The sequence below is a fragment of the Onychomys torridus genome, chromosome 4 (assembly GCF_903995425.1).
Source record: "Onychomys torridus chromosome 4, mOncTor1.1, whole genome shotgun sequence".
NCBI classification, from domain to species: Eukaryota; Metazoa; Chordata; class Mammalia; order Rodentia; family Cricetidae; genus Onychomys; species Onychomys torridus.
In genome coordinates, this window is record NC_050446.1 from 143,104,708 (window position 1) to 143,175,757 (window position 71,050).

At 46.2% G+C, this 71,050-nt stretch overlaps 2 protein-coding genes across 7 annotated transcripts; one reads left to right on the top strand and one right to left on the bottom strand.

The window, feature by feature from the left end:
• The first annotated feature begins 9,890 nt into the window (after positions 1–9,890).
• Positions 9,891–39,469, top strand: Psmf1 (proteasome inhibitor subunit 1). 2 transcript variants are annotated; one of them, XM_036183471.1, is made up of 7 exons: positions 9,891–10,184; positions 16,492–16,644; positions 17,947–18,029; positions 23,500–23,685; positions 36,994–37,047; positions 38,104–38,262; positions 39,043–39,469. In XM_036183471.1, the coding sequence occupies exons 1-7, from the start codon at positions 10,056–10,058 to the stop codon at positions 39,092–39,094; spliced, it is 816 nt and encodes a 271-aa protein (XP_036039364.1). In that variant the 5' UTR covers positions 9,891–10,055; the 3' UTR covers positions 39,095–39,469. The 2 variants fall into 2 exon arrangements, with proteins under 2 accessions (XP_036039364.1, XP_036039365.1); XM_036183472.1 differs by lacking the exons at positions 16,492–16,644; positions 17,947–18,029 and having other exon boundaries at positions 10,096–10,184.
• A 4,354-nt stretch (positions 39,470–43,823) lies between these two features.
• On the bottom strand, positions 43,824–55,714 carry Tmem74b (transmembrane protein 74B). Of its 5 annotated transcripts, none has more exons than XM_036183473.1 (3): positions 55,500–55,563; positions 53,619–53,679; positions 43,824–51,675 (listed from the first exon to the last, which is right to left on the bottom strand). In XM_036183473.1, exon 3 carries the CDS (start codon positions 51,632–51,634, stop codon positions 50,936–50,938), a length of 699 nt encoding a protein of 232 aa, XP_036039366.1. In that variant the 5' UTR covers positions 51,635–51,675; positions 53,619–53,679; positions 55,500–55,563; the 3' UTR covers positions 43,824–50,935. The 5 variants fall into 5 exon arrangements, with proteins under 5 accessions (XP_036039366.1, XP_036039369.1, XP_036039367.1 ...); XM_036183476.1 differs by lacking the exon at positions 55,500–55,563 and adding an exon at positions 54,922–55,463; XM_036183474.1 differs by lacking the exon at positions 55,500–55,563 and adding an exon at positions 54,837–55,463.
• Between the last annotated feature and the right edge of the window lie 15,336 nt (positions 55,715–71,050).

Genomic DNA, 71,050 nt, shown 5'->3' on the forward strand with positions numbered 1-71,050 from the left:
CACAGCCTCCTAGGGTCTTTGGCCAAGGGTTCTGTGGAAACCCCCGAAAGAAGGAAGTCATATATAATGATGTGTGCCCCGCCCGCTTCCTGGACATTTGGATGGATACGGGTGCCCTCTAGTGGCTACCCTCACCTCTGCATGGGCCTTTCAAAATCCCTGCAGTTGGAGGGGCTTTTCGGGCATTTACTATTTATTTCTCTGTCCCTGACTTGGACTCTTTCCTATTCCTAGCCCTTCCTGCCCCCAACTGACACCTTAAAAATAGCACCCAGCTATGGCTCTGTCTCTTTTTCCTGCGTTGACCTCAGAATTCAGGAATGGGTTCCTGCAGGACAGGAGTAACACTGTTAGAGAGATGGCCTTGTAGTGTGTATTAGTTATTAATGCTATTCTTTTTGCCATGAGATATTAACTCAACAGGGAAGCCACTTGAGGGAGGGAGTGTTTATTTGGTCTGGCTGTTTCCTTGGGAAGGCATGGTGGTGGGGCTGACTTCTGTCTCTGGCCACAGGAGCTCATAGCACAACCAGCTCACAACTCGGTGGATAAGGAGGCAGAGAAACTGGGCTAGCATGGGATGGTCCTCCCAGAAACCTCTCCTCCCCAAAGTTCCACAGGTTCTCCCATAAAGCACCATCAGCTGGGGACCAATTTGAACAGATGAGCCTTGGGGTGAGGTGGGAGAGGGGGGAATTTTCTACCTAAACCATAATAGCCTCCTTTCTAAAAAAAATCTATTATTTTTAATATATATAAATTATGTGTGTGTAGGTGCTGAAGACCAGAGTGTAGATACCCCTGGAACTGGAGTTACAGGTGGTTGTGAGCCACCTGATGTGGGTGAGGGGAATTGAACTCAGGACTTCTGGAAGAGCAGTTTGTTCTCTTAACCACTGAGCCATCTCTCCAGCCTAATAATAGCATTCTTTAATTGTTTCTATTCTCTTAAGTAAGCTAAGATATTGGAGGCCAGGTTAATTTGAGTCCCTAGTTGATAGCTGTTTGTGCTGTGGTTTTAACTGTCAACTTCACAGTCTAGAATCACCTGGAAGAGTTTTTATGGGGAATTAACTAGGTGAGTTAGCCTGTGGGTGTAACCATGGGGATTTGTCTTGGTTGCTAATTGACATAGGAAGACCCAGACCACACTCACTGGCACCATCCTCTGGTTTTGGACTCTGGGCTATTTAAGAATGGAAAAGTGCCAGGTGGTGGTGGTGCACACCTTTAATCCCAGCACTTGGGAGGCAGAGCCAGGAGGATCTCTGTGAGTTCAAGGCCATCCTGGTCTACAGAGCCTGATTCAGGACAGGCACCAAAGCTACACAGAGAAACCCTGTCAAAAAAAAAAAAAAAAAAAAAAAAAAGCTAGCTGAGTACTAAGCAAGCAAGAGTCCCCATATTTATTCTCTCTCTGCTCTTAGCTGTGGATGAGATGCTTTAGGTATCCACCTGGACTTCCCCACAATAATGGACTGTAACCTGAAATTGTAAGCCAAATAAATCCTTTCTTCCCTAAATTGCTTTTTGTCAGGATATTTTTATCAGAGCAGGGAAAATGAGATTGGGACATTGTTAAGTTCCTTCCTGGTAGCTAGCTGTCTTAAGTCCTCAAAAGGGGCGGGGGAGGCAAGCAGCCCCTCTTTAGCAACCAGCTGCTTTGAACCTTCTTTGGACACCTTGAGGAAGCTACCCAACAACCGCAGCTGCTTGTTCAGAAGCATTACTGCAGCCGGAGAAGTCACTCCAGTCAGAACGTTCCAGCTTGTCCAGAGGCCTGGCCAATCACAAGCCTTGGTAATCCCGGCAGCCATTGCTATCCAGGGGTGGGGTACTTTCCCCGGTGGCCTAGCAGAAGGCCTTTGCTTGACACAAACACAGTCCTCCATCTGCATTAAAGACTATGACATGATTGGTGCAAGTATCTTTGCTTTCCCACCCTCCTGGTTTCGGCTACATAAGCAAGCATTTGGTTCACTTTTCCTGCCAGCTGCCAGACACCTCTGTGTTGCAACATTAGGCCCATTTAAAGAATCCTCTTGAATACTTTGTTGTTTTTTAAAGACAGGGTAGTTACTTTTCTACTGCTGTGAAGAAAGGCAGGCAACTTAATGACCAGAACAACTTTAAAAAGAAAGCTTCTAATTGAAGACTTGCTTACAGTTTCAGAGGGTGAGTTCATGACCATCACAGTGGGGCCCATGACAGCAGGCAGGCAGGCAGGCAGGCAGGCAGGCACTGGAGCAGTAGCTAAGAGTTAACATGTTGAGACAACAACCATAAGTCAGAGAGAAAGAGGAAAAAAAAATGGCTTGGAATTTTGAAACTTCCAAGCCTGTCCGTCCTCCAATGACACACCTCCTCCTCCAAGGCCACGCCTCCTAATCCTTCCCAAATGATCCCATCAACTGTGGACCAAGCATGCAAATATATGAGCCTATGTAGGCCATTTTCATTCAATCCACCACACAGGGTCTCAGTGTGTAGACCAGGCCAGACTCAAAGTCATAGAGATCCCCCTGCCTCTGCTTCTTCCTGTGTGCGGGGATTGAAGCTGTGCCACCAAACTCCTGCTTACTTTTAATCTTTAGCATTAATAGAGCAGGTGGAACTGATAACATGAAAGGGAGGATGCAGATGCAGTGATGGCAAAGAGGTGTGCCGGAGAGCTTCAGAGAGTGGCCAGGGGTCAGGAACAGAGGGACATGATGAAGGCCATGAAACACTACTGAGGAATTCTGCCCTCAGTGCCATGGCCATCACATCTCAAAATCAGAGGAGCTCTGAGTACCCAGATGACTCTCACTGGGGCAGGATAGCACCATGGGAACTATGGGAACAGAGGAAGGGACCTGAGCCCTCATGCCGGAGTCTGATGAAAGCCTCTCACCAGCTGGGAAGCCAGAACTCCAGCACAATGAACCCTTATTATAAAGGCTGCCACAGGGAAATCACATTCCTTTCAAATGTCGATTAAAGTGACAATGAACCAGGCTTAAAGCCAGAATGCATATGGCCTAGCTGGGACGAATTCCTTTTCCCAGACTGCTAACTTAGTTTACAATAAAGGTATCCTGTCTTCCTGCATCCTGGAAATCTTACCAAGGGTAATCCTGTCAGGTGTTCCTCAGGAACCACCCTTTAAAGATAGTGTCTTATTTAGAGTTTCTATTACTGTGAGGAAACACCATAGTTCAAAGTAGCTTGTTAGGGAAAGGGTTTATTTCCATTATACTTCCACATCACAGTTCATCATGAAAGGAAGTCAGGGCAGAAACCTGGAGGCAAGAGCTTATGCAGAGGCCATGAAGCGGTGCTGATTACTGGCTTTCTGCTCATGGCTTGCTCAGCCTGCTTCTTTATAACACCCAGGACCACCTGCCCAGGAGCAGCCCTGCCCACAGTGAGCTGGGCCTGCCCACATCAATCATTAATTGAAACTGCACTGCAGTCTTTTCATTGGCCAATCTGATGGGAACATTTTCTCAATTGGCATTTCCTCTTCTCAAATGACTCCACTAGAATCCAGTATATGACTTTTGTAAACAGAGAGAGAGAGAGAGAGAGAGAGAGAGAGAGAGAGAGAGAGAGAGCTTCAACTCATCCTAGAGAAGCCTACATCCATGCTCTTGGGTGTGCTTTACTTTCTTCTGAGAATCATTCTTAACTTTCAGGCTTAAGCTTATGTTAAAATATCTTTATTAAACCCTAACCCTGGTTTGTAAACTGTCTAGTCCTGAAATTCTTTTCTGTTTGGGTCCATGACGAGATCCTTAAAGGTCTAGAGGACCTGCTCAGGCTGCTGAGGGCGAGAGTGGGAAGTTATGCTCCTATGACCATACCCCACACCTCTGACGTCTCAAGATAGGGCCCACTGGCATTCTGAACTGGAAGAGGGTTATCAATCACTCGAGATTCTAGCACTCCCCTCCCCCCTCTTCCTCTGCGTTCACACACCCTACCCCGACCCATGCACACTTAGTCCTACTCCAGCCGGGCATGGTCTCAGAAGCTGTTACAGTCTGCAGGAGGAGGAAGGCTAACTGAAGAGAGCCTCCATCTAGGCAGCGTTTGGGAAGTCCTCACCCATGCTGGGATCTTTCAGTAAAACAGCTGATTTTGCTCCTGTAAGTAACCTCAATCAACTCACTGATTCCCCCAACATGGTCTTGGGTGGATTCATGTCTCTGGTATGTTGTTGGTACTCTACCAGGGATGAATAGAGATTCCTCAGGAAGTGTCACACTATCCAGCTGTTTTGTAAGCACATTCCACATTAAATCCCTTCCTGCTGGATGTGGAGCAACTAGGACTCTTATTCAATTCTGGGGGTGGGGTGGGGGTGGCATAACAATTCCATAAATCCATTTGCCAGTGTCTGATAAACTCAGGCCAGTATGACACCAAGCAATCCCACTCCAAGGAATTTATTCAAGACTAATGGAAGCACACATCCACACCAAGACTGGTACATGAATGTTCACAGCAGCATGGTCCATTTGGCCCATGAAACAGCCCAGTAAGGAAATGGATATATTGGGCTACAATCATACAACAATGTTATTAATCAGAAATAAAAACAGAGATGAGATTAACACCTCCATCGCATGGGCAAATCTCAGACATGCTGATGAAGACAGACACAAAGGAATTATGTATTTCATGTCAGCCATAGAATGGGGACTTCAAGCAAGACATTGTCAAGCAGCAATAAGTATAGTCTGCTAACAGCCTCCAGCTGTGGCTCCCCTGGGCTCACAGTGCAGCCCCTCTATTCGGAAGCAGCATGCGAGCATGAACATCATGAAAACTTAAAAATATTTGTAAAAAAGATGCTATCAACAGGTGCTAGGGAGATAGCTAGGTTGATAAAGTGCCTGCTGCACAAATGTGGGGACCCAGGTTTGGTCCTCAGCATCTGCATAAAACATCTGGCATGGTGGTGTATAGTTATAATCACAACATGAGGAAGACAGAGACAGGCAGATGTCTGGGAGTCACAGCCTACTGAGTTAGCAAGCCCCAGCTCCCACTCAAAAGGCCCTGTCTCAAAAAACAAGGTGGACAGCTCTTAAGGAATAACAGTAGAAACTATCTTCTGGCCTCCAGCACACACAGGGGAGAGAGAGGAGAGGGAGGAGAGGGGGGGAGAAAGGGAGGGGGAGGGGGAAGAGGAGGGGAAGGAGGAGGAGGAGGAGGAGGAGGAAGAGGAGGAGGAAGAAAAGGAGGAGAAGAAGGAGGAGGAGGAGGAGGAAGAGGAGGAGGAAGAAAAGGAGAAGGAGAAGAAGGAGGAGAGAGAGAGAGAGAGAGAGAGAGAGAGAGAGAAGAGGTACAAGATACTATCAGAATAAAAAAGCAACCTACAGAAGGGGAGGGAATATTTGTAAATCACACAGTTGATAAGAAAATAACTCTCAAAACATATGGGGAAAAATCCTGAAAAACAATCTGAAAACAAGCCAGGGCATTTCTCCAAATAAGAGCTACACCAGAGGATGTTCAGCATCACAAAGTATGAGGGAAATGCAAATCAAAACTACAGCGAATGCCATAATGAAACCTAACACTGTATATGTGGTGGTAGATCGTGTACCCTAATAAAATTTGCCTGAAGATCAGAGACTAGAACAAGCCACTAGATTAAACATAGATGCCAGGCAGTGGTGGCACACACCTTTAGTCCTAGCACTCAGGAGGCAGAGATCCATCTGGATCTCTGTGAGTTCAAAGCCACCCTGGACTACATGAGATTGACTCAGTCTAGGAGAGAAACAGAGCCAGGCAGTGGTGGCACACACCATTAATCCCAGTACTTGAGAGTCTCAGGCCTTTAATCCCAGCACTTGAGATTTCATGCCTTTGCTTCAAAAGCACTCATGCCTTTAATCCCAGCACTAAGAAGGAAGTGATATGGTGGGTGGAGAAAGGTATATATGGCATGAGGAGACAGGAACTAAAATCTTCTGGTTAGAGGCTTTTCAGGCTGAGGAGTCCTAGAGGTAAGATGGGCAGTGGCTTCTTCCTTTGTCTCTCTGATCTTTCAGCACTTAACCCAATATCAGGCTCTGGGTTTTTTATTAAAAGACCAAATTACATTTCGTGTTACATGTATATCTTAGGAAAAGAATCATTCCCATTAGGGTGGCTCCTGTCAAAACATGTTGACCAGATGTGGTCAGAATGAATCCTTGATGTTCCACATATGGGAAATAAAAAATAGTACAGATCCTTGGTAAACAGTATGTGGGGATCCTTAAAAATAGGGCACAGGGATTTAGCTAACTTGATAGAATGCTTGTCTAGCATGCAGCAAGCCCTGAACTCCAGCACCATATAAACTGGGTGTGGTGACACACACCTGTAATTCCAGCACTCAGGAGGTGAAGGCAGGGGGATCAGAAGTTCAAGGTCATCTATAACGAGCTTAAGGCCAACCTCAAAGTAATTAAAAATGGGAATGTTATATGATTAAGCAATTTCATTTCTAGGTTAAAGCCCCTAAAGGATTGAAAGCAGAGTTTTGAAGTCATATGTGTACACTAATGTCAGAGCTGTGTTGTCCACAGAGTCATATTCATAGAGATAGGAAGTAGAACAGTGGCTGCCACCCACTGAAGGAAGGGGATGTGGAAAATGACTGTTTAATGAGCACAGGGTTTCAGCCTGGCAAAATGAAATGCCTGGAGCTGAAGGGTGGTGATGCTTACACAATAGGAATGTCTTTAGTGTCACTAAATTGTGTGATTACAAATTATTAAGATGGCAAATAAACTCTGTTCTGTGTGTTTGGCCACAATAAAAATCTTTGAAAGACTAATAGTATTATATTAAAATTATATTTCAAAAAAAAAGTTGTCTGCTTTTAGTGTCAATTCTGTTGTATCCCCAGTGCAAGGGGGATGGGAAGTCTTAGCTTCTACTCAGCCACTTGGTGGATGTAAAAGACAACATCTATTACATAGATCCCTCTGGAGAAGGAGAGTGGCTGAGCTGAAGCAGAAGCTGGAGGATGCTGGTTAGACTCGTTATTACTCCCATCGTCTGCCCTGTATTGCATCTTTTAACGGTTTCCAAGGGAGCACAGAGCTTGGAATGTGCACATTGCTATCACTTGGCAACCAGGAACTGGTGGCTACAGCCACCAACCAGTCCTTCCTGTCATCCTGTGCCCTTATCTGGCATGGGCCCTTTTCCACCCAGATAGACAGGGCCTACCCGGTGGGCAGGCGTCTCTACCTGCTCCCTGTCTCAGCTTCTCCTGGGTCTCAGACTGGGAACCTTGATGATGTAGGTATGTCCACAGAAAGCTCTGGATGGACCAGGGAGGTATAGAGAACTTCTGGTACAGAGAATCTTCTCACTTGTTCCCATGGGTGGAAGAAGTTGGGGACAGGGTGAGTAGAACACAGCCATGCCCTTACAGGCTGGTTCCGGGGAAACAGCTTAGCTCCATTCTTTCAATATGCTAATGCCTTATCCAAATTGACTGTTGAGACACACAGACTTTCTAAGGGATAGATCACCATTAGCGGAGGATAGGAGTATAACAGCAGATGCCATGCCCTGATCATCTCAGCAGTCCCCTGTAAGCACCAAAACCACTTCCTCTGAATTCTGTAACTCTGAGGGTTTTTCATAATTCTAGAAGTAGCTCTTATCTGAGTGAAACACTCATAGTTCCCCAGTCTTGAGATGGGACATCATCTCTGAGATCATTCATACCTTTCCCTCACTGTTCCCCAGCAAGTGTGAGCCCCAGCTGCCCACAGAGCCTTGCTCAAGCACCTCTTTTAGCCCACCCCTTCTGCTAGGTACTAGATTCAGCTCCCAAATGAGCCACTCAGAACTTCTTCCCAACAGGATCTCCTGTGTAGCACAGGATGGCCTTGAACCTACCACGTATCTGAGATTTGCCTTGGGCTCTTTATACTCTGCCTTTCTCCCAAGTACAGATTACAGACACGTGCCACCATACCTTCAGCATTGGCTTTGGGAGTTGCCACGCTAAGATAGCCAGTGGTGTATAAAAGAAAAGGGAGGTGTGTGTGCTGCAAGCCACAATAATAAATGCAAAGCGGTGTGGAACGAAAAGGTAGGCGTGAGAGAGCTGACTGCTCATGAAGTAAGAGGCTGCACTGCAAAAGAAACAAACAAACCAAAACAATAATAGGGAAAAAACACTTAAAAGCATTAATAAAGTTGACCAAAAGTCTAGCCTGCCTTTTATCATTATCATGAACCAGAAATTCTAACCTATTCCAGTGATAAAATTCTCCTCCCTACTGTACTGGTATTGATAGCTTTCTCTGCTGCATGCCTGTCCCCTTGGCATGCCGCCGACTCCTAGTGCACAGTGTAGAGAGTAGAGATAAGCAAGGGACAGTGTTAATTCTCCAGTCACACAGGAATAGCTGCATTTCACACGTATGTGCCTTTGCACATCCTGTTCCCTTTCAAAGAAACACTTTTTCCTTTTTTTTTTTTTTTTAGCTGAGGATTGAACCCAGGGCCTTGTGCTTGCTAGGCAAGCGTTCTACCACTGAGCTAAATCCCCAACCCCTTTTTCTTATTCTTTCATGAGAGTTCTGTGCAGTTGGCCATCTCCTTCTCCAAGAAACCCTTCTAGACCCTCCCTTGAATCACATGATTCCTGTGGGCTTGTGCAGACCCCACAGGAATCTGTGTGGCAGATTTCACACTCGATTGATTTTGTCTGTTTTTGTTTTGTTTTGTTTTGTTTTTGTTTTTGTTTTTAATAAAAAAAAAAAACAACTAGACAGCTCCATCAGGACAAGACCTATGGGCTTGTTCACCTAGACATGAAGCTGAGGGAAGTCCAGGCTGTTATAGTCAGGAGAACAGGGGAATGAAAAGACACTTGGAAGTGACATTAGAAAGGTGTAGGGCCTGTGGAGTAAGAGGGTGGAAAACCTAGAGAGGACTTATCTTCTCCTTTGTGGTGGGAGCTCTAGGTGGTTTGGACCTAGAGAACATGGTCTTGCTTGTGTTTTAACAGAATCTCTCTGGTTGCAGGGTAAAAACAGTGTAGCAGAAAAGGCTGATGCCAGGCACCCAAGTGAAAAATGACAATGGCTTGGGTCATGGTACCAGAATGGGAAAAGTGAATTTATTTGACTACAAAGAAGTTCTGGACTTCAAGAAACTTGGAGAAATAATAGGTGGTAACATCTTGATGGAGATAGGCAAACAAGTGACTGACATTTGGCCATTCACTCACGGGCTCCAACAACTCTGATCTGCTCTGTCACTTGCAAAGTGAGGATGGGTAATAGAATAGCCCCCATGAATTTGTTGTGAGGGTGTAAAGGTTTTGGTATAGGAATCAGCATGCAATCTACATGGACAAATGCTATCCTATAAGCCAAGTTACCAGCTCTCTGGGGCATCTCTACCACTTACTGGCTGACTGTGCCACAGTTTCCAAATCTAGAAAGTGGTATATATATATAGTACTGTCATTAATACCAACTAGAGGAGATATAATCTAGATGTATGAAAAATTTTTAAAAAGACATAATTTAGAGAGTTCAATAAATGCATCCACAATTAGCATGCAGAAAAAGGTGCTACCGGGCAAGCACGAAAGGCATGCTAATAAATTACTATGAAAACATCTAAGCCAGGCTGCCTAAGTTCTTCCCCAGCCTAGTACAAACTTCACTTTGCAGATGAGAAGTCTATTGTAGTCGGCAGCGAGGTGGCCTCTTCCCAGGGATGAACTGCCTGACGTTCAGCGGTTGGTCTGCTGTAGGCGGAAGTAGAATCTGGCTTTGAGAAGCTGCGTCCTCGCCTAAGTGCTCCCTAGCGGAACCTTCCAACACCGTGCGTGCAGTTCCAGCCCGGAGCGCCTACAAAGCTAGGAGCTATTTCCGGCACAGGTTTCTGTGTTTCTGCGCAGGTGCGGACGGAGCTAAAAGCGAAAGGAGCACTCTAGGTGTCGCCGCTGCTCGCAGTCCCGCGCCTCCCAGGCGGAGCGGCTTGCTGCACTGCCAGCTCTTTTTCTTCCTTCCCCACAGAAGACGCGAGCGTCCATGGCGGGCTTGGAGGTTCTCTTCGCGTCGGCCGCGCCGGCCATCAGCTGCCCACAGGACGCGCTCATCTGCTTCCTGCACTGGGAAGTGGTGACAAACGGCTACTATGGCTTGGGCACCGGCGACCAGGTATGCTGCGGAGCCGGCCTGGGTGGAGGGGAGTCCGAAACCAGAGGCCCAGAGTCCCCGCCTGACTCTGCCAAGCTAGGGCCGGAGGCTTCTGACGCCGCACTATTGCGCGCCTGGCGCTGGTGTCAACAGCTGGCACAGTGTAAACCCGAGAACGGAAAGGCGTCCCAGCACAGCCCAGCGCTCAGGCTGTGTTGTGTGGATCTGACACTGAGACAGACTAACTATTAGCTTCCTCAGAGTCCTCATCCACCCGATTTCCCTAAAGTATCTTTATCACGCAGTCGTGGCGTGGAATACTCAATGCTACACATCCAACTCAAGTCACCACCACCACACCAACCCAACCCCCTCCACCCCCCGTCTGGTCCCAAGCACTGGTGTGGCGGTGAACTTTGACCTACTCAGCCATATTGCAGGACCCCTTCTTCACCATTCAGCATGATGGACCAGCCTCAGCCCACTCACTACTCATCTATAGCCCAGGCTTGTAGACACAGCACCTAGGTTCTGCACCTACCCAGTACCTGCATACATACACCTTGGTTGTGAGCGTTCTTCCCTTAGAATTCCCATCTACTCTCCCATCTCCAGGTTCTGCCTCTTTAACTGATGAGGCCTTGGTGACATCCCCATAGAGGCCCGATATGGGACCAGTATACATCACTGATTCTCTGTCCTAGCCTCCTTTTCTCTGCCCCTTCCTCATGACCCCTCACATCGACCTGTATGGCAGGTTTTTGGGTAAACTAGCCCTGGTCCCCTTAGTGCCCCTTCATTCCTCACGTGCTCAGAGGAAGTATTCTCACAGCCACAATCCCACATATACATTCTTGGGGATTAAGGGACTCCAGACTTGGCCCTCTATGTTACTGTCTTGGCACTCAAAATTCAGACCAGTTTTAGAAAGACAGTCCCCTCACCGCCCTGGATCTTACAGAGAGATTTTAATCTTCCTCTCATCTCATCAGTTCCCAAACCCCTACATATCTTCAGCTTCTTAGATAAACTTTAGAGACTCTGAATTTTCTCTCCAACACAGCTTTAAGGTCTCCTCCTTCAACACACTTTGAACAGCCTGAGCTCTTGAGTAAGCATGGCCCTGCTGGTGTTCTATCCCTGTCTGTCCTATAAAAGTAAGAACTCAGACTACGCTACCCCTCTCACACTTTACCCTCCTCAGAAGGAAGCAATACACAAGAATTTATTGATTTCTTTCCTTTCCCTGTTCCCTCCCAAACCTCAAATAGCTTCTCAGGGCTAGAAGATGCAGGATCCAGACATCTTCCGAAAGGACAAGGAGCCTGGGGGATGGGGGTTTTGGGAAGCATTGCCTGCTGAGCCTCTGTCTACCTCAGTACTAAATCCTGCATGCCCTTAGAGGTGGCATAGTGTTTGGGTTTCAGACCAGCATGCTGAGTTTATTTCTTGCTGCCCCCTCTCCTAAAGCCCTTTCCAGGCCCAGATTGTACTTGTCCACTCACTGCAGATGGATGGGTGTATTCTCATTCAAAGTAGAGGCCAAAAGAATTTGAGAGGCATCTTTCCTGTTGATTTATCTAGTAGAGAATTTTATTTTCCAGCCTGGAGCCAGCAAACCAGTGATGCTTGCCAGACTGAGGGCAATTGTTTTGTCTCTCTAGCCACCTCCTGCCACTAGAGGGGGCAGCGGGGTGGGGAATAGGGAAACAAAGTGCTCAAAGTATGCTCTTGACTGTGTTGTACCCACTCAGCAGTTAAATAGAAAGCTGTATTGTCCACTCCCTCTTTGGTTTCGTCTCTAGCACTGTAGAGCTGTGCATGTAATATATTTGATTTGAAGACCAACAGATCCCTTAACTTGAACAACAAACTGACATTGGTTTAGTCTCCTTATTGAGGTCAGGGCTACTCTCCATAAGAGCTCTGTAGCTGTGTGAGGTGACTTAAGGGGCAGGGACATGAGATGGCCATAGACATGGAATTTGGCTTTCTGTTGTAGGAGTCTGAAGATTATGAAGAAAGAGAAAATGACCTGTTTGTGTGTGTGTGGTTTTATTGGTTGGTTGGTTGCATTCTAGCCCATTGGCACTGGGGTGAGCTCAGTGGCCGCTAAAGGAGGTTTCTAGCCTCAGGATTTTGCCTAAGATGGCAGTTACCCCTACCTTCTTAGTACTCCAGCCTGCCCTGCACTGCTCTTTAATAGGTCTCTGCTCCTCTTGGGCCTTAGAGTTTTCATCTGAGGGAGTTCAATTATACAAACATGCCTTGGTCACTCGCCAACCACGGCCTTCTGGGACACTTGATATTTTATATCAAAGTGCAGAGGGCGGCGACATGATGTGTTGGGTGCGCGCCACTTCTGTTTTCTGAGGAACACCCGTCTTACCATGGTGAGGCATCAGCTTTACCTGACCCCAGCGATTCTCTCTTGCTCTGGAGGGAAGGTGTTGAGGTGGGGAACAGAACAGGTTATCTGTATACCAAGAGAGTGTGTTGGTGGGTCAAATGCTGGACATGGAAGAGGCAGAAGAAAGCCAACGGTCTTGACAGAACATAGATAAGGTGTATGGCCCCAGTTTCCAGAGTAACCCTTAAAATCCACAGAACTGTAGGAAGTCACCGTGTGGGTAAGGAAGCAGTTTCACTTTTGTTTCCCCTCACTGCTTCTCTGCTTGAGGCCTGCAGTTTGATTTGTCACCTAGCCAAGTCTGATTAGGACTCCTCCGCCAGTGGATTTCCAAGCACCAGGGATGGCCTTTGCTGGTACCTGCTTGTGCAGTCCTTCATGTCTGGACACTGTCCTTGTCAGTGTCCTCCATCTCTAGCCTCATTCCCTCCCACCACGTTCTCATGAACACAGCTTCTAGTCATGTTGTTCTATGTTGACAATGTAAATGTGTGCTTTTTAAAGTTTTTTTCAATAAATGATACTGGGCCATAAACCATTTTCCAGTTCCCCCTGCTATCCCTGTAAATCCCCACTTCAGATGTCCCTCAGCCACCCACCTTATCACCTACAGAGTCCAGTTGTGCTTCCTGCTGGCATATTGCCTATTTTGTTGACTTGATCTTCTGTAGGTAACTCGGCCATGAGTTCACGACTGCAGTGGCCATGATGTGTCCCAGAGGACAGTGTCTCGTGGAATGCCTCCTTGTCCTCTGGCTCTCACATTGTTTTTGCCGACACACATACACACATACACAGTTTGCTCTAGAATGCTGTAATTAGATCTAGTGTGTTCTTTCTAATTGCCGTGTTATAGACCGCTGTCAGAGTAGTTTGCTTTTCCCCTCTGCTTTGGCTGCTCAAGCCCAGGCTAAGATGAAGACCCCTATTGCTTATCAGGTCTTCCATGTGTCTGCAGTTTCTAGGAGGACATGTGAGTCTTGGCTCCTAGGCTAACCTGAGCTGGATGGTCTCAGAGGCCTGTGTAAGTTTTAAATTCCCACAAGTAGTGTTGAAAGTCACTCTAGCCCAGTCAAACTCACAGTCATGGGCTGATGGACGTGTGTGACCTAGATCTCACTATTTCAGCTGTGCTTCTCTGATAGTAAGTTTAATAAAAGAAACTTTTATACTGTTTACTGCTCTTTCTATTGTTTGTTTTCCCAGCACCCCCTTATGTGCTGGTTATTTGTGGTTCCTTTTAACTGCAGTATCTGTGGCTGCTCAGAAGCTTTAAGTTATGGCTGTCTCACAAGTGGTACTGTGTTTCTTGTAGGGGTCCAGCTGAAGAACTTTTCTTCCCCACCAGAAATCACTGTTTGTTTTTACTATTAACTCAAGAACTAGTCTCATACTTTAATGTATAAAAGGAAATGTCCTAGTTAATTGGGTTTTTTGTTTTGTTTTGTCAACTTAACACAAGCTAGAGTTATATGGAAAGAGGAATCTAAATTTTGGAAATGCCTCCATAAAATGAGTAAGTCTGTAGGCAGGCCATTTTCTTGACTAATGGTTGATATAGGAGAGAGAGTCCAGCTCACTGTTTAGGTGGTTTTGAGGTGTATAAAAAAGCAACCTGAGCAAGCCAGTAGGCAGTGTTCTTCCATAGCTTCTGCTTCAATTCCTGCACCCAGGGTTCTGCCTTGAGTTCCCGCCCTGACTTCCTTCTATGATAGACTGTGATGTAGAAAAATAAATAAGACAATAAAGTAAGTAACCCCCCACCCACCCCCACACACAAGTTGCTTTTGGTCGTGGTGTTTTATTATAGCAGTAAAAGTTATAACTAAAACCAGGAAATCTTAGAATTATTAAATAGGGAAAGCAAGGAGACTATTACAATGAATACATAGAAAGATACATTTTACAGTCCACCAGATTGGCAAAAACAAACAAGTAGTAATAGCGATGCTACAAGCTGTGTATAGCACCAGGAGCTCACTTATTTCAAGTTGAGTGCTGTAGGTGGAAGTTTCTATTCTGTCAACAACTCCCAAGCAGCTGCTTCCCAAATTACCACACAGAAGCTTATATTATAACTGCTTGGCCATTAGCTCATGCTTATTACTGACTAGCTCTTACACTTAAATTAACCCATAATTCTCATCTATGTTTAGCCACATGGCTTGGTACCTTTTTTCAGTTTGGCATATTCATCTTGCTTTCTCTGTGGCTGGCTGATGACTCCTGACTCTACCCTTCCTCTTTCTGCATTTTTAAGTTTGGTTGCCCCACCTTATACTTCATGCCTGGCTACTGGCCAATCAGCGTTTTATTAAACCAAATCAAGTGACATATCTTTACAGTGTACAAGAGCATTATCCCACAGCAGAGTGCTATTAGTGTACAGTTTGCTTTTACCTTATAGAAGTTCATCCTCTGGGCATACCACACATGTGCCAAATGTGTACAAGAGTGTGTTCATAGCAGCATTGTTAATAATGGAAAAAGAAATCAATTAGAAGCATTTCTAATGTCCACCAGCCAGTGAATTTGTAAGTCACAGCATATTCACTTAATGGAATACTGTACAGTTGTGTATGTAGATCAGCTACAAAATACATCTACATGGGTCACCTTCTCAAAACAATGTTGGATAAAATGGGCAAGTGTTGGGTCAAGAAGATGGTTCAGTCAGCAAAGTGCCTACCTTATAAGCACTGGTTCCTGAGTTCTCATTCCTAGGACCCATCTAAAAGCCAGGCACAGAACTTAGCAGAGGAAGAGGAGCACTCTTGGAACTCAGTGGCCAGCCTTACTGAACCATTGTGTTCCAGGTCCAATGAGAGACTGTTTCTCAGAAAATAAGGTGGAAAGCCATTGAATTCAAAAAGCACGCACACACAATTTAGTTTATTTAATGTGTGTGAGTGTTTTGCCTGCATGTATGCATGTGCTGGATCTACTGGGTCTGGAGTTATAGGTGGTTGAACACCTCCATGTGGGTGCTGGGGGTCAAACCAGTTCTTCTGGAAGAGCATCGGGCTGAACTACATCTACAGCCCCAGAAGCAGTATATTTTTATAACTGCACATATAGTGATGCAGTGTGAAGGTAAAGTAATAAAAACAATAGTAAAAGTGGCGACACCTTTAAAACTGGGAGGCACAGGCAGGTGTATCTCTGTGAGTTCGAGGCCAGCCTGGTCTACGGAGCAAGATCCAGGACAGGCACCAGAAAACTACACAGAGAAACCCTGTTTCAAAACAACAACAACAACAACAACAAAACCTCACAGTATTGGGTGCTCTTGAGGACAGAGACATTCCTTGGGGTACACAGCTTTAGTGATAATTTTTAGTGGCTGATAATACTGAATCTCTTATGCTAGTGGTGACTACATAGGTGTCTATTTTATAACTTCTAATTCTTGTTTGTGTGCTACATTTGGGGTGTATGTTCATGCTTTTTATGTTGGAGAGTCTCTCTTAGGATCTTGCTTTCAGGCATTTTATGATCCTATTACAGATAGCCCAAGGTCTGAAGTGTGGGGTATACTGCTTTGATTTTCATACTGGTCTTATTCTTATCAGGATGATAGATGATTATTAAGCCAAGGCTGTAGTTACTTTGATTTTAATTTTTGGTGGTTCTGGGACTTAGCACATGGTCCTCATAAATGCTAGGCAAGCCCTCTACTACTTAGCTATATTCCTGGCTCAAGGCTGTTGATTGCTGGCAGGCACTTCCTGTGGTGTGTTTTTGAGGCAACTGGATAGCTGAGTGAGAGTACTGATTCCCAGATCTCTAACTTGTTGTGTATCCCTGAACACATATCTATGATGTGAGGGATGGGATTAGGTTAGGGTAATACGGTCTCTTATAGTTCTGTGTTCTGAGGCCAAGATCTTTCTCTTCTCAACCCTGGTGTCTTCTCAGCCAGGTCCCAGTGATAAGAAGTCAGAACTACTGCCAGCTACATGGAACAGCAATAAAGAACTGTATGTCCTCCGGTATGAGTCTAAGGATGGGACCAAAAAACTTCTTCTGAAAGCCATCTCTGTGGAGAATGGCATGATCATCAATGTGCTGGTGAGTCTGAGCCCAGGGTCTGCTGATGGTGTGGGATTCAGATGACTGTCTAGAAACCCATTTCAACAATGGATTCAGAAATGTCCCCAAAGTCTTTATCTAGTAATTCCACTTTGGGCATTTTCTCCTGAGGTGAGAAACCAGAGTAGATGTAGAAAAGCTTTGTGCATAAAGGTGTTTATTGCCTGTATTATACAGAAAAGGGATTTCCTGTCCACAGCAATACTCACCCAGTGACAACACAGGAGATGAAGGCTATCATAGTCCCAGCAGCTCTTTTAGTTTCTTAAGTAAGAGGTTTTACTGACTTGGGCCCTTTACATTTCATGTTTATTGCTCTGGAGACTATCATCTCATCGTACACATACATACCCTCCACCACCATCATTCCTTTAATGCCTCTCTCTCTCTCTCTCTCTCTCTCTCTCTCTCTCTCTCTCTCTCTCCCTTCCTCTCTGTCTGTCTCTGTGCCTCTGTGTGTGCGTGTGCGTGTGCGTGTGCGTGTGCGTGTGTGTGTGTGTGTGTGTGTGTGTGTTCATGTTCAAAAAGTCCAGTCCTGACTATCCACCCCTACCTGCCAGACAAGTCTAAGCGCTAGTTCTCAAGCCTGTTTATTTTAATTTAGTACACATAACATCTTGCATTTATGTTCTTATTGTGCTCTGCTTTAATGCTGGTATTTTGCCCCTGAATTGTGAGCACCTTGAGGTAGATGACTTTCTTTCTGTTCCATTTTGTGTTGGTGATTTATATGTGCTCATGGGAGTATCTGGCTGTATTTTTCATACTTGGCTTTTTTCACTACATGTTTTGGAGGTCTTTACATAACACAGGTAGATAGACACCATTCTCTTTCATTACTATATATTACTCCACTGTCCTTTCCCTTACTGATGAACATTCAGTTCTTATCCAAGAACTGGCTTCTTAGTTGCAAACAATTAATTCCTTCAGGTTAATATACATGGGTTAAAAGAACTGAGATAGCTCATTGAAGTAGGTTCCAAGCTAGGCCTCCAAAAACAGTACCACAACTTCGAGAAACCACTGTGGCTTGCCCCATTCCAGGCTTGGGTACTGATTACTACTGTCAGTGTGGAGTGCCCATGCTGTGACTCCTGCAGCCTGGTTGTTCCCCTCATGAGCAAGATGCCTGCCCTTAGCTGGGGCTGCTTTTCTGTGTTACTCCATGTTATGGTTATGTATTCATTGGGTACCTCAATTCCTTCCCCACCTTCCCCTGTATACCAGTAAACTGAGAACTATACCTCCATCTCTCATTTTCTGTTTTCACTTTTCTAGGAACATGGCACACAGCAGGTGGCAGACTTGACTCTGAACTTAGATGATTATATTGATGCAGAAGACCTGAGTGATTTCCACAGGTACTTCTAAAGAATGTCTTTTCCATGAGAAAAGGCAGAGAGACTCAGTAGCGAGAAATGAGGAATGGTTTGGAAGTGCCCAGAGAACAAGTATGGTTGGCTAAAGAGCTCGCCTCCTAGGCACGGTCCGTTCTCTGTTCTCTTCTTGTTTGTTTGAAGACAAGGCTACATAGAAAATGTCCCATGAAGTAAAATGATGCATTCAAGAGTCCACAGATGCTGCAGTGGCTCCAGACCTGGGTCTAGGCTAACTGCTTCAGTCAAGAATAGGTCCTCAGGGGGCCAGCAAGTGCCTCTGTGGGTAGCAGCGACACTTTCTGGTAGAGGTGCTTGTGCACAGACATGACAGCCTGAGTTCTGAATCCCACAGGTGGCAGAAGAGATCCATGAGAGAGTTGTTCTCTGATCTCCACACATGTGCCATGGCGTGTGCACACACACACACACACACACACACACTACACACACATACATTCTAAAAAAGAATAGGTTCCTTAGAGAAAGTATGCGTAGTCAAGTCTTCACTCCGTTCCCAGCTTTTGTTCCCAAACAAACATTTTAGAGCCCAAAGGTAGTTCCCAGCTGCCCACTGTTCCCATCATCCTCTGGTGCCAGAGTTTATCTGTTACAAGCCCTAGGCTGACATGGACACAGCACCTCTACGCTAGGGTTCACTGTTAGTGTTGTACTTTATGTGAGTGTGGGCACACTCAGGGTTTTAGTACTAGATGGCACTGTTTCACGCTGTCCAGTTCCCTCCACACTGTCTCTGAGAAGCATCCATCTGTCTCCATAGTGTCACCTCTTCCGTGAGGTTGTAGTTGGAAAAGGAGTCCATGCAGAGTGTTTTCTGATGCGCTGGACTGCTCTGCATGCCTGCTGGCAGTGCCTCAAGGGAGTCCGCGCTCCCACACCCTTGTCAGCATTTGGCAGTGCAGCAGTGGTGTCTCACTGTGCCAAGTGCAGCCTCTGAGGACAGGATACGGATGTCTTTCTTTGGCTGATTTCTCTGTGTCGGTCTTCTTTGATGAGGCTGTTCAGATCAGTTTTGCTCAGTTTCAACTTAGGTGGTTCATTCCCTTACTGCGTTTTAAGAGTTTATTGTAAAATTTAGGTGATAGTCCTTTATCTGGTAAATGTTCTCCACATAGTTTCTCCAAGCTTATGGTTTCTCATTCTACTGACATCCTAAACTTTTAATTTTAAAGTTTGTAACCTACAGAAGTGAGACAGTTTGCAAAAACACACAGTAGATTAGCCAGTTTTTAATACTTTGCTGTTTTTGCTCAATAAGAAATTATGGTATTTTTTATTCTTGAACCATCTGAGGATTATTTATAGGCTTTATGTGGTTTCATCCCTAAATACTGTAGCATGGAACAACAGTATGTGTATGTGTGCACATGTGATGTATGTTCATGCGAGCATGTAGGTGTGCATGTTCTACAGTATGTGTTTGCAAGTCAGAGGACAGCCTCAAGTTTAAGTCCTCACTTGTGACAGGGTCTGTGTTGTTCTGCAGCTGGTACGCCAGGCTAGTGGCCCACAAGCTTCAAGGGTGGTTCTGCCTTTGCTTCCTATTTTGCCACAGGATCACTAGGATTGCAGATGTGTGCTACTGTATCTGGCTTTATATGGGTTCTGGGGATTTGAGTTTGGGTCCTCACACTTGAGTGGCAAGTGCTTTACCCCTGCCCCCAAGATCCCCACTCAAGCCATCTCCTTAGACTAGCAATCTCATAAGGATGTCATCTTCCTTAACTTTAAAACAATTATCACACTTAAGAATGTAGCACTGGGGATAGGGATTTAGCTCAGTGGTAGAGGGTAGAGTGCTTGCCTAGCAAGCACAAGGCCCTGGGTTCGATCCTCAGCTCCAAAAAAAAAAAAAAAAAGAGAGAGAGAATGTAGCACTGTTATAATGTTTAATATGCAGGCCACATTCTGATTTCTGCACCTATCCCAACAGTGTTCTTCAGAGCTGATCTTTTAGGTTTTTTTTATCCACCTAAAAAGTGCCCATTGCATTGATTTTTAAGTTCAGTTTAACTAACATTGTTCCTAGGCTTTCATTTTCTTATTTTATTAAGACTTGAAGTGTGTGTGTGTGTGTGTGTGTATCTATGTGTAATATTCCCCCTTGCCTTTTGTGGTGCTGGAATCAAAGCCTGACCTCATGAGCTGTGTTCCTAGTAATGCACAAAGGAAGAAATCATCTCATGGAAGCACAGGCTCTGAGAGCTTTCTAGGATCAGCTCTTCAGCACTAGCCTCCTTCTCACCCTCGCTTCCAGCCTGCAGTGTGATGCTTCTAACCACCTCCTTCCATCGGATTCCCTCCAACAGTCACTGAGTACCACCTCTTCTAAGCGGGAGCTGGTGCCCCTCGGTGTGCTTGCTGAGAGTGTAACCCTGGCTAACTCCTCTTTGCCTTGGCCTTTCTGTGTCAGACAGTAAAGTAGGCTGTCTTTTGCCACTACCAAAATGACATTTGTTCTTCCAAGGGATAGTCTTCCAGGAAGTTCTATAAGAACTTCCGCTTTAGGAGCTGGTAGTTCTTGAAAGCAGGGCTGATTTCTATGAGTGAAAACCCATAAGGGAAATAGATGCCTCCTCATATCATATCTGATTGAAGGGAAAGAGGAGTTAGACTTGCCTCTACTTAGCTTAGGCAGAGAAACAAACAACAGAGTCCCTTGTGTTCTATGTGCTAAGTAAAAACATAATCTGTGTACAGTTGATTGGGCCATGGGCTCTCAGATCTTCTGACCCGTGGCAGCTGCTGTACCATTTGACTTTTTCTTTTGTATTATTTTGGTTTTTATGAGACAGGGTCTCATTCTGTAGTCCTGGCTGGCCGGGGACTCACTTTGTAAACCAGGCTGATTTTAAACTCACAAAGATCCCCCTGCCTCTGCCTCCTGAATGCTGAGACTAGAGCTACAATGTTTGGCCCTTTGTTATGTTGTTGTTGTTTTTTGTTGTTGTTGTTTTGTTTTCTGTTTTTTGGGGTTTTTTTGTTTTGTTTTGTTTTTTTGTTTTTTTGTTTTTTGTTTTTTGTTTTTTTTTGTTTGTGTGTGTGTGTGTGTGTGTGTGTGTGTGTGTGTGTGTGTGTGTGTGTCAGGATCTTGCTAGGTAGGCCAGGATGCCTTAGCCCCTTGGTAATTTGTTCTCCATTTCTAGAATTTTGCCATTTCAAACATTTTACATAAATAGAATTAATATATAATCTTAAGTTTGGCTATTTCACTCAGCATAATGTTCTTGTGATCCATCTAAACTGTAATGCACAGTAACTGTTTGTTCCTCTTGTTTACTGAGTATATTTTACATATATATACAATTGTGTATACAACAATGGATTTTACCACTCACAGGCCAAAGGACAAGTTAAATGACTAGACTGTGCCCGTTGGGGAACTACGGCTAAGGAAGCCATAGCATTTGAGCACAGACTTGTGTGCAATTGTGGTTTCATTTCTCTGTGGAAAATGCCCCAGAGTGCAATGGTAAATTCGTTTTTGGTTTTGTTTTGACGTGTCACATGCACTACCATTATGAGCGACCCCACTTCTGTGCATCTGTCCTAGCATTCGATTTTGTGTTATTTGTTGACTGTGCAGTGACCTCGTTGGGATCATTAATTTTCATTTTTCTAATACTGAGTGAAGTTTTGAGGTGTTTCATTTCATTGGGGCAGGCTTCCGTTGGAAATTTGTGATAGGCAAATAGTTTCATTGTTCACTTTTTAATCTTTATGATTTTCTTCTTTTCCCTTATTATAGTGCCCATAGCTTCCAGTGTTATATTAAATAAGGGTTGCCAGAGAGAGCTTCCTTGCCTTATTCCCAAAGTTAGGGGACAAAGGATTCTGTCCCCACTATTGATTGTAGGGCATACAGCAGATGGTTTTTTTTTTTAATCAAGCTGAAGATGGTTTCCTATATTCTTAGTTCTTTGTTAGTGCTGAGTTTTTATCATGAGTGGATTTGTCATATTGTTTTGTGAAATGGTTTTGCTTTATCAGTTGGTATGATTATCTGATGTTTTTTGCCTATTTGTTATAAAGGTAAGCTACATTGATTTGTAGATAATAAACCACCTTGCTTACTTAAAATTAATCTTACTTGGTAAAATTGGATGATTTTAATATAATTTGAGCTCAATTTTAATATTTTGCTGAGAGCTTTTGTTTTGAGTTGGTGAAGAAATGCTAGTATGTAATTGGTTAGTTTGTGCTTTTTCTAGTTTTAGTATCAGACTAGTACTGGCTTCCTGAAACAATTGGGGAGTGTTCCCACCTGTGTTTCTGAAAGTGACTGTAAAACTTCGTAACTAGACTTTACTGTATTTGTGTCTGGAGCTGTCTCTGGAGGAGGGTTATGTTTGGTACTTTCTGGTGCTGTGATGGAACACCATGACCAGGGCACCTTACAGAAGAGTTGATTTGGGCTTATGGTTCCAGAGGGGTAGGGGTCCATCATGGGGAGGAATCATGGCCGCAAGCAGCAGGCTGGAGCAGGATGTTGAAGGCTGACATCTTGAACCACAAGCAGGAATCAGAATAAACTGAGAATGATGCGTGGCTTTTGAGACTCACTCAAGCAACACACTTCCTCTTGCAGGGCCACACCTCCAAAATCTACCCAAACAGTGCCACCCACTGGAATTTGAATACCCAAGTATTCAAATGCCTGAGTCTATGGGAACATCTCATCCAATCACTACAGTATGGGTCCAGTTTTTTCTCTTGGATCCCTACATTATCCAGAAGTGTTTGAGTTCCACAAGTTCAAAGACTTCTATTTTCAATTCTAATGTGGTTCCATATGACCAGGGAACACACCCTGTAGGACTTCAGGTGTGGAGTTTGCTTTATGGACCAGGATGTGGTTCATTTGTAAAATGCCAATTTTTAAGGAGTCCTAGAGTCCTGCCCACTTGTTGCTGTTTCATCTGGCCGCCACAACCTCAGCTGTAGTTCATGTTGCTTATTCCTCACAGGCAAGGATACCTAGGAGGGCAACCTTCCCAGGATGTGGCTGAACTGAGCTCCAGAACCCTGCCTCCACCCCAGGACCAGGATCCTGGTTCATCTTCCCACTGAGCCTTTGCCTTCCATGACCCTTCCCATGACATGTGATGAACACATAATGAAGCTGAGGGAGGGGTGGCCTGGGGATAAGGAGCAGTCAGTCCAGGCCCTGTGCCCCTACCTTCACCTCTTTCTAATGGCGTGGTAAATGAGGAGGGGCAACTCAGATGCCTAAGAAAGTTAGGCCCAAATCTCGGAGACAGCGCCAGGCTGTTGCCCCCCTCACCCAGGTCCGCCGGACGGCCCGTTCCCACCATAGTAAGCAGGCCAAGCGCAAGGCCAAAAGTTCTCAGGGCCGCCACCCCTGCCACCAGAATACTGTACACAAGATTAGCAGCCAACTGCAGGAAGCTGACTCCTCGTCGTCTTCCTGTAGGACCTACAAGAATAGTGAGGAGCTTCGGTCTCGGATCAGATCTGGAATTATCACACCTATCCATGAGCAGTGGGAGAAGGCTCGTGCAACCAGTCCCCATCGAGAGTTGCCACCTGCCACCGCCAGAGAGGTGGACCCACTCCGGATTCCTTCACACTACCCTCACACTACCCGGCAGCCTCCTTGGTGAGTATGGAGCCCCTAGTGGCCAGCCCATGAGTCTCTGGTAGGATCCTACTGTCCATCCCATTCTTCTGCTTGACCCCTCCCTGGCCTCCAAGTGTCTTCAGCAGAAATGTTGAAAGTCTTGGTGTGTGGAGGTAGGAAACAGAAGCATGACTAGATCACTGCGTTCCGGTGCTGCTGCTAGTTTCTCTGGCTCTGCAGCTTCCTAAGCTGGCTGCCTTATTTCTAGAGACCACACAGCCCCTCCATCTGCAAGGGTCAGGGGCTGCTGCCCAGGTGAATCACAGTTACTCTGTGTGGGGCTGGGATTGAGACTTTTGGGGAGAATGCATAGGGACAGAAGTGCCACCCTGAAGGAGAGCAGCCCGGTGTCTTCTCCATTTCACTGCATCTTGTTGTAGACCTTCACCACTGACAGCTTCAGAAGATGGCCAAAATAGCTGCTATATGAAGGAGCCATGTCCAAGATCTTTGCAGATTCGTTTAGCAGCAATAGTCCTAGAGACTTCTACTCTGATGGAGGGGACAAAGACCAGGGGACTGTAGTCTCTATCTGAGACCGCATGTCCTAGTCTGGAGCCTACAGTATAGTTGTACGCTTTTGGTTAGTTGACATAGTTAGTCAATTAAAATCTTATAATTAATAATTGGCAAGTCAGTTTGGTGAACTCTTCTAAAATATTGGATCCTGTAGAGAAAATGGAGAACAACAAAAATTACTTGAAATGTCTAGGAACTGCTTATGCTGTTACCCACTTATTTCCTGGAAGGGGACTGGCAGGATGGCCTGCCTAAGGTCACCAGCCACTAATGAAGAGGCAGAGTAGAGGTTGGGGTCCAGGTGTCTTCACTCCCACCAAGTGCTCTGGCTGTGGTCTCAGTGAGTATGCTTGCAAGATTTAAGAGTAAGTGTGGGCAGTTTTTAGGTCCGAAGCAGTGGCACCCATCACTGGACAGCTTTGCCAGAGCTGGGAGCCTCTGCCCTTCACACGTGACACAGACCCATGCTTCACTCTCACTGTCCACACCTGCGGCTTACCTGCCTCACACCTAGAAACCACCACTCTGCCCTCACACGTGGGTTCATTTCCCTAAGTGTGGAGTGGCCTGTCTGCAGCTTGTCGGGGATATTGGATACATTCAGCTAAGAGCTGGAGAGGTCAGTCCATTGTAATGGAGAATGCCAGGTGGATTGGGGCTTTGCTCTTCTAAACTCTAAATTACTAAAAACTGTCTGATAAAGGGAAGGTTGTACATGTTGGGTTTTTAATTTTGTCTTATATCTAAGCCTAACCTTTTATTGTTGGTCTTCTCAATCTAACCCCTTATGTTGACTCCATCTGTCTGTAGGTAGGAAATTATCTGCCTCAGATCGTGTCCTTTGTCCTGAAAATAAATTTTTCCTGTGTTTATCCAGCATCACTAAAAGTAAATCTGCAGGATAAAGCCCTTATTTAGGTCATTCTAAATTTATTTTTGATCCTTATCAGTTTGTCTTTACATGTGATTTTTAACAGTTTGTGTTCTGCATCTTCTTACTGTTCTGTTTAGTAAAATGCTAAATATGTCTTTTTTCAGTATCTGATACTTTATTTTGCTGGTGTGCTGTGATTTGTCTGAATGCTTGGAGTATTTCAAGCATTTCAGGTTTTCATTGAGAGTAGCCATGAACACTCCCCATCTAATTCTGTATCTATATGTACAGAAACACACCATAATAAGAAATTAAATACATTTTTTAAAAAGAAGATAACTAGATTCTGTTCACTTCCTTCCCTCTCCTAGTATTTGGTCCCCCCCCCTTTTTTTTCCTTTCTCTGGTGCTAAAGATGGAACCCAAGGCCTCATACAAGTTAATAAATATGCCCTCTACCACTGGGCTGTATTCCAGCTAGATTCTTATTTCTGCTTCTGCATTCACAGATGTGGGTTTTGTTGAAGGGTCACACAGATTTTTGGAGTAAAGAGTGATAGACTATTACTGCTCTAGTTGGCAGCATGAACCTAAGAGAAAAGGGCCTAAAAATGAGGTGGACGAAAGTCTCATCCAATAGGCAACTTCATTCAGAGAATCAGACAGTTTGTACTCTGAGGGTCAGGAAGAGTCAGATGAGGAAGGTGTTCAATCACAAGGACAAGCCACATGTGGCAAAACATGTTTTTCTTAGCGGCACATGAACAACAACAGCTGAAGTCACTCATTACTATCCGCTACACCTGGGAGGAGCACATAAACACATTGCAAGAACAACTCCGTGTTCTGAAGAAACTGAGGCCACGTGACTCCATTCTTGGACTGCGTTCCACAATAGAGTAGTGACCTTTCAATACTTTTTGTGGTTATTCTTTACTATTATACTAAGCACTGATTGACAAGTAGTAATTTTTACAAGCTAGTTGTGGTGTGAAGACTCAGTTGCTGTGTGTCTGTTGCATCAAAATCTGCTCATCTGTCAAGCCCTTTGAATGGCTCTTTTCATCCATTACTAATATCAGAAAAGTACTTGGATTTTTACCATGCAAATGGTGAATACTTTTCCAATTTTCTAGTTTTTACTTAAAATTTTCATTTTCTAATTGGTAACATATATTGCCCATTGTTTTCTTTGAGATAATAGGTCTCTTGAAGAAAGTGTCAAATATATAATCAAGTCTGAATAGCCACAGTCTTTCTGTTATTCTTTCAAGTAAAAAGATGGTTTTATTAGAAGATGTCTATTCCATTTATAACTTATGGTACAAGTTCTTTCTAGAAGTGCCTTGGTACATGTGATCTTCCCAAGTGTATCTCACAGAATATAAAAAGACATGTACAAAGACAGACATTAGAAAATACCCTTGTGTGGTTAATATACCCAGTAAGACTCTACTGGAGAAAACTAACTTTTCCTTTGCAAGAGGATGTCAGTTGGAGATAATTTCTTCTTTAGGGATGGGAACCATGTCTGCTTCCCCCTTGCAGTGCTGGGTGGACCCTGTCAAACTTGAACGTGTGTGCAAGTCCTGGGGGTGTTGCCGCAGTCTATAAGTTCCTATGAACATCAGTCCTGTTGTGTCAAGAAGACACTGCTTCCTTGGTGTCACCCATCCCCTCTGGCTCCTAAAATCTTTCCTCTTCCACATAGCCTCCTGAACCCCAAAGGGAGATATGTGATGAAGATGCCCCAGTAAGGGCTAAGTGTTCAAAGTCTCTCCCTCTCGGCACATTGTTCAGTTGTGGGTCTCTGTGTTAGTTCCCATCTACTCCAAGAGGAAGCTTCTAGGATGATGGCCGAGCAAGGCGCTGATTTACAGGTCCTCACATCCTCAGGAGTCTTTTTATTGCCGTGTTCCTCTAGCAAAAGAATCATTTTATTTGGTTTTATCCTGGGCCCATGGCCTATCCAGTCTCAGGTTCTTGGCCACCCGAGCAGTGCCAGGCCTGGGGTCCATCTTGTGGAGCAGGCTTTAAGTCCAATCAGAAGATGACTGGCCACTCCCACAGTGTTGTACCACTATTGCATCAGTGGAGCAATGAATTAATTTTGTTCTTTAATTAAAACCAGAGAATCTTGAATCCTGTGGATTTTTTTTTTTAATTCAGGGATAGCAAATTTAGCTCAGTAATATTCTTATAGCTACCATTGTCTTGTTCTATATGTTTCAGACAGCGTATTCAGTGTGTTCAACCTCTCAGGTCTGTCATTTAACAGATAAGGAAGCAAGTTTGTGTGTAATACACAACTTCTTATGTTACAATAATAATAGAATATTGAACACTGTTTATTGAACTCTTTACTATATAACAGGTATTATGCTCTAGTAAACACTATCTTTTAATCTCTATGGCAGCCCTCAAAAAATAGATACTCTTGTCTGTACTTTGTCGAAGAAAAGCCTGGGCCTTGGAGATTTCATGACTTGCCCTGGGTCATACAACTGTTAAATGATGAAACTACAGTTTGAACTTGAGAGTCACTCAAAAGCCTTTGCTTTTTTCTTACCCTTATGTTACTCTCTGTGCCCATCATATGTCAGGCACTGTACTAGGGCTCTGGCAATGTTGGATGAGATATTCCCCAATCTTTAATCAGCTTCCTGTTGATGACTGATTGCACCTTGAAAACAGTGACAGAAGTAAACCTGAGGTGTGCTGAAGCAAAAAGGACAGTGTTGACTTGAAGGACTAAGGAGAGCAGGGCAGAAGGCAAAGCTTCATAAGGTGGCAGCACTTAAACCTTCATTTAGAAGTGTACGGAACCGAAGAGGTGACTCAGTAGTTCAGAGCGCTTGTTGCTTTGCACAGGACCTGGATTCAATTCCCGGCCCCCACATGGTGGCTCACAGCCATCCATAACTTTAGTTCCAGGGGATCCAATGTCCTCTTCTGACTTTCATGCGCACACACAAAAGCAAAACGTTCATACACATACAATTAAATAAATCTATGTATTTTTTTTAAAAAGACCAGTACAAACTTGATGCGATTAAAAGTGATTTGTTTTTATGGTCAAGGAAACAATAGAACCTCTGAGACTGAAATCCTCTTGGGTGGGAGCAAACTCTACTGGTGCTAGCTCGTAAAGGAAGAAGAGGTACATGGGACACACATAACAATGAGCAGATGGTATGTGCCTCAGAGCTAGATTTGACCTTGAGATCATGGGAGCCATCTAAAGGTTTTAGAAGTAGTCTAGTTATAAGCCCTTTACTATTTATTGGTTTTGTTTCACCCCTCAAGGAATCTCAGTGAGAATCTGACCATTTTGATGCTACTAATATGGTTAATATTTATTGAGCCCTTACTGTGTCCTGAGTAATCATACTAAATGTAAACATTATATCAGACATAATCTCCTAAATTGCCAAATAAGAGGAGGTAGGCACTGTTGTTTCCTGTATAGAAAAGTGAGGCACAAAAGGTTACCCAGAGTTAACACAGCTCCTGTGCTTTGGGTCATGATTCAGGCCTTTTGGGTTTCCTCTTTTTGACATGCGTATAGCATTTTAGAAGTGATGTTCATGGCTTGGATTGTTCCAAGAACAAAGAGAAAGTCCACATGGCTGCAGTACAGTACAAAGGTCAAAAGATGGAAGATGATACCATAGTTTAGCACAGATCACTGGGTGTGGAGTTCTAGGCCAAGATTAGAGGCAGCAGGAAGCCACTAGGTTAAATTAAGGAGGGAGGGACTTCATATTGTCCCCTGGCTCCTTTATATAGTATTATCGATTCTATAATATTGAAGGATGAGAGTAGAAAAAAGGCTAGTGTTGCATGAACTTTTCCTGAGGAGATGTGAGCAAATATCTGTTCAACCCAGGTGGAACACCTATGACAGTCTAAAGAAACAATTCCACCCAAAACCCGCTTGTTCCTTATAGGAGCAAGCCTGGGCAGTGGACAGCCACTACACTGAAGAAAACATCAGCCTGTCTCCTAGCTCAGCAACTGTTAACTAGGAGGAACCCTGTGTTCATGCTTTCTTCCTGTGTGATGCCTCTTGAGCAGTGGTTCTCAACACATGGGTTGTGACCCTTTTTTTGGGGGGGGGGTCAAACAACCCTTTCTCAGGGGTCACATATCAGATACCCTGCATATCAGATAAATCTATATTACAGTTTACAACAGTAGAAAAAGTACATTGCTACTTCTAGCAATGAAATAATGTTATGGTTGGGGGTCACCACAGTGAGAGGAACTGTGATCAAGGGTCGCAGCATTAGGAAGGTTGAGAACCACTGCACTTGAGCCTTCCATCTCCTCTGTGAAGGAATGTTGGTGAGCACAAGCGTGTGGGAGTCCTGTGAGTAGCAGTAGCTTCTGAGAGTTCAAGTGGACCACATGCCTGTCATGCCAAAGGACAGCAAAGAGCCTGACACAGGCGTCTCAGCAGGAGATCCGGGTGGGAGGTGAGAGTTGGTGGTAAAGCAGAGAGCTGAGATAGCACCTTTGGAGGCGTACCTGACCGGGAATAGAAACCAAGGATGATGCCAAGGATGATACAAGTTTGTTTCTGGTTTAATGGTTTCTTTTCTGGACTACTATGGTGGTTCGAATGGAAAGGTTCCCAGTTGGTGGGACTGTTTGGGAAGGATTAGGAGGTGTGGCCCTGTTGGAGGAGGTGTGTCACTCGGGGCAGGCTGTGAGGTTTCAAAAGACTCACACCATTCCCGATGCTCTTTCTCTTTCTGTTGTGGTTATGGATCAAGATGTAGGGCTCTCAGCTGTTCTATTGCTCCACCACCATAGACTCTAACCCTCCAAAATCGGAAGGCAAATAAAATGCTTTCTTTTATAGGCTGCCTTGGTCATGGTGTCTCCTCACAGCAATAGAACACTAACTGAGAAAGCAACCATAGCTAATGTAGACTCAGGAGACACATTCCGTGTACCCTGGAGCCCACCTCTAAATATTATTATCCTACATTACAGAAGACTCAGTCTGGTTTAAGGATTTTGATACACCCAAATAGAATAATATTGATTCATCTTCCCACTATACCCCAGTATCATTCCCCTGTCCTTGCCAATGCTGGAGTTGGTCTCAGGTTTTGGGTGGTAGTTCCTTTTGTTTATTTGTTTAATTCCTTAGGAATTAATATTGTCCCTCATGACACCTGTAAGCCCAGTCAGGCAAACACACTGCAGTACATATAGACAAGTTTTATATTGCTGTATAACAAGTTGTTTAAAATGATACCTATTTATGTCACTGTTCTATAGATCAGAAATATGGATACACTCAGCCAGACTCTGCTCCGGGTATGAGAAGCTCAAAGCCAAAGTCTCAGCAGGGATTTAGTCCTTTCTGGAGGCCCTAGGAAACAGTGTGCCTCCAGTGGTTTGAAGCGGAGGGCCCTGCTTCTCATCCTTACCTCACCTCTGCATTTCTTCCTTTGCCCTCCACCATTAGAGCAGCTGCCATGTATCAGGTCCTTGTGCTTCCGGTCTCCCCCTTTGCCTACCTTCTCTGCCACCAGCCGCTGAGGTTAGGTTATAGGTCACTCAGATCATCTCTTCTTTTGAGAGCAGCTGTGCTGTGTGTCAAAGCAGCCCCAGGAGTACTTGTTCATTGAAGTCACAGGTCTGGGGTAGAGGGTGTAGAGTTCTGATAGGGCCCAGATTGTACCTACTGCAGTCTGTCTGTGGCTTCCTAAGTAAAAAATGCACTTCCTTCCCTCAAGGTCCAAGAGGCTTGTACCATTTGAATTTTATTATGTTAAAAGACCCAATCTCACCCTCCAGCTCCAGTGCCATGGAGGCTCCTGAGTGCAGCGTCTTTCTCTCTGCTGATCAGAACAAGTCCTGTGCTCCCAATGCTTCCATTATGCAATGGGCAGGCAGAGGGGGCAGTCAGCAACTTCTCGTAGAAGAAAACGTGTGGAATTTAAAGCTCACTCAGACTGGGGAGCAGATTGGAGAATGGCAGGATTTGAAGTACCACCAAATTTTCAGGCAGTGAATTAATTCACCACTGTCTGCCTGATGTACAGTCTGAAATCAAGGAAGTTGATTGGCCTGGACGGGGTGCTCCAGGTCAGCCCTGTACTTCTAGCTTTTTCTCCATCCATTTATACCCTAGACTTCTGTCTGTAGACACCAACAACTAAGAAAAAAGACCTTCTTTCTAGTGGAAAGACTCGGTGTCTCCAGTGGCCTGGAATCCCAGCACTCGGGAAGCTGAGACAGGATTCCAAATTCAGCTCCAACATGGGCTACATGTTGACTGTCTCAGAGTGCTACCACCCACCACCAAAGATTATGAGACAAACCAGTGTGGTTTTTCCTCCCTTTGCCTTAGTGCCACTTGATATGGCCATTGGCACAGTTACAGAGCACTGTAACTAAAACCCAGTTTTCTAGCAAAGGACAAAAACAGGGGATCCCCCCACATGGAAATAGAACGTGCCAAAAAAGACCACAGAGAGACAAGAACTCAGGAAGGCTCCCATAAGCAGTAGATGGCTTCTGGCCTCACGTGCAGACTACACAAATATACTCGAGTTTAAAGAGTAGTTCTAGCATTTCAAGAGCAGAACTTCAGGAGAGCCTACCATCCAGCTAGACAGGCTGCTGGACACCACACATGTAGTACAGAGCTTAGTGGTATTGCAAAGGCTTTAGGAACAAAATGGACATGGTTTGTTGGGTTTGTTTTTGAGGTAGTGTCTCCCTATACAACCGAGGCTGGCCTCAGAACCTTAGGATTCTTCTGCCTCTGCTCCCTGAGTTGGGATTATAGGAGTGTACCACCATACCCAGCTCAGCACCAGTATTGGAACCAGAATTTAGAGCCCTGACCCAACTGCATTGGTTGCCCATTAAAATGCAGATAATAAGATTTCTCCCATGTAACACACATCTTAAACGGTCTTACTGAAAAACTCGGGAGCCAGGTATTGGGGTGAATTCTGAAAGATTAGAGAAGCAGAACAAACCACAGCCACCTCACCTCAATAACTTCTTAGCTGATCCTGTTTCCTCAAACTGGAAGCCCCTGAGTCCTCATCTGAATGGATCTCAGCTGAACTGCTGCTAAAAGCTTAAAAGCCTCTGGTTCCTGGTCCTCATGCCTTATATACTTTTCTGTTTCCTGCCATCACTTCCTGGGATTAAAGGTGTGTGTCTTCCCAAGCAAGACATGAGATCTCAAGTGCTGGGATTAAAAGTGTATGTCACCTAGCCTGGCTGTTTCCAGTGTGGCCTTGAACTCACAGAAATCCAGATGGACCTCTGCCTCTGGAATGCTAGGATTAAAGGCATGTTCTACCACTGCCTAATCTCTATGTTTAATATAGTGGCTGTTCTGTTTTCTGACCCCCAGATAAGTTTATTGGGGTACATAATATATCAACCATACCCACAAATCTTATAACAAAATACTCAAAAGTCCAAAGTTGCTGCACCTAAAAGAACCAAAATAAACCTTAGCTCCCAGAAAGATAGTCAACATGTCAGTACTAAGAGGTAGTACAGGTATTAGAATTATCTGGCAAAGACTTTGAAACAGCCCTTGTAAAAATGGTATGGGAAGTTAGGGAAGCCATTTTGAATGGGATGATAGAAGTCTTAGCAAATAAACAGAAAATATGAAGAGGGACCAAATGTAAATTTTAGAACTGAAAATTTTAATGACATTTACTAACAAAGCCTACCTCACTGGATGGATTAGTAGTAGAATTAATTTGATTAAAGAGTTTGTTAACTTATAGTCAAAGGTAATTACCCACCTGAACAACAGAGGGAAAAGATTTTTTTCTTTTATATGTGCGAGCATTTTGGCTGTGTGTGTGGGTGTGCACCACATGAATGCAGTGCCGCAGAAGCTAGAAGAGGTCATTAGATCCCCTGGAACTGGGGTCTCACAGCAGACAGTTGTGAGCTGTCACATGGGTACTGGATACTGAACCCAAGTCCTCAGCAAGAGCAGCAAGGGCACTTAATCACTGAGCCTTCTCTCCAACCCCAAAGAAAAGATTTAAAAAGAAAGTTTTAGGAACTTATGGAATAATTATAGACCTAATAATATGGCTGTGGGGATCTTGGGAGGAGATAAAGACTGCAGTAAGTAGGTATCTGGATAAAATGGCGGCTAGAAGATTGCTTGATTTGGCAAAAGATCTAGAAAGCTTGGCAAATCTAAACAATGTAAACCCAAAAAAGTCAGTGCTTGGACATAAAAACTGCTAAAATTTAAATACAAAGGAAAACATCTGTAAGCAACTAAAGAAAATGAATTGCTTATGCAGAAATAAGAATGTCAGTGAGTGTTTCTCATCAGAAATCGTGGAGACCAGAAAATTAAATCAGTATTTTTAGTCTGGAGAAAGAATTGTCAATCAGTAAGTCGAACAAAAGGCTGTGTAAAAAGCCTCACAGATAGAATGAATCAACAAGAGAACAGAATGCCAGGGTTTGAGTATAAGGTAGAGCAGCGGTTCTCAACCTTCTAATGCTGCAGCTGTTTACTACAGTTCCTCATGTGAGGTGACCCCCCCCACTATAAAATTATTTTTGTTGTTACTTTGTAACTAATTTTGCTACTGTTATGAATTGTATTGTAAATATCTGTTTTCCAGTGGTCTTGGGCAGCCCTTGTAAAAGGATCATTCAACATCCCCACCCAACTCAGAGGGGTCATGACCCACAGATTGAGAACCACTGGAGTAGAAAAAATTTAGAACATTCAGACAATGAGAAACTATGAAAAAAAAAATCTTTGAATCATGGCTATAGAAGAAGGAGAAGAAATTCTGATAAAAGCATAAAAGACACTTCGAATAATAAAATCATAGAAAATTTCCCAGATCTAGAGAGGGGGAAAATGCCCATGTATGTTTTTCATGCCAGGCACTTAGAACATAAGGTCAGGAAAGAACCTCCCTATGCCATGTTATAGTTGAAACACTAAATAGAACAAAGTATATTAGAAGTGGCAAGAGAGAAGAAACACTGAGTCACAGAAAGGCAAACCCATCAGAATAACATCAGATGTCTCGACAGAAACTTTAAAAAGCCAGGAGGGCTTGGAATAATGTATTTTAGGCTCTGAAAAACAAAACCTTCCAACTCAGACTACTATACCCAGAAAAACTGTGACAATTTAAGGAGGAAGAAAAACTTTCCACAATTAACAACAAGCTGAAGGAACTCATGACTACTGGCCCAGCTCTATAGATTCTATTTGGAGGAATCCTTCATACTGAAGAGGGGGAAAAATGCATCCAAGATGCTGTCAGTTGTCTGGTGGGCAACAAGAATATGAGATTTTTAAAACCATTACACATTAATAATCTTTTTATCTACAGTTCTGAAATTGAAAGACCTCTGGAAACCAAATGTATCTTTTAAAATTTTTATTACATTTAGTGTGGTGGTGGTGGTAGTGGTGGTGGTGGTGTGTGTGTGTGTGTGTGTGTGTGTGTGTGTACACACACACACACACACACACACACACACACACACACGCACGCACACAAAGAACATCTTACAGAGTTAGTTCTTTCCTTCTACTGTGTAGGACCAGGGAGTCAAACTCAGGCCACCAGGCTTAGCAGTGATGCCTTATCCTACCAAGCTACCTCAACAGCCTGTAAAGCTTGGTGCCTAACCCGAAGAAGCATGAACACTTTTGTGTCTTCACCTATCCTACTTAAGGGTCAATATTCATTTTTGCAGAAATAATAGGATACTAGTTACAAAATCCTCTTAAATGTGTTAAACACACCTCTTGCTGTATCCATTGAGCCTTTCCAAAATAGAATGAAAAAAATCTGAATTCCAGCACATCTAGCCCAAGATATAAACCTGAGTATATTTTTTGATTCATCAATTTTGAAAATAAGGGATGCATCACCTATTCAAAATTAAAATTTAAAATGAATCTTTTAAAGACTAAAGAACTAAGTTTAGCAAACACCTGACAGAGCAGGTTCTTTTTTTTTTTTTTTTTTTTTTTTTTTGGTTTTTCGAGACAGGGTTTCTCTGTGTAGCTTTGCGCCTTTCCTGGATCTGGCTCTGTAGACCAGGCTGGCCTTGAACTCACAAAGATCCGCCTGCCTCTGCCTCCCAAGTGCTGGGATTAAAGGCGTGCGCCACCACTGTCCAGCCAGAGCAGGTTCTTGATAAGTGGCGGTCACTGTTATCTAAGCCTTTCCTAGCAGCAAGTCCCTTATTCTCCTCAAGTGTGGTTACCATCATTGTGCCTTCTTGGGGGTTACTGTCAAACTTAGTGTCTTAAAAGTCGGGCATGCAGAGACATGTGACAGGTCCCTGCTAGCCTGGTATAAAATCTCTTACTCCCAAGTCCAGAACACACAACCCTGACAGTCCTGAGTCTCCCCAACTTGTCCAGCCACCTTAACTGTTTAGAAGGGAGTCATCTGCATTTCTGTGCCCGAGAGTTCAGGACCATGCACAGAGTGTTCTTTTTTTCTTTTTCTTTTATTATTATTTTTTTTTAATCTCTGGAGTACATTACGACTGAACCTCAGCCATAGGAGCAGTGAGCAGCATGATGGTCCCTGTGCTGTGTATTTTAAATGGATTCCCAAGTCATGCAGAATGGGTTCTTGGAATGTGTTTGCCTTTTAGCAAGGCTGTGAAATACCTACAGGACAGCCATGAAAGCCTGAGTACATAAGTTACTGGGGTGGGCCTTGCAGCTCTCCTCTTTCATTCTGTTTATTTTCTTCTTCCCACACTGGTCCAGAAGAAAAATGGAAATGCTGGTTACTTAGGAACCTTTATTTATGCTCTTTACTCATTCTCAGTTTTGCTCCAGAGCTTTCTCAGTGAAGGAAGAATTTGATCCTTTGAAGGGAAAGGAGAAAATATTAGAGATTGCAGAGGTTTATGGCCAGTGGCCATCCAGCAAGCTGCAGTTCAAAGATTCACAGTAGACAGTGGTGCTATAAGTAAGCAAGAGCCGTGATGAGCAGGTCAGGCTCTCATGACTCTATCTCACCTCACCTGAGAAGCTTTTACATTTTAGCTGTCGGGTTTTGGTTTTGAAGTAATATTTCATGTATCGAAAATTCTTGAATCTTATGTAAAAATATAAGAACTTTGACAAAGTGTGAACGAAATAGAATGTATCTGGGGTTATTTAATAGTTTGTCTTTATTTAGACTCAGCCCTTCATTATTTTAACTTTTTAAAGATTAATTTATTTTTATGTGTTTGTGCCTGTGTAAATTTATGTGTAGTTCATGCATGCAAGTGGCCGTAGAGCCAAAAGAGGGTGTCAAATCCCCTGGAACTGGAGTTACAGGTGGTTGTGATAAGGGTGCTGGGAGCTAAACATAGGTCTTCTGTAAGACCAGTGTGTTCTCCTGACCGCTGAGCCATCTCTGCTGCCTCAGTTTCAACTTTTGATTCTTTTATTTATTTTATGTATGATGGGTGTTTGGGCTGCGTGTTTGTATGCCATGTGTATGCCTTGTGCCTGTGGAGACCAGACAAGGGCATTGCATCTCCTGAAACTGGAGTTACAGATGGTTGTGAGCCATCGTGTGGTGCTAGGAATTGAACCCAGGTCCTCTGAAAAAGTAGCCAGTGCTCTTAACCACTGAGCCATCTTCACCAGCCCTCCCATGCACAGTTTTAACTTTTGTTCAGCTCTTTTCCACGTGATTTCCAGCTCAATTGAATTAGTGTGAATCTCTGCTAAGGACCACTTTAAAGCATTCCTTATGTTGTGATCGATGAAAGTTTCTGCCCTGTCTGGTGTTCCCTGTGCACCCACTGGCATCAGCTTTAGGCCCCTGGGGGTCTAGGTGTTTGGCTGCTCTGGGAGTTGTGGTAATTGTCCTTGTTTGTTTCAGGCGTGATCCCCTGAGCCCGTTTGCTGTCGGGGGAGAAGACCTAGACCCCTTTGGGTGAGTATTTCTGGGGAGGTGGCAGCGTGTAACTTGCTCAGTGGCTTGCAGCCTGAGTCATCTAACTTTAGAGTTTTCATCAGCCTCCCTTTGGAGTGAAGGAGGTAGATGCTGAATGGCTGAGGAATCATTGCTACTGTCAGTGCTCTGCCATACCTAGAGCAGCAGAGAGACTTGGAGGATTGCTTCCCTCCCTCTGCATAGCAGGCTCGCAGCCCTTTCTTGGCTAAGAGTCATGAGGGTTTATTGGATGCAGAGAGGAGCTCACAGTGGGCCACAGGCTGTAGAGCTGCAGCTCCGGGCTGCTGCTGGTTACCTCACCCCACAGAGGGAGTCTCTAAGCCCCACTGTATCCTCTGATTCTCATCCTGCATCCAGCAGATTCATTCTGCAGCCTCAGCTGTGCTCTGCTCTCTGAGTGAGTCAGAGGTGGTTTAACTCCTGCTGAGGAGTGACCCCACTTTCATCTCATTTTTAGATAGTAGGACTCACTCAACTCTGAAGAGCTGCTCAAACAGTGACCTCAGCATGTGAAGAACATTAGCCTGTTCATCCCAGTTGGAGTTCATGAAGTCAGGTCCATGGAACTCAGTGAGGGACAGAGAATGTCAGGAGCAAGGCTTGGGCAACCCACAGGCTGTCAGCAACTGTACTGAGGCCCTCGAGGAAATAGCAAAACCACATCATGGGTGGTCATGATGTTATTACTCCTAGATTTAGAGTAATACTCTGCAGAGTCTGACAGTTCTGTATTGACCCTGGCCAAATCTAGCTCCAGTTCTTGACCAGTTGACCCCATTGGTTGTAAGACATGGCAGAGATCTCAACTCTGTGGGCTCAGGAAATCCTGCAGAACTTCCTATTCTGCTACAGGCCCTTTCGGCATCTGCAGTACACACTTTGTGTTCTTGTTCACTTCTTGCTTGCTCTCGTGTCTGCTTGGACCATCTACACTAGTCATCCCGGTCAATTTTAGTTCACTCTATGCTTGTCTCCCTTCTTCAAGGGCAGTAAGTCCTTGTCACAGCTGCTTACCCAGCTTTCTTCCTGTCTCAGGTGTCAGAGAGGTGGCATGATTGTGGATCCCCTGAGATCTGGCTTCCCAAGAGCACTTATTGACCCATCCTCGGGCCTCCCAAACCGGCTTCCCCCTGGTGCTGTGCCCCCAGGAGCTCGCTTTGACCCCTTTGGACCCATTGGGACCAGCCCATCTGGGTAGGTATTCATTCAGGTATGCTGAAAGGTGGGATTTGATGGCAGCTCAGCTTGGCTTAGTTCAGCATTGCAGCCCAGGTATCTGACTCTGGGCACAGTTACCACTGCTGCCTCCCTAGAGCATTCCAGGAGTTCTCTCTTCACCTCCTTCCCTTGGTGTCTTAGAGTTAACATTGCTGTGATAAAACTGAACAAAAGCAACTTGGGATATGAAGGGTTATTCCACATCAGTGTTCATCATCGAAGGGAGTCAGGACAGGAACTCAGAGCAGGAACCTGGAGGCAGGAGCTGATGTAGAGGCCATGGAGAGGTGCTTCTTAGTGACTTTCTCAGCCTGCTTTCTTATAGTAACCAAGACCACTATCCCAGGGATGGTCCTGCTCACAATGAGCTAGTCTCTCCCATCAATCACTGTGCAGAAAATGCTGTACAGGCTTGCCTACATTCCAATTTGTGGAGGCATTTTCTCTCAATCAAGGTTCCTGCCTCTCAGATGACTATAGCTTGTATCAAGTTGACCTAAAACTAGCCAGCACACTTGGTGACCTCCCAGGGAGGATTCAGAGGAAGAGATGCTTGTGCCCATAGTCCTTTTACAGATGAGAAGGGCAAGGCCTGGAGAATGAATGGGTATTTGAGCCAAAGTAAGATTTAGACCCAGGCCACAGAGTTCGTGATTCAACTCCACATCACTCTGTGGGCCTCCTCTCTACAGGGCATGTTTCCTGTGTACTCAGCCCCCTATCCCTCCAACTCACTAGACCCTCTTTCCATTGCAGACCTAATCCAGACCATCTCCCCCCACCGGGCTACGATGACATGTACCTGTGAAGGCTTCAAGAATGTAACATCTCAGCCTCCCTTCCACTCTCCTGGAGCTGCCACCACTAGCCCCATCAGTGTCTGTGTTCTTGTGGACTCAGGGCAGAGGACTCTGCCCATGTGTTTGCAGGCCCGCTGGGGTTGCATCCCCAGCCCTTGTCAGAGCCAAGGCGCCTGCTGCAGTACTCCATCCAGCTGCATATAGGTCCCAAGGAGAAATCAGTGTGTCTCTATCATCACCAGCTCCTCCCCACTTCCAAGGGAGACTCCGGCAACATAAGCCCTACACCCGATGCAGTCCCGGTCACAGCGCTATAAGAACAGAACGCATTTTGGATGTTATTATAAGAACCAAATGTCAATACAGAATTCATGTTGCCGGTCTTCCACTGTCCTTTTTATGTTGATGCACAAGTTGGAGCCTTCATAGGGCTCTAAACAACTCCTAGAAGGGCCCGTTCTTCTCCAGCACCCCCTTCCGTAAGCTGTTCTTGTTCCTGACATCACTAAGATGAGCCCCACTCAGGCTTTGTGCATAGAAGTATGACCGGAACCCCATGAACCACAAGGATGGTTTCACCAAGGCAGGCACTGGAGATAAACTGCCATCTCCTTCCAAGGGCATCCTCTTAAGTTGCTCCTGTCTGTGCAGCCCTGGGCTGTCTCCCTGGGCACCCTTGGCCAGTAAGTAGAGGAATAAACAGAACGGATCTGTAGGCTCATCTCATTCCTCCCCATAGTGACCCTAAAGAAGTCCTTTCTCCTAGAGGCTCATGGCTGCCTGTGAAATCAGGCTCCTTCACTGATGCTTTGTAATGCATCTGTGTGTGAATGGGAATGACTCTAAGGACTGGAGAAGTGGAAAGAAGCAAAGTCTACAGCTGTGCAGTTTGTCCTCTTGTGGCCATCGAGAGCATAGGAACATGAGTCCAGTCAGGTGTGGTATTAAACTTCAGGAGGGAGTGGGAGCCCCAGTCTCTGGAAGCCTGTGTCCACCCCCCACCCCTGATCTGTAGACTATCTGGATCCCTGGAAGCCCCAGCTGACTGGCATTGGCAGTGCTCAGCCCTGTGCTGTAGTGATGGAGTAGAGTGCACTAGAGGACCAGGCCAGGAGACAGCAAATCTAGGCAATAAGTACTTCATTCCACAACCATTTCAACCATGTGGCTTTCACATCTCAGCTCCTTGGCATTCCTTCCCCCAGATTAGGACTTACCATTTTTACCTATAAGCAGCAGCAAGTGACTGTAGCTTTTCTGGAGTTCATTCTAAGAGGGTGTCCTGTGTGCCCAGCCCAAGAATGGATAGGTAAACTGAACTGACGGGACCAGGGCCAGTCGCAGGTGGAGGCTGGGCCTCGGGGCCAAGCTAGCATGAGCAGGCTCCCTAGCTGTTATAGAGGGTCACACAGGTCAGGCACTGACCACCTTGAAGCTCTAGAACATCCTGTGGTCTGTGCGGGCCACAGACGAGGCAAAGTTCAGACAAGCACTCATTGTACATCACCTTTATCCTTGGGGCTGGCAGGTGGAATGTTTGTTTTGGAATTGGATCATACCTGCAAAAGAGCTTAGGGCACGCTGCTCATTAAAGCTTCCCTTTTTATACAAGGAAGCATTTAAAGGAACAGCTGGTGGCAGTTCTTGAGATAGGTTGGGGAAGGTGGATAACTCAGGCCCTGATTTGAGAAAAGGTAAAAATGGAAACATTTCCCAGTTGGGCTCTTTAATAACAAAGGGAAAGCAGATCGTCATGTGCATTAGTTCTACTTTCTGCAAACTAAAGTTGGAGTGGTTTTGTAGAAAGGGCCGTTTTTGTTGTTTATACCTGGGATTTTCCTTACGTAATGCCCTTGAGAAACACAGTATCGGGGATGTGGGTAGCCTTGAATGGGGCCTCCAGGAACTTGTGGTCAAGCTGGTGGTGCTTGTCTGGGTCTCTGTCATTTCTCTCCTTCCATCTGTGGGGAGCCAACAGAAACGGAGTATTTCAGGCATATATCCTGTAGAACTCCCAAGTCAGAGCCTTCACAGTAAACAAAGAGCACTTTGTAATCGTTTTCTTACTAACAACTTTATTAAGAGGATTTACATGCCCAGGAATTCCACCCTTTTAAAGTACACAACTCAGTGGGTTGTAGGGTATCCACGGTGCTGTGTGTGCATCCACCCCCAGATCAACTCTCCAAACAAACGAAACCATCCCCGTTGGCAGTCACTCATTTCCCTCCCCCAGCCCAGGCATCCCCATCAGTTGGCTACAGATTTGCCTTTCTGGACAGTTCTCAGAAATGAAATCACTCAGTATATGGCCTCTGTGTCCAGCATCTTCCATGCCTTGTTCTCACTGTCCCTGTGAATGCAGCAGCAGCAGCACTTTATCCTGTGGCTGGATAATCATGGTATGGCGGCTTCACATTTTGCTCATTTATCAGCTGATGGATACTTGGCTTGTTTCTCCCTTTTGCTTGTTATGTTGAATGCTGTTAACATTCATGTTCAAGTTCTTCTGTGTGGGCAGATGTTTTCAAGACATTGACTATATCTGGGATGGATTTGCAGGGTCCCATGATAGCACTTTAACTTTTTGAGGAACTGCCAGTGTTTCCCAAAACAGCCACACTCTTCATACTACCAGTGGTGCTCCATTTTCTCCACATCCACTAAACTAGTCTGAGGCCAGACTAGTGGTGTCAAGTCACAGCTTGTTTGTATTGTTGTCTTCTGTTTTATATTTTTTAATGGAAAATTTGAGCAAGACCATTCAGGGCAGAGACCAGAGTAGCTTGCCTTTGAGGAGGAGGACTTGGTGGCTTTGATAATGGCCACTGTGGAGTGGCCATGACCAGTTGTGGAGTTGGGTTTGACTTTGGGGATGTTCTGGACTGGATGTGATACATGGTAGCCTTTTCTCTGGGGGAAAATTCCTGAAACCTTTGGACATCTAATAAGATTCAGAGCATCATTTTCACTGGGTTTGAAATTTCAAAGCTCATCCAGTGGCGTACAAATATAATCAAGGTCTACTTCTAAATCATTGTCTCTGGTTGCTAAATAGACCACTCATACTATTTCTAGGATGCACCGGCCCACACCCACCTTCTCTTCTTGGCTTGCTGTCTTTGCTATTCTTAGAGCTGGCTGTTTCGCATTGCATTTATCTCCTCAGTCATGGGCTTCAGCCAACCTGCAGTCTAAGGCATGAATCTCCTAAGACCTTGACCCCAGGAATGTATTAAGTATTAAATGGGGCTACATTCCTAGGCTAGAGTTAGTACCTGTTGACACATGCCTGGAGAACAGGTCTGTACAGCCTCCCTCTAGAAACCAGCTTCCTCATGACTTACCCTGTCATTGCTGATATTCTGCCGTTGATCCATGGCTGTCTTCACAGGATGAAAACAAATCCATGGATCACTTCATATTCTCTTATCACCTGATCTTGTACACTTTGGTGCAGTTCCAGTAAAGACAGGTCCTACTACCAATGACAGTCGTCCGTCCCCGCCCCCCCCCCCCCGCAGGCATATTCCCAGTTTTACCCGTCAGTAATAATTGTTTGCTTGCTGACCACTGTTCACCTGTAGAACAGATGCTCATGGCAGGCATCCTAGCCACCAGGCTTAGGCCTTATTTTGCCCTTGGGATGCGACACTGAATCACTTCACCTGGGCTTGACCCAGAGTCTGCTCCTGAGAACAGGTCAAAAGGCAAGTATGGCTGAGAACAGGGGTATGAGCAGTGAGGACCAGCAAGGCCCTGGCCACTAGACGGATCCTAGAACGCATCGGAAGTCTGAGCACCTCACTAAGGCAGTGCTTGTGGAAGTGGAAGGCCCATCTCCTACTCACAGTAAAGGACCATGGGTAACCACTGAACGGTGTCAGTGGTTATAAGCTACATAAAGCAAGTGCTGGGAAAGTCACAGTGTAATGGTTCAGAGGGACAACCGAATAGGAGGGGCCAGTCTGGAAGTTCAGTGCAGTAAATACTTAACCTAGGGGCCAGATAGCTCATCACCATGGTCTGAAAAATAGGAACTATAAAACAGCAGGTGCCCAGATCTGCATAGGAAAGTGAATGCCCTTCACTCTGTCACCTCATGCCCACTCAGCTCAATTCCAAGTTCAAGGCTCAGTGGACTGACTACACCTGGTTGTGAGAACGTGTATCACTTCTGACTCTAGCAGCAAGAGGCCTCAGAAATGCCCTCATGCTCTTTGCCCATCTCTGCCATTGGAAAGTGCATTGGAAAAGGTCTGCTGAACCTCCTGTGATTGTGTCCCATCTCCCATGATGTAGATGGGTACCACACTCATGCTTGCCACCCCCTACATCTCCTGAAATGCTTGTTGTATGTATACAGTACATCCTGGGCCCCAATCCACAGCTCTAAGGAAAGGCCTTCAAGTCCTTGTTTGCAAAGTCCAGTTGTAACTCACAGATGATGCACATTGGAGAACTGCAAAGGGCAGTCTTTCTACACAGCATCACCAACAGCAATGTTACCTGGAGTCTTGTTCGAATGAATAATCTCAGGGCCCACCTCAGACTTACTATATGTGAACCTGAATTTTAATTATTTTTATGTGATGGGTGTTTTGCCTGAATGTATGTATATGCACCAGGTGCATGTCTGATGCACACACAGGCCAGAAGGGGCATGAGAGCCCCTGGAACTGGAGTTTCTGACAGTTGTGAGCTGTCATGCAGGTGCTGGGAATTGATCCAGGTCCTCTGGAAGAGCAGCCACTGCCCTTAACCATTGAGCCGTCTCTTCAGCCCCGGTGAACTTCCCCACATCCCATGTGCACACTGAATTTGAGATGCTCAAGTGTACAACTAGCCCTTTACCTTCACCTGGATATCAGGAGCAAAGAACGAAGTCAGCCAGTCTCAGTGGATGGCATACATGATTAATGCATTCATATTTGCATTTTCCCTGGTTGGACCCCTAATAGCCACTACATTCCCTTAATTCTGTGGCTCATTCAAGCGTATTTCATAAATGTACTTAAATATATGGGTGCCTTTGTGAGAGAACAACTCCTCAGATCATTAATCATTCAGCTTCATTTCTAAACCAAAGAGGATTAGAAAGGTCTGGTAGTTTGACAGGAACCAAGTGTGGAGATGACTCCAGCACACTACTGGATAGCCTTCCTCATCTGTGTAATGAGTGTTTCCCCCCCACCCCCTGCAAGACTTCTAGAGAGTTACCACTAAATGTGTCTTATTATAGGTAGTGGGGGTCCAGTGGGTGTCAGCAGCTGTCATTACCAAAGTCATATGGGTAAGTGAGAATGGAGCTCACACACAATAGAGAGGAACTCTGGGCCTTTAAACCAGTACAGGAGACAAGCGTTTATCTGGGACCCACAGGATGCACAGCTTCTGATCCCAGGCTCTGCTTGCTACAAGCTGAGGTGAAGATTGAGGGCTCCAGTCAAGGTGCTGGACACACCCCTAAGGGTTGGCAGAACTAAGCCAGCTTGGCTCTAAAACTCTGAAGTTCTTTCCAGTAGAACTGTACCCAGACCTCACCTGGCCACGATCCACAGGCAAAACCCATCCCAGAATTTCTGGGAAAGATGAACGATCTCAGAAAGGAAAGATTCTGCATAACCCCGGGGATGAGTGCAGACTCTGAAGCTGAGCCTGTTGGCTGGGTGTTCATGATCCTGAGCATTTAACTGCCACTGCTCTAGTATCACTCAGGTTCCACCCTTCTGATACCGTGTGGTACAACCTTCACTCCGCAAGACACAGGCCCAGTAAGCCCCTCTGAGGGTGAGTTAAGGGCTCCTCTGGGCCCTGAGGCTGGGTTTGGGCTCTGTGCTGGGCCTGGCCACATGGCCCCAGCTGCTGCCCACCTTGGCCCTCAGGGATTGGTAGGATGGAAGCTACTCTATACTAAACAAATGAAAAAGCAAGTCCATAGTAGATGTAGGAGAAAGATTTCCCCCAGGGCCTCACAGACCACAGAAATTCTGTCTTCATATCCCAGGCTTCCCTGCTCAGTGTGGACCAAAACAGTCATAGGGGTCCTTAGTAACAGGAACACATCAGCTCTCCTTCCTCCTCACTCACCTAGCCTGTTAGGAAGCACCATGTCAATTCAGCACCCTGGTCAGCACCCAGCCTCGTGGGGCTGAGATCTGTCTACAATAAGCTTCACCCCTCTCCAAGCCAGGACAGCCCGTTTCTGGAGGCAGGCAGACATCTCTGAGAGGAGAGGGCCTGCCCTCCTTCCTGATCCCTGACACCCGTCCCTTCAAACCAGCACGGGTGCCTCTGTCAGTACTCCTTAGGTTCTTATCTCTTCAACGCTAAATAAAACTGAAACCAGACATGGCAGCCACTCAAACCTCTGCAGAAAGAATGAATGAGGATGCTTGGGTGGGCACCATCAAGTGGTCCCTGGCCTGCAGCTCAGAAGTGCCCACCGTTTTGAAGGCACCTATCCTTATGAATGCTTTAATAAGCCTCAGGGAAAGGAGTTGTGCATCCCTGGCCCCAGAAGACGACATCTTATTGACATTCCCTTGACCTCAGCCACAGTTCTCACCTTGCCACATCCTCCTATCCACAAAGTCCAGCCGTCCAGCTGCAACTGAAAACCTTGGGATTCTGATGAGCACGAAGCCACAGATGGCCAAGGCCAGAGAAGACACTCCCTTCAACCTTGCCACCACTGCCATGGCCAGCTACTCTGCTCATTGATATTACCCACAAAACTGCAGACATTGGCATCTGGGCTCCTGCTTTAACCTCTGATGGTAAGAATAGGGCTATTGGGAGGTTGTCAGCGATGGTGGCCCAGCTCACCCAGGAGTAGCTTCAATGAGGGAAGATGTGGGCACAAAGGAGCCTAGCAGGGGAGAAGAGGAAAGAGAGGAGATAGGTCTCGCTGAATGTCACTGGCCCTGGCATCAGTACTGACCCAGATGCCACACCTCCCAGGAAGAGGTTGGCATAGCAGCTGCCTTCTTTCCCTGTCCTTGTTCCCCTGGGCCAGATCTGATTAGTGAGTCTCTTTTCACTTGCTACTTTTCCTTATGCCCAGGAGACCAGCAGCCGCCACCTGACCTTGGAGGCTCAGAAGCCAAACAGGAAAAGGCTGCCAAGTTGAGGCATGGAGTCAAGACCATGTCCCCTGGCTTAGTGAGAGCCCTAAAGGAGGGTCACGGGGTGCTACAGCATTGCCCTCACGGGCATCTGACACAAAAGTCTTCCTTCCACACAAACTGGCAAGTGGAGGGAGGACAGGCCCTGTCATCACAGCGCCACACTCATGCCTTACAGCCTTCCCACAGTATCCTGCCCATCCCCCTCCTCCAGATGACGAAGCCCAAGCACCCACGGGGGTTCCCGCCGCACACTCCTCAGTCACCTCTGTGCCACCTGCCCACCTCATGTCACCAGCTGCTGAGGCTCTGAGCCTCTGATCACGTCACTCTGCCCAGAACCACCTGCCACCAATTCTCCACATCAATACTTTCCAGTTGTTGAAGATTCTCATTAAGCACCCCCTTTCCAAAAGAACCTTCCCAACCCCCAACTCACACAGGTCCTCCTGTCTCTGTCTCTGACTCCTCCCCCGCCCCCACAGCGCTGCACAGGCACACCATCCTGCACAAGACAGCCTAAGTGCAGCCCAGCCAGGACTGTGTTTATCCGTCGAACCCTGGAAGGATACCACGGATGAACTAGAGAACACAAATAGCTGTTTGCTGAGCAATTAGGAAATGCAGGGCACTGTGCTAAGTGCTTTAAAGACGTATTTACCCCTCACCATGGTCTTACTGGGAAGTCGTTGCATCTGGCACAGCTGCTTTTCAGAAGAACAAACAGGCCAGGAGGCAGTGAGCCATTGCCAAGCACCTAAGCAGCCATCCCTTACACTGTGTGATCAGTCAGTCTCCGTGGACCCTCGGGGTTCTGCCTCTTGTCCCTCTGAGATTCACGTACAGGCAATGCTCCAGCACTGTGTGCCACCCTCTGCACCATGCAGGGGTCCTACACTGTCCATCTGCTTGGGACAAACCCGTTGAGGAAGAGGGATGATGTAGGTAAGAGGATGCACAGGGGCTCAAGGACAAGGAGCTAGAGCAGGGCAAAACAACTGGTTCTGTCCTTAAAGACTTTGCTTCTCCTCAAATGAACAATTTGGAAGCTTGGAGGAGCCTCAGCTAAGTCCAGCTAACCCACTATGCTCCATCTCTGAAGATACCTAACGCCTGGCAAGTAAATGCTAACATACCTCCACTGACGGGCACTCCCTATGACTCCAGTTCATCCCAGACCCCAGCAACCTTCTCTCCCAGATGAATCTAACCCTGGGGAATGTAGGGAGGAAACCAACAAACTGAATGGGAGACATCTTCCCACCAATGTCCATACCACAAACATCCCACTCTCCCCTAACAGAACTTCACCCCTGGCTTCCTGAAGCCTCCCACATTCTTGTCCTGCCCTCTGCTTGATGCTACCCACAGCAAAGTAGTAACCAGCATGACATGGCTCTCCCAGTTCCCAGCTCAGTCCCCTCCCCAAGTGCCAGGGTTCTGGAATCCCCCAGAACTCTCCTCCCTTCCCAAGAGAGAAAACAAGAGGGACTATAGAGGGGACACTGGGCTGAGAGGATGGCAAGATTAAAACCACATGTCTGTGGTAGACAGAGGAGAAAACCATCACCAGCTTCCAGAGGATGCCCTGGATTAGAGCTCTGCTGCCAGAGGCTGAGTCCTTGGCTTCCGAGCAAGGTCAGATGAGAAAGCTGCAGAGGTATAGACAGGGTACATCTTGTGTGTGTGTGTGTGTGTGTGTGTGTGTGTATGTGTGTGTGTGTGCGCGCGCGCGCGCGCGCACGCATGTACAGAACTGTGTATGTAGGACCTTTGGGAGAGAATCCCTAGGAAGGTGAGCCGCTCCCAAGAAAAGGAGCAGTGGTGGTGGACTCAGCCAGCACCCCCTGATGGCTGGGAGACCCAGAGGGTACCTGGGAGGAAGTGGAGGTGATGACGGGCATGGTATCAAATGCCTGGGCCTAGACACCCCGTGGCCTCAGATGAGCAAAGAGGAGCCAGGGGTCACAGACTCCTCTCCCCCAAGTGTTTCGTGGATCCAGTTATCACTGTGCTATGCCATGCCAGGACTGGGAAGAGGACCTTTCTCCATCAGGGAAACCCTGAAGCAAAGTTAAACAGACCCAGAGAGTAAGTCCCAGCTACAGAGCCCACTGACAAGCCTCCAGACTTCTAGTCATGGGATCTTCTATGTCACTGATTCTGACCACAGCAAGGCCTCTGGGGAGCTGGACAGGGACTGTGGGGCTCCAGGACCATGGACAGGGCACCACATGCCCTGACAGGAATAGAACGTTTTTGTTTCATCTTTTCATTCAAACATAACAATTATGTGTGCCAACCACGTTTCTCACCCTGGGAATGAGGTATAGCCCAGTTAGTCCACTTGCACAGAAAGGTTGAGTAACTTGTCCAAGGTCACAGAGCCAGTAAGTGGCAGAACTCATATTCTAACCCTGACCTTACCAGTTCTGAAATCACTCTGTTAGATACTGTGAGGAAAGCAAGATCTGGGGACCTAGTGGTCTGCAGGATGGCAGAGATAGTTCTTAGAAGTCAGGTAGGCATGTTCCAGCAACATCAGGGACAACTCTACATCTAACCCCAAAGAAACCCACAGCACTCCTCATTCCTCCCCAACTCCCTCCTAAACCTTGGTCCTCCGGTTGGGAAATCTCAGCTGCATCTTGGGGAAATGCTTTCAGCATCTCTCAAATCATCTTAATTCACTGACAAGGTAATGACTGCCTTGATCCATTTACATGTGGTTTCTAAAGGAGTTTCCCCATCGGAATGCAAAGCAGGTTCCTTGGGCTTGGGGGAAAAAAAACAACCCTGCCATTCCTTTATTTTCTAGCAGATTTAGCCCCTAAAAACATTTCATTGTGTTTAAGCTGATCTGAATGGGCAGCTCCAGGCTTATACTCTCAGTAAGTACTGTAGCCTAACATGCCCCCCTCTACTGCCACAGGAATCCACACTGCTTGGATCAATACACTTATTATCATCATGGATTTGGGAAGCTGTGGCCCATCACTGGCAATGTCCCGCCTTACTATAATTCATCTAGCATGGTTCCTGCCACTTTGTCCAGTAGGAAAAACTGACATGTCTACAGAAGTCCTGGGATTGGGGTATTTTGCTCTCTTGAGCTTTGTCCTTTCTAAGCCATACCCTCTCAGCACCATGGCAGAACCTCTGAAGCCAAGCTGCACAATTTTGTCATCCCTCCCCCTCTCAGCCCTCTGCTCCAGGCAAAAACTGCCAACATGAGCAGACATTTGATCTGTCTCAGAAGCTGTGATATTATATTACCCAGATGTTCAAGCTGCCTGGGCTGAAGGTTCATGTTCCACATAGTCAGGACCTCTCCAGCCCACAGACTTTTTGCTACCCCATGTTCTGACCCCCTCCCCCACCAACAGCTAGGCTCTCAGCGTATACAGGCAGCTAGTATGGAGGACGAGGGACTTGCATGGAGCAAGGGCTCATGGAAATGACCCTTTTAGAGTCTTCCCATAGCCTAGACAGTAATGCTCTGGAAGTCCTCTGGGGCTTTCTGGACTGGACAATGCTCCCCAAATGTCTGCCGCTATCCCCTTGCCCTCTGATGCCTACTTCCATTGTCAGAAGTTTAAACAGAGGTGTTTTTTTTGGGGGGGACGGGGAGCTGGAAGTATTTCCCCCAAGAGAGAATGCAAACAGCAATCCATGTGGCTGGAGTATCCAGGCCACTTAAGTGTGCCTCAGTTCTCCCCAGATGATTGGCAACTGAACTTTACTAAAAAGGAAAAGCAGACATTACAAATTCAGCATTAAAGAAAATTGTTTTCTGCTACTAGGATGAGATCAGGCCTAAGTAACAGCCCACTGAGGGGGGAAGGTGATAAGCTCCCAACATGCCCACAGAGATGCAACCAAGTCCTCACACCTAGGTGCCCAGGAGAAACTGTGCTTTGTAAATGTGCCACTGCAGAAAATTAGCCACCATAGGAAATCAAATCCCAAGACCAATTCACACTGTGTCAAATTGTGGATTGAACTAAACCCACTCACCCGGGCTCTGTAGCAGGGCCATAGAACCACTGGCTCCTGGTAGTGGTAGTCACCAATGCTGGGCCAGAGGAAGCAGTGACAATGGTTAGTCCCTGCCAAACACCCCCATCCCTCCTTGAAGGTTTGCCAGAGGCAGACTGGCTTCCTATTCCCAGGGAAGATGTGGCCCATGGTAGGGCACCCAGTCCTGCTCCTCACGTTAGAGACTGGGCAACTGAGGTCTGGAGAAGGGAGGGTTATGGTTCAGTCAGTAGGGTGCTGCAGGGGGCTCACCTCAGAACCAACTTCTCCCACCATCATGAAGCCACACTCTACCCTAGATGGTCTCCCAACCCTCTTACTTGGCTAATGAAGATAGCAGAGGTCTCAGAATTCCCCAAGGCATGAAAAATGGAGGCAACCTTTCACAGACTCCCAACCCTGAGAAATGCCAAGCAACCTCATCTTCTAAGAGCAGTGGTTTCCAAAAATGTATTTTTAGCAGCAGAAGCCATCCTCCAAACAAAGCCTTATGCAAAAACTTCAAGCTGCAAAACACATGAGGGGTGCTTGCCTTAGAAGGGCCTAAGCCAGAACCCTGGCTGCCCCCACCCCAGCATCAAAACTCCCTCCACAAGACCCTTTGTGGATCTCACTTTGAAGCCCCAGGTTTTGGGGAACCTCCAAGCTCTGCAGCTAAAGCAGCAAGATAGGGTGGACTCTTACTTAAGAGCCCTGTGTGGTATAGCTGGTCTCTGAGACTTGGACAACCTCGTTCTCCACTAGGACCTGGCCCCCATCCCCAGCGAGCTGCCTCATACGCAGGTTGATGGAGCCGTAGGTCTTCCTTGTTCCCCTACCAGAGACAAAGGTCTGCCTGCGGTACAGCTCACCCTTGCACAGAGAGACCATAAGCAGCACAGACAGGAGCATGCCACCCACTGTGAGCAGCCCCAGGCCCGCGATGATGCACTTGTCCAGATGCGAGCCCAAACGGGCGTAGTACATCTCTAGGCGTTCCATCTCCCTTGCTGTCACTGTGTCAGGGTTGACTCGGGCCTCTCGAGGGATGGCATATGCTGTTACCACCAGGAGGATTCCGCTCACCAAGAAAACCAGAGCAGAAACAAAGCCATAGTCCACTGGGCGGCTCACAGGTTCCAGACCTGGCCCCTCCTCTGAATGCAGAGAAAGATCATCCCGCTGGGACCGGGTCAGTGAGGGGACACCTCCAGGAGGACTGGGAGAGCTACCCAGTCTGGCATCCCCAGGGTTCTGGAAATGAGTCTCATGCTCCTCAGAGAAGAAGCAGGCATTCTCCACACCCATCCTGGTTGGCGCCACTGGGCCCAGTGGGGCTGGTCTCCTTGGAACCTGGGGACCATTGCTCAATATCTTCAGTTCCAGACCAGGGGGAGATGCCATTGGGAAGAATGACCCCAGCTCATCCCTTGGCTCCTTGGCAGCTAAAAGAGAAAACAGAATGTCAGTCGAATTCTCTCCTGCTGGAGCTCAACATCACACTTGTCCCTGGCACAGTTGTGGAGAACTACGGACAGTAGAGCAATGTGGCCCATGCTAGGGCACCACTCCACAGTGGCTGGTGCAATTGTCCTCTCTGGGTCTCAGTTTTCTCATTGAAAAAAATTCTTCAGTGACAATATTAATACTACTCCCTACTTCACAGTGCTAATGGAGAGGCTGAGGTAACCCATGTGTAAGGTGCACAGTAGAGTACCCAGTAAGTATTAGTGATAAGATATTATCATATTGAAGGGATTTAGAGTGGACATGAGGTTCATATCCCAGCCTCCTTGCTTGTGCTTAAGCATGTGATTGAGCTCCTCTGCAGGAACAGTGTTCTCATCTGTAAAGTGGGAAGCCTCCCTCATCAGGTTGTGGGAAGGGTACTGCTCATCAGGTTGTAGCCAGTTCAGCTAATAGACAATGCTGCATGAGTATGTGTGAGGTGAGGTGATGGTGTGGGGTGTGGCAGACATAGTCCAAGTGTTATAGGAACTAGTAGCTGAAAGCTTGTGAAAGCTTGGGAATAGGGGGTGACTTTTAAACTGCCAAAAAGAAAGAGTGGGAAATTCCCTAGCAGGCAGAGAATGGGGGTATTCTAGAAAGAAAAGGGGGACCCCAGAGATCAGCTGGGCTAGTTCACAGATGACTGTGAAAGCCAGGCCAAGAAGCAGTGGGCAGTCAAGTCGTAGCAGGTAAGGCTGGGATTTGTGTGGATTTTAGAAGGCAGAAGGTCAGATGCTTGGAGGACAGGGTCCAGGGAGGAAGCCCAGGGCATGTGGCCTGGCAGAAAGGGTGAGAACGGAAAAGCCGTAACTGAGCTCAAAGCCAAAAGCCTTTGTGTAAGCAGGGGTTGGGGGTGGGGCAAAGAGGTGTCACTACCAAATCTCTGGACACATACCACACAGACTCACTGCACACATGCCTTTGTGCCTAAAGGTCACCAACCGATAGCCACGGGCCAGACTGAGTCCACTGGAGTTCTGCTTATTTCCTTTCCAGTTCTAATCATTGAGTTTAGGTGTGTTAGTTGCCAAGATATATTTTTTAAAAAGGTTTCACTTTTAGCTTTGAGTTCCTGTAGGGAGCAGGTGAAGTGGTCAGAGGATGTGTATTGTTGACATGGACATGGCCATCTCAAGGACCCAAAGACTCAGTCCCACAGGAGTGGCAAAGCCTTCCCCACATGAGGCTCAGAGGGATGGCAAAGCCTTCCTCAGGTCCAAATGCAAATGTAGACAGTGTGTGCAGAAAATACCCATTTTAGATTCCCCCTCCCCCACATTTATGACCTGGTGACTTCCCCTACAGAGACTGCTCCTACCAAGTCAGCTAAACCTGCCTCCTTGTGCAGCAGTATACCATAACCCTGCCCTCTCGTTTATCTGTAATACCCCTGCCTCTTTATTTAGCCATATACGATAACCCTGCCTCTCTGTTCAACTGCATATAATAATCATGCTGACCTAGGATTGCTGTGGCTTCTCCACTAGCGAGTCCAGATTCAAGCTTTTCTCCATGTCCATGTGTCTGTCTTTTCTTCATTCCCTTGCTGCTCCAGTCAAGCCAATTCCGAGAGCCATGCAGAAGCAGAAGCTTCCCATTTCCAACTTCTCTTGCAAATCTGTCCGCCATGTGCCACCACCCCCTCACAATATCCACTTGGCACTGGTAGCTGGGCCATTCCCTTATGTGGTGTCTCAACTCTTCTCCACAGGCACACCTCCCCGATATGTCACTTCTGACCCCACAGCAGACTCACAATGTTCCACACATACTCTGATGTCCTGCGGGTACATACATCCACAGCCCTGGCACACAAATGCCCAGGTAGCAGAGACCCTAGGCATGGAGTGAGCTCTCGTGCTCTGATGTGATTACACACCTGAAAGCTGGTTCTCTGTATTCTCAGGTCATTCTCCAGTGCTCTGTGGGTGCCCGTGTTTCTGTGCAAACATGAGCAAATCAATGAAGTGATGGTAAGTGAGAGGAATAAGTTAATGAAATGCCAAGGGGTTGGTCGTGAGAAGTCTTTCTGACCTTCCCCTGTGGACTTGTTCTCTTATCAAACATATGGCTTTTCATCTCAGTTCAAAGGCTGTGCCCCTCCCTAGAATGTCCATTTAATACATGCTTGCTGAGCTCCCACTGTTAGACTCACCTTCGCATCTCACTCAGGAATAGCTCAGCTCTATCACCATCTTAGAAAACATGATCAAGACCCCATGGTATGCGTGCAGACTAGGGACTAACAGTGGAATATGGGCACCCCAAGAATCTCTATTGCCTACATGTTTGCAAACCCACACACTCCACCTTCCTTCCCTGGCTCTTTGAGCCCTCACTAGAGACCTCAAGCAGGGGCATTCTGAGGGCAGAGTCCCTCTCAATCTCCCTGGGTCCCCAGTCTCCTGTTCAGGCTCCTCTCAGTTCCAGGAGGATAAATAGGAAGGGGGGTGCTAGTTGGCTTTTTGCTCTTGGCACTAAAAGCTACTCAAAGCCTGAGAGTAGGTGCCACTTGTGCCCCCCCCCCCCCGCCCATCAACCCCTCGATGGGCCCGAAGAACTCGGGAGTGGCCCATAACCCCTTTCTTAGATTGGTGCATTAATGCCTTCATATCCCAGAAGATATCTGGGGCACCCAAATTCTTAGAGCAAGACTCTCTTTTACCCAAAACTTTTTCCTTAGGATGCTTGGGTGAAGGAGCAGACACAAGGAGGTTTTCTCTCTAATAGCTTTAGAATGTATTTCTCTCATAAGATACTTAGTAAGTTATTCAAGGGCATGCCCATCAATTAATTACTCAGACATAGCAGAGCCACACAGATGTTGGTGCCCACGGATCACACCCCAAACCCGAAACGGCACCAGCTATTGTAATTGCAGTTCTATAGTTCCTGAAAGGCAAGCGCCCTCCCCCACCCTCGTTCCACACTCACAGCTCCCGGGACTGTTCCCACAGCAATACCCACAGACCTGGGAAATAAGTGTGACTCACAGAACCACGGATCACTCTGGTGGTACCCCCAAGAGGGTAAAATTGGGGGAGATAGGGCGAGATGAGAAAGGGAGAGAGACAGGGAGAAAGGAGATAGAGAGTACCTCTAGCACTGCTGAGATCTAAGCCGGAACCACCCAGACCTGCCCGAGTCCAGCACCCCCACCCATGGCGCACGCTGACACCCACCCGAGAGCCCGACACACTGCGAGGCTGGGTGAAGCTTCGCAAACCCAATCGATAGACACTCGCACTCGTAGTACACAAAGCCTCGGGCGCGCAGATGCACACACGCAGGTCCACGCTGTTATACCCAAAGTTCCGCGCGGAAAGCCCCAGAGCCCCGGCCTCCCGCCTCCCCCGCGCCTGCCAGCCCGCAGTTCACACCCCCTGCTCCTGCCCTTGACCGACAACGCCACGGGCCAGACCAGGCCGGACCCGGCCGGTCAGCGCTCGCAGCGGGGCGGCCCGGGGAGGATGGACTCAGCAGGGTCAGCGTGCGCTAGGGTGTCCGGGTCGCGTGTCCTTCTGCCGGCCGCGAGGTCAGGAGAGCTGTCCTTCGCTGCCACTCCCCGCCTCGGGCCCTGCGCCGGCGGCTCGCGGTTGGCGTGCGGAGCCGTGCCGGGCCTCCCCAGCCTCCGCACGCGGGAGCACAGGGCTCCCGGCGACCGAGGGTGTGCGCGGATCCCAGCCCGGCCGCCGCCTCGCCCTCCATGGCTCCCGCCCCCTTTCCTGCCCGCCCGCAGCGGCTGCCCGGGCGCACGTACCTGCTCGCGCCGTGCCGGGCTGCACCGCGTCGGCCGCTGGGGGGCTCCGAGGAGGAAGGGATAGGGCAGGGCGGGAGCGGGGATCCTGGAGCGCCGCCGATCGAGCTCCGCCCGCGGCGGGCGAGGGCGCCCGGAGAGTTAGCGTGGGGAGGGAGAGGGAGGCGGCTGCGGGTGCCCGGCCCCCGCCGTCCCTAGGGACACCTCTGTCTCGCCCGCGCGCGCCGGCCAGGGAAACCCGAGGCTAGGAGCCCGCGGGGCTGGGCGCAGAGGCGGGGCGGGGCGATGGAGGGGCGGGGGAGAAGACCCCTCCCCCGCCTCTGGGGAGACCCCGCTGCCCCAGGGATGCCTTTCCCACCCCAGGTAGGACCCAGGATCCTCTTCAAGGTCTGCAGGTCCAGAGTCTCATCACTACTTGAGACTCGATGGCTCACGGGCGCCACGTGAAGGCTGAAACGAAGCCTCTGCCCACCTCTGTTTCTGATGGGTGTCCTCCTGGGGTATTGTTCATGGCCACGCACACCTTTACCCTCCAAGGCCACCTGCAAGGCCCCTTCTGCAGGCAGCCTGGCTGACTTCCTCATACATACACCCTCACCCTCAGGGGTTCCTCCATCGAGACACTCCGTAACCTGGATCGCCGCTGTGTGCACAGGTTTCTGTTTTAAGGGGAACTTCTTCCTCTTGGGAGCCCAGGCCAAGGCCAGAGAAAGGACTGGTAAGGAAGGTAAGATATGGCTTCTGGGAAGACTTGATGGCTAACTCACGTAGGTCTTATCATCTCTCTGAACATCAGTGTCCACCTTTATCCAAGGGAATCATGACTGTAGACTCAGGACTCCACCAGTGTAATCAGATGCCATCCGGAAGATAGAGGTGAGAAAGCCTTGCCCTGGCTCCTTAGCTCTCTCGCTGGCAAAGGTTCATGGGTCCTCCTCCAAAGGCATTTAGTACTCACCCACCAGGAGCACAAAGGTTGTCTTGGAAGTCTTGTGGGCCAACATAGCCAGGCCCTGTGTTGAGCCACCGGAGCTGAACAGGCCTGTCTCCATCTAACCTTCCAGAGGCCTGGCCTGTTAGACTCTCCACAGGGAAGCTGGCCCTAGCACCAGGGAGGGAGGCCAGCTCTCTCTTTTTCCCCCAGGGTACTCTTGAGGGAGAAGTGAGAAGTGTGTAGATAGAAATATAGAGGAGACAGAAACAGGATAGCTCGGAAGAGCCTGGTCAAAACCCACCAGCCCCTTCTGTCTCTTCTAAAGGGCTTTTAAAGGAATGCCAAGGGGTAGAGCAGAAGACCTCCCCCCAGCACAGCCAAGTGCAGACCATCCCAGACTCCAGGTGACCATGCACGTGGTTAAGTCATCCCCTAATGTAGCCCTGCTGTGTAAAGCAAGCTCAGATCTCACTAGGAAGCTTTTGTGGACTACCACACCCCAGAGCCTGTGTGTTTTGCAACATTCACAGGTATACAACATTGTGCAAAGGCCCTCTTGAAACTCAAGTTTTTCCTTCTGTTAATAGACTCAGGACTTACGGGAACCATGAAGTCCCAAAGATTAGAATGGCCATAATTCTGTCCCTGTCTTGTACAGTCCTGACTCACAGCACGTCCTCAGGGGTCACTTTCTTCCCTCATTTCGCTCAAGTCTTTGCTCACATATCACCTTCTCAGGGACACCTGCCCAGGCTGTCCTCTAAAAAGAGTAGATGTGACACACACCTTTAATTCCAGTACCCAAGAGGCAGAGGCAGGTGGATCTCTGACACTGAGGTTAGCCTGGTCTGCAAGGTGAGTTTCAGGACAGCCAGGGCTACACAAAGAAACACAGTCTCTAAAAACAAACCAACCAACAGACAGACACACAAACAAAAAAAGAATATAGTAGAGGCTTTGTCTCTTTCCCTGGTGTATCTCCAGAGGCTTCAAAAGGAGCCAGCACTCAAGAGGTTCTTGATAAATGCTCTTTGAATAAAGAATTGGAGAAATGCATGACTACTTCTGGAGCTCCTGTTGTATACAGGCAACTAGGTAGAACCCATGTCTATCTCCAAGAAATTCCTGAAATATTCCAGGAGAAAGGAATACCCACAGGTAACGCAGCAGCTGAAATAAGGACCGCCAAACAGTTACGGTATGCTGTGTTTGTCTCAGGCAGAGTGCTGGCTCAGTCTTGGGGATAGGATGGCTTTCCAGCAGAAGTAAGGATTGAGCCAAGATGGGCAGGTTGTATAGATGGGAAACTGGATAAAGAGCAAGGAAGAGAGATTCAGCAGAGGACTGGCATGGGAAGATGCCTTGGGGTGGGTGAAAGGGAGAGCAGTGAGCATGGGGGTGAAGGGGCGTGGTCACAGTGGGAGACCCAGGTAGGAACATGATAGGGAATGGGGCTGTGCTGGACAGGAGCCAAGTCTCTGCAAAGCCTTGAAGGCCAAGAAGTTTGCTTTTTGTTCTCAAAACAGTGGGGAGTCATGTGGAAGAGCCTGGGCAGAAAGTTAGCCACCTCCCTCCCCACTTTTACATGTGAATTTGACTTTTGGTTACCTGTCAAGCTCAGTCTTTTTTCTTTTTTTGTTTGTTTGTTTGTTTGTTTTGGAAGAAGAGAAATATATGACAAGTTTCTGCGCAACGCTATTTAGGTAAATATGACTCCTGGGGAGGAAGCTAGAATGGATGAGAATTGGAGAAGTCAATATGAACTCATGTTCAGCTTAATTTATATGTGAGTAATTATATATATAAATATTTACAGAGTGGTCTTAGGCACTTCTGGAGCCATGAGTTACCATGCAGACATGGCAAAGTCCAAGAACCACACCACACACAACCTATTCCGAAAATGGCTCAGAGATGGCATCAAGTAACCTTGGTCACACAAATACAAATCTCTTAAGGAGGTCTACCCTAAGTTCCTGAAGAACACGTGCTTTGCCAAGAAGCACAAGAAAGGCCTAAAGAAGATTCAGGCAAAGGATTCGAAGGCAGTGAATGTACGTGCAAAGGCTATCAAGGCCCTTGTGCAGCCCAAGGCAATTAAGCCTAAAATGCCCAAGGGCCCCAGCCGAAAGCTCAGCTGCCTTGTTTTCAACACTCACCCTAAGCTTGGGAAGCAGATTCCAGGCTACACAGCCAAGGGTTGCAGGCTGTATCAACTACAGCCCAAGCTCAAACCAAGGCCGAGCCCGTAGCTCCAGCTCAGACCCAGGCTTCAGCTCCAGTTCAGGCTTTCAAAGGTGTGAACAAGGCCTATAGAAAAGGTTTCTGTCTGACAGTGTGAAGACAGATGGACTGGTGTGTGACACTCCTACACACTATTTTCAGGTGGTCAGTGTCCAATGAATGCTGTTTTTACAAATAAACTTGGCGAGATCTGTTTTAAAATATTTACAGAAATACACAGATGCATGGGTTCACACATATATGTATTTCTTTGTTAGAGGCAATTGTACTCCATAGCAAAGAGCACACCCAGTGTAGTATGTGTGTGTATCTGTGTGTGTGTGTGTGTGTGTGTGTGTGCATGTGTGTGCTCTTCTTCCACATGTGGTTCCCTGGAATCAAATTCAGGTTATCATGTTTGGTGACAAGCACCTTTACTGGCTGAGCCTGAGATCTTGGTTTCTATTACCATTCTTCAATAAAAGAAAACAGGGGTTCTTGGAGCAATGAAGCAGAAAATATACAAGATGAATCAGAAAATAAAGATATACCACACATAGGGTTGGAGAGATGGCTCAGCAGTTAAGAGTACTGGTTGCTCTTCCAAAGGACACTGTTTCAATTCCCAGTACCCACATGGTAATATTCCATTATTTATCCTATCTTGGTGAGTCAAAAGTTTTGTACCTAATTTACTTTCTATGTTAACTTGTAATATCAACCCAAAACTATGTTTTTAGACCTCAAAACATTTTCTTAGATAAACAATTGAAGCTTTTGTGTCTCTCAACCTTATACACTTTACATCTCTTTTGGGAGTTTCTTTTCTGAATTTGGTAACAAGGAAAACTGAACCTAAAACTATCTAATCTTCAACTCTATCAGAAACGCAAGAATATTTCCTGAGAAAACAGAAAGTACAGAGCAAACAACTTCCAAAACTATAGGAATGATAGAAACAGCTGGCTGCTTGGGCAGTCACCTACGGTTCCTCTGCAACACTGAGGCATCCATCTTCCACCTAAAATATCTGACAGACTTTTCTATAAAGCAGGAATTTTGAAGGACTGCCCCACCTTGTCTTGGCAAAGTTTGGCAGTCATTTTCTTTTGTGTCCTGCTTGTCCAATTTGGACAGCATACTGTCAGCAGTTGAGGCAAGGGCAGTTTCTTGCCCAGTGGCTAACTTTTGCCACAAAAAAAGCAAACTCCATATGGGGGTTCTTCAATGTTCATCATATTCTCTGAAGTAGATTGGTGCTGCCAGATGTAAGCTCTTCCCCTGAGGACCTCTAACTGCCAGGTTCCACCCACAAAATACTCTAACTGCCCTAACTTCTGGACCCTGCCTCCACCCTACAGAGTAAAAAGCCCAATCTCTAGATATGAAATCCCACCAATCTCCACCCTGGAAAGCTCCACCCTAAAAAGTTCCACCCCCTTCTCAAGAAGCTCTATATAAGCTCTGTGTCCTGTCCAGTTTGCTGCAGCTTCTCAATTGAGCAGAGGCAGCCACCCTCCTGGTTTCTTCCCTCCCAATAAATCTCTTTTGTGAAGTTTGTTGTGCAGTGTGACTTTACGGTATTCCTTGGCCCCCAGCTGCCAGGACAACTTTCAATCTGAGCTGCAAGGCTTACATTTGGTGCCTTGACTCAGATAGGCTCTCCTAGTGCCTGTGTTTTCCCTGATGGTCTAAGCTGCACTGGGACCCTATCCCTCATCTCCAGTCCACCCACAACAGACTCACCTTCTGGCTCACTGATCACTCAGCACCCCATCTACCAGCACCAATTAGGTAAGTTTCCCTTTTGATTGGTGTAAACGTTTCCCTGAGTCTGAGGAAGTAACTGTTGTGTGTCTGGCACCCCTCTAGTACTCTTGGAGGTGGAGGTACCCCCAGCCATGATCTTTAAGGCTATGTCTGTCCCTCTTCACCTGACCCCATCCCCGTACCCTTGGAGCTGCAACCCTGCAGTTTCCTTAGGCCAAACCAGACTATTGAGCCCCTTTCTGCCCTCTTCTCCCACCATCCCCCAGAGCTGCTTGTAATCTCACAGCTCCTTTAGGCCCTCGTGGCTTTTGTGATCCCCATTCCCCACCCTTTCCTGTGGATGAGACTCCTCCTAGAGCTCGGTTTTCATCTTAACCTCTATGAAAGCCCTGGTACCAGGTGCCAAGTCTCTCTGCTGGCTTAGCCAGGCTAAGTCCTGACCCCTGTTGAGTGTGGTGATGACCCACTGAATGGTTTGGTCTTCCTTCAGTTCTCCCTGGGTCTTGGGGAGGCTCATGGCTACAGGCTGCAGTGATGTTTTCCTTTTCTCTCGTCCATGGGAATGTGTCTTCCATACCCCCTCATTCCTCCTTGGAATGCATGCCTCTTAGAAAACCTCCAGCCTATCCATCTGACACCAACCTGAAGGGCCCCAAATTTATTCTCTTTTGCAATCAAATTTGGATTCAATACCCCTTAGATAATCAATCCAAAGGGCCACCTAATGGCACCTTAGATCGTATTAGTATTTGGGACCTTTACAAATACTGTGAGCGATCTGGGAAACGGAAAGAGATTTCCCTATTCCTTATTTCTCTGCTCCAAGCTCTGTTTGTTTTTGTCTAGCCTCCCCACTCCCAACACACACTGTGTAAATGTCCTGTCTTTTAAGTTACCACAGATGGATCTGTAAGTTTGTTGCAAAGCAGGAGCTAGGAGACCTAGCCCAAGAGGAAGGAAACAAAGGAATAGGCCAGCTACAATGTGCACACACCCAGCACACTCTTCACTGGCTGGTGCTTCTCCCAGCTCCCTCCTGCAGAATCCTTTGTCTATAGCCAGGACTCAAAAATTGGCTATCTCTAAGCCTTCTTTGCTCTCAGCTTACTGGATTCAGTTTTACAGGGATTTAAGTGTCTTTTAGGTATGAGTGACATTAGACTGTTGTTTTATGCCATCCCACTTGAATTAAAACCTGGCTCTAGAGTTAAGTTATGTCTCCCCCTTCTCTACACCCAAGCATGCTTGCTTAAAGGTTTCTTCCAGAATCTCTGTCCCAGACCTGTTGTGTGACAGAGAAAGGAGAGCAAAACAAAATCAAAGGACAGACTATTCCCAATAGAGACAATTGCTACTCATCTCATATTCTTTTGGTTTTGGTTTAACTCTCAAAAATTTTTGCTAAGTATAAATCTTATCTCAAGATTTGTAAAACTAAGAGGGGAGAGATGTGGTTCAGTGGTTAAGAGCATGAAGAAGAAGAAGAAGAAGAAGAAGAAGAAGAAGAAGAAGAAGAAGGAAGAAGGAGGAGGAGGAGGATTTGTAAAACTATTGTGTAAACTTCCTGTATCTCAAGATTTTTAAACATATTGGGTATGATTAAAACCCTGTAAAATCTGTAACAAAAGGATTAATTTGAAACTCAACACCAAGGTTGATAATTAAAAATCTATACATAGGTAATCTCGAAGGAAACATGTAGCTTGCTGCCACCTTAGCTGCTATCCCCCCACTAGGATGGAGGTAGCCACGTGGTTGACAGCCATCTTTGCTAGAGTTGGAAAGGATGGATTTGCTATGTGACCTCACTCCCATCTTGATCAAAGTGACCACATGGCATAAGCCATCCAAGGAAAAACAGCTCCTATCTGTGAGGCCAAAACCAGATGATTCTTCCACTATTTTCAATCACACTAACAAGCTTCAACCCACAGTCCCTTCTCTTCCTCTCCAGCCTCTCTGGTTTCCCTTTCTCCCTTCTCAGCGACAGGCTCCCCACCCAATCAGGGCTGAAGCAGTTCCTGACCAGGACCCTGAATGAAATTACAACACCCCAGGGAACATCCTTGCTAGGGATCAGTTTGTAATCTGCCTCCTAGCTGGCCACCCTTAAAGAGGGAAATTATGAAAAAATCCAAGAGGTTGTCCAGGACAAACAACCCATCTCAATCCCTAGACTGCTTCACAAAGGCCCTCTTACAATATACCAGTCTGGATCCCGAGACCCCAGATGGAAAGCAAATCCTTACAACCTACTTCTTCTCCCAGAGTTCCCCTGATATTAGTGCCAAACTTAAATGTCTAAAGAAAGGACCCCTGACTCCACAGGCAGAAGTCTTACACCTTTAAGGTGTACCATGGGAGAGATGAAAAAGCCCCAAAACAAAAAATATGTGATGCTAGTGAAGGCCTTTCGACTGGCCATAGTAACTGCCCAGGCTCCCTGGCCTCCCAAAGGAGCCAGAGACCTGCAGTACTTGGCTACATCATGAAGGTGAAGATCAAGATTGCCCCGAGAACCTTGATGCCCTGATTCAGCAGGAAGTAGTCTAATGATAACATAGACCCTTTCCCCATGACCTGTTTATCAGTAATAAACAAAAAAGCAGGGAATGTAAGCCCCTGGAGTGACACAAGTGGCCAGGTCCCTCCCCCAGGACCTCTAACTGCCAGGTTCCACCCACAAAATACTATAACTGCCCAACTGCTGGCCCTGCCCCCACCTTATAGAGTAAAAAGCCCAATCTCTGGACATGAAATCCCACCAATCTCTACCCTGGAAAGCTCCACCCTAAAAAGTCCCACCCACTTCCCTAGAAGCTCTATATAAGCCTTGTATCCTGTTCAGTTTGCTGCTGCTTCTCAATCAAGCAGAGGAAGCCACCCTCCTGGTTTTTTTCCTTCCCAATAAATCTCTTGTGTGAGGTTTATTGTGTGGTGTGACTTTATGGTATTCCTTGGCTCCCAGTTGCCAGGATACCTTTCAATTCAAGCTGTAATGCTTACACCAGGAGCAGATGTGTCTCATTGTCAAGAAAAGCCTAATGTTATTAAAACATCTTAAAAGCCATATTCTGTAGACCTCTAAAGTGTTCAAAGACTACTTATCTATCTAAAATATAACTGTTTAACCTTGAAAACATACCTAACATGACTACAAGTTTGATTGTTATAGGAGACTAACTACTAACCTTCATTTCTTTATTATCCTAAATAGTTTGTATTAATAACTTTCAAGGACTAGAAATTTACATTACATTGTTAAATGAGCTACATATGTATGATACCTTAAACAAGAGTAGAAACATATGTACAGTATATTCTAACAAAAAAGACCTTAAATTTGTATCAATATACAAAATCCAAACCAATGTAAAATACTTAAGATTAATAGTTGCTTTTTCTAGTTTAAAAGTAAATTCAATAATCTACCCTTTTATCCTATCATTCTTATAACCCCCCCCTTTTTCTGTTCAGAATGAGATCCCTTAATCTAATCTCCTTTGTTCGAATTTTTTCCTAACCAATTTCCCTAAATGATGACAAACATCCAAAACACACTGAATGACCAACAACCACCCACCCCACCTGTTGGGAATGTGGGTGTTGTGTTCACTAGACTGCTTCTTGTTGTCTGGGAGGGAATGCAACAGCATTTCTGGGGACGCTAAGAAAATTGAGAGAATGGTCAAGTCTGGGGAGAGCTGGCTGTATCATTTATTGCCAGTCTCTGTTTGATGGGAAAGTGCAGGGCTTATCTGAAGTCCTGACTGGAGTAGTGCATGAGGCTGGACCATCTCAGAAGCCACCTTGAAATTGTCCTGAGCAGTTTGTAGTCCAAAGCTGATCTTGGGGTGGTGTTTGTCCACTTAGTGGCATTACCACAATCCAGATGGAATCCTTGTTGTGGGGTCCCATCATCCTTTGGGAGACTTCAAAGGTTGCTGTTAGGAATGGTCACTGCAGAAAACTTAAACATTTTAAATGCCATATGCAGCAAATCTAGGAGAGGTTAAAGGACCACAATTTGTTAAGTACATCCAGGGTAAACAACTTAATTCCTAGTTACCTGCTTCAGACTCAAGCCTGAAATCATGCGCAGGAAGCTAGATGAAGCCTTTTTCTAGAATTAGTTAGTATTCTATAGGACCATTAATATCACAATAGAAAGTTTATATATATACAAATTTTGAGATGATACTTATACCTTAAGAGTCAAAATAAAACCAAAGGATTATGAAATTGGTGGCAATAGAATAGTCCCTTAATTTTGGCTTTTCTTTGTCTCTTCTGACATGAAACAGAGATTTTGGACTTCCTTTTAACAAGCATGCCTGGATTTAGAGAAGGAGAAAGTGACACTCCAACGCCAAAGCCAGCTTTAATTTTTAATTGAACTGGGACTACAAAAAGCCTTACATGTGTGTAGAGAACAGCAGAAACAAACGTTTAGGAAGATTTATGGAATTTTATCCTATTGGAAATGTGTTACACCATTAGGCCAATTTATTCTTTTTCTTCTTGGGATGACAACAATTCAAATATATACACAGATAGGAACCATTCACATTCAAATAACCAGTGTTCATGGTGGAGAATATGTGACTATGCCCATGTGGATGTCCAAGGTCCACTTAGGTGTTTTAACAAGCAATCCACCTTGGGTTTTGATATCTCAAAAAAAAAAAAAAAAAAAAAAAAGCCTTTCTGGGACTTGCCAATTTGGCTAGGCTGGTGGATAGTGAGCTCAAGGGATCCACCTGTCTCCATGTCTCTAGTGATGGAGTTACTCATGTATGCACCATCCTGGACTTTTATGAGTCCTTGAACTTGAACTCTGATCCTCACACTTATGCAGCAAACACTTTACTATCTCTGTAGCCCCTCACCTGCTATGCTTGCATCTTGGCCTTTCCTGTCTGCTTAAGTGACAGTCCCAGAAATCCTCTTCCTACTGCTGCGGGCCACAGGAATATATGAACTCAACTGGTTATGGCAAAATCACTACCTGGAGGGATCAGGGAATTCCTCCAGAGGAAGCCAAATCCCAAGGAGTTTTTGGTGTTACTTGGCTTGTTATATATCAGCTGTATTCTGTTATGAAAATCATGTGTGCCTTCATAGTTTTCCCAATTGACTTTTCCCCTAGAAGGGCTAACAGTGTGGACTGATCACTCTCTGGACATCCACATTCCAGGAATTTGGAGAACAGCCTCAGGAAAGGCTTTCTCTGGAATCAGATATCTCCCTTAGCCACTTTCAAGGACTACAGGAAGCACCGCCCAGGTGGGTGCCCAACTTCCGAGGACTAACAATATCAGTCCACATGCAAGTCTCCTGACTTAACATAAATTCCACAAGGGGACACCGCCTAGATCAGGTGGACATTAAGTAATAGCTTTACACAATTTAGCTCAGCCCCTCCCTTCTTATACTGGGACTTCCAGGGCACGGGACGCAGAAGAGAAAAGAGAATGGAAGAACTAGATGGGTAAGAACTTGAGAGGAACAAACAGATGGGGAAGAACTAGATTGAAGGGCTAGAAGAGAGTACTAGAGGAATGAGATGGAAGATGAGGAAGAGCCAGATGGGGAAGTACTAGCTGGGTAAGAACAAGCTAAAAAGGCCCTAGGTGAGACAGAATTAAGACGAGAGAATTAAGATAGAACTTAGAGGGAGCAATAGATAAGTATAGAGTGAAATCAGGCAAGAAAGGAGCTAGGCACGAGAACAGAAACTGAAGCTGTGCATATAGGATGTTATACCAGAGGAATTAAAGCAAGTGGACTATGGACTTGGTGTACTGAGATTCTATTCCCCGAAAATAGTCCTCACCCTTAGTAGTTCTCTTTCCTGAGCCCCTGGGATGTATAATATTGAGCCTGATCCCTCTAATATTATACAAGATTCTACTATGGATGTCACAAAGCTATTATTGTTAAGGAGCAGATTTGGTTGTGAACATGTTAACATATGGGAGAGAATAAACCATTAAATCCATAGGTAAAGGGATTATGGGAAGGACTTGAACTGGGGAAACCAAGGGACTTGGTTTCTGCTCTAGTCATCTGGCTTGTTGTTGGGAAATTGTCTGTACTCTTGTGCTTAAGATATTCAAACAATCATGTCTACAATAAAACAACATATTCCTCCTGCACAAGTCTTGGCAGTTCAGGCTGATGCAGTGGCTTCCACCTAAAGTAGGCCTGGTCTCCACCTATCTTGAACGCCCAGATGGCTGCTTCTGCTCCAGCCTCATCAGTGCATGGGAGTCAGCAGAAGGTAGCACTGGGAGGAGCTCCTCTCCATCTTTCAGGAGCATAAAAGCATTCATATTTCATTGGCCAGTATTTAATCATATGACACACACACTTGAAAGGGAACCTGGGAGATGTAGTTTTTCTCATAAGGAAAGAGAAGAAAGTATATTAAAGAATAACATGTGTGTATTTAAAAAAACAGTTTTATTTATTCTTTGAAATTTTCATACATGTATTCAATGTATATTGATCATATCTACCCCAAACCCCTCTTCAGCCTTCCCCAAGATATCTTCACATCTCCCTCCCAACTTCATGTGCTCTATTTTGATCCACCAAGTCCAGCTAGTACTGTCCACGTGTGTGGTGGGGGGAGGGTATCATCTACCCACCAGGACATGGGCAACCTACCCGGGGTCACCTCATCACCCCCTGCCCCCAGCCATCGACTGCCAATAGCTTCTCAGCTAAAGGTGGGACTTCAATAGGCTCTCCCACATATATGCTGGGGTTTGTAACTGGCTCGATCCTGTGCAGGTGGGTCTTGTGTAGGCAACTACAGCTGCTGCGGGTTCTTGTGAGCATCAGCCATGGTATACCCAGAGGACAGCATTCACAGCTCTCCTTCTCAACCTCCAGCCCTTACACTCTTCCCTCCACCTCTTCAGTTAAGTCCCCCAAGCCTTGGGGAGATGGTCAATACAGATGTTCCCATCTGTGGCTGAACACTCACACACAGTTGCTCATTCCCAGCAGTTGGAATAGGAATGCCTCTCTGCATTAACCACTCACTACCCACAGCAATAAGCAGCTTCTTTGGCCAAGGCCGGGAGCAGCACAGATTTTTACACACAGTATATGTAAACACAAGCTTCTTCGGCCAAGGCCGGGAGCAGAACAGATTTGTTTGCATAAACAGAAATATTAGACATTAGGCAAAACAACAGTAGTTCCCACCCCGCCCATGGGGCCTATGGCCTCTCTAGCCATGGGTTTTGACTGTGTTTACAGTACCAGGCATGTGTCCCCTCCTGTGGAGCACAGCCAACAATTTTTGTCACAGCCCTTTATTTACTTGGGCAGCCAGCACTCCATATGAGCCAAAGTCTTCTCATTTGAGGACTCATACATTCATTTTATGCTCAAACATAGATGTATGCATACAGATACTAGGTTTGTATTATAAAGTGAGGGTTTTCTTTTGGTTTGGTTTTGTTTTGAGACAGCACCTCAGGTATCCGGGCTGGCATTTACTGCACAGAAGGGGATGACATTGACTTTCGGCTCCTCTTACCTCTACCTTCCCAGTGCTGGAGTTACTGGTTAGTAGCACCATACCCAGTGCATGCAGTCCTAGAGATCCAACTCAGGGCTTCATGCATGCTAGACAAGCACTCTGCCAGCTGGTCTACTTGTCAACCCTACTTCTTACTTATTTGAAATTTTGAGCCACAATCTCATGTGTTCCAGACTGACCTTGAAATTATATAGCCAAAGATGACCTTGAACTTCTGATCATCCTGTCCTGCCTCTACTTTTCAAGTACTGGGATTACAGCCCTGCACCATTTCCAGAGTGGTAGAATTGGAACTCTTGACTTCCTTTATGTTAGGTCAGTGTTCCTGTCAGTTGAGTTGAATCCTGAACTAATGTGAGACTTTTGAGTCCGTTGATTGTTAATAGACCAGGTGGACCGTGGGCCGTATGAGGTCAGGGTGTGAAATCTTGCTTACTCAGCACTCTATCCCCAGAATGCATTGTGGGGTGTGGTCCATGGAAGCCACTCTGATGTCAAAGATGATGAACAGATAGCCATTCTGGCTTTACAGTTATAATGTTATGATTGAACTGTTTTCCTCTTTCAGGAACTTCAGTTCTTTGCCAGCCCAGGCATTCTGGCTCCATGTCTCCTCAAGTCTATGCGCCAAGCCTTTCTGAGCCTATGAAGTAAAATGTGCTCGGGGCCATGAATCCTTAGTGGGATTAAAAATAAATGAAAGTGTATCAAAACAAGTTAACCACAAGAAATGACTTTGTGAAGTAATTGGGTATCAGCTTTGGAGGCCAAGTGCAGGGCACCAGCTCCTCCCTGCCAAGCACTCTAGCTTTGCATGATGCCATACAGGGCAGAGCGCCTGGGTTGGCTAGAGCCTCTCTTGGCCCTCCACCACTTTAATTAGACCAAAACCTACCATGTACTGGTCAGGGAAAATGATTCTAATTCCAGCTGTCACCACCTGCTGGAGTGATACTTGGAAAATTGTGCCTCTCTGAGCCTCAGTTTCCTGTGTAGAAAGTGACTAATGACTGATATATCTCTAATATATTAAAATATATATTTGTATTTGCATAATAATTTGTTATGTATGTACATATATATTGCAATATTAGGGGCTGGAGAGATGGTTCAGTGGTTGAAAGCACTGGCTGCTCTTCCAGAGGACATGAGCTCAATTCCCAGCACCTACATGATGCCTCACAACCATCTATAACTCTAGTTCCAAAAGCTCTCACACCATCTTCTGGTCTCCATGGGTACTTCTGGCATGTGTTCCACAAACATACATGGAGGCAAAACATCCCATACACACAAAATAAAATAATAAACTTTAAAAATACAAATAATAATGATGCCTAGCTTATAGGCAGAGGTTCTTAAACTTTCTCAGTTTTCCACAGTATTAGCATATTAAGGACTTTTCCACTGAGCCAGGCCCAAAGAAATGCCCAATAGTGATTACACAGTTTGATTCGAGTGCTTTAAAAATGATTGTCTGCACAGTATCTTATAGATGACATTGCATCATCCCCCAAGCTTTCACCTGCTCTGCACGGTCTCTGAGTTTTCTGCAGTACTTGGGGGTGCCTTGTCATACAGGTTGGGGCCTGCTGTCTCTGCAGGTTTAAAGATGGGACAAGGCTGTCTATGTTTGTCATGGGTCCAGAGTAGAACATCAGGAAATGGTTGTCATCTCATTCTGAGGTCACCTCCTGTACCCCCCACTACCACTACACCACTGTATGCCTGTCTCCAGCTTCTCCTACATTGTGGTTTCTTTCTGTCTCCTTCAGGGCCCTTCCAAGCCAGTGGTCCTGTTTTTCTCCACTCAATAGCACAGTTGCCAAGATCTCTCTGTAGATGGGTGTACATCTTTGCTCTCAGCTTGACCTTGCTTGTGTAGATCACCTTGCCCAAAGGTGTGGGCAAAGTAGCAATGTGCCAGTTCCGAGCTTGGGCCTTAAAGGATTCTACTTGCTCTTTTATTTTGTCTGTTTATTTTGAGATAGGGTCTCAAATAGCCTTAACTGGCCTCAAATTCTCTATGTAGCTGAGAATAACCTTAAACTTCTAATCTTCCTGCCTCTTTCTCCCAACTACTGGGTTTACAGACGCATGCTATGGTTATTTATGGTGCTTGGGGATTGTATCCAGGGCTTTGTGCCTGCTGGGCAAGCATTCTACTGCCTGCTGAGCTGAATCCCCAGACATTTTTTAAATTTTACTTTGTGCACTGCCAAAAGAACATGCCTAGAAATCCTGGAGGATGGCAGGAGTCCTGTGGAGCAGCCTCAGACCTGCAGGTGTATGGCTGGCAGCAACTCACCATCCCATCAACCCACTAATTTTTCTGTGAAAATAGATAGTTGCTGTGATTTGAGTAAGTGTCCTCCAAAGACCCATGGGTAAAGTCCTCTCCAGCCTGAGTTACTAGAGGGAGGTAGGGGAACCTTGGACGTGTTAGGCCTAGTGGAAAGTTTTCCAGTCATATGAAGGGAATATTGGGACCCTGGTGTTCTTTCTCTCACCTTTCCCTATGAGGCTGTCATAAGATGAACAGCTTGTTTATCCACACACACACACAGTGCCATAGTGTACCGCCTCACCATGGCTCCAGGTGGCAGGGCCAACTGACCATGAACCCAAGCTTTCATAACTGAGCCAAAATAAACCATTTTAAGTTCATTATCTCAGGCCTTTGTTATAGCAACAGAAAACTGATTAGTGCGATTGTTACTTGAAAGAATGGCATTTTAGAGATGTTTGTTACCCAGTGCTCTTGGGACAGTGCCGCCTCTGGGGCAAATTCAAAATGAGATCAGATCTGATTGGCTCCTTCGGTCACCACCGTTGCCAAACAGCTCCATGAACATCAGCCACCATGAGCCAAGGGTCTCCTTCCTGTCCAGCCCGCAGGTGGCTGTCATGGACTGAAGCACCCATCTCTACTCAGACAGTTGTCCTGTTATTTCATAGCCATGTGACACAGAGCCTGGAAAGGATTATTTCTGGTCCCCGTGTTTAAAAGCTGGGCGGATGTGGTCAGCAGCTATTTCTCAGAGCACTTTGGTTCTAAAGCGTGACGGC

What these genes read in the sequence shown, in the direction of transcription:
- Psmf1 (XM_036183471.1), top strand. Translation starts at nt 10,056, where the DNA reads ATGGCGGGCTTGGAGGTTCTCTTCGCGTCGGCCGCGCCGGCCATCAGC. An exon ending in GACCTGAGTGATTTCCACAG is followed by an intron (nt 18,030 to 23,499) that starts GTACTTCTAAAG and finishes GTCTTCCTGTAG; the next exon opens with GACCTACAAGAATAGTGAGG. An exon ending in ATTGGGACCAGCCCATCTGG is followed by an intron (nt 38,263 to 39,042) that starts GTAGGTATTCAT and finishes TTTCCATTGCAG; the next exon opens with ACCTAATCCAGACCATCTCC.
- Tmem74b (XM_036183477.1), bottom strand. Translation starts at nt 51,634, where the DNA reads ATGGCATCTCCCCCTGGTCTGGAACTGAAGATATTGAGCAATGGTCCC.